The sequence below is a fragment of the Chelonia mydas genome, chromosome 1 (genome assembly GCF_015237465.2).
Source record: "Chelonia mydas isolate rCheMyd1 chromosome 1, rCheMyd1.pri.v2, whole genome shotgun sequence".
In the NCBI taxonomy this organism is placed as follows: domain Eukaryota; kingdom Metazoa; phylum Chordata; order Testudines; family Cheloniidae; genus Chelonia; species Chelonia mydas.
The window spans coordinates 228,072,861-228,133,400 of record NC_057849.1 but is presented as its reverse complement, the minus strand read 5'-3'; the positions used below and the strand labels follow the sequence as shown (position 1 = coordinate 228,133,400).

At 40.9% G+C, this 60,540-nt stretch overlaps 1 protein-coding gene across 8 annotated transcripts; it reads left to right on the top strand.

Annotated features, from left to right (window-relative positions):
• Nucleotides 1-647: 647 nt before the first annotated feature.
• ARNTL2 (aryl hydrocarbon receptor nuclear translocator like 2) lies at nucleotides 648-60,337 on the top strand. Of its 8 annotated transcripts, none has more exons than XR_006287990.1 (16): nucleotides 648-816; nucleotides 9,952-10,099; nucleotides 15,323-15,361; nucleotides 17,328-17,485; nucleotides 21,176-21,255; nucleotides 22,050-22,142; nucleotides 23,217-23,334; nucleotides 24,125-24,268; nucleotides 26,122-26,362; nucleotides 28,181-28,287; nucleotides 28,855-29,005; nucleotides 38,585-38,643; nucleotides 41,446-41,554; nucleotides 43,245-43,404; nucleotides 52,982-53,069; nucleotides 56,213-56,321. XR_006287990.1 is itself a non-coding variant. In XM_007063029.4 (16 exons), exons 1-16 carry the CDS (start codon nucleotides 759-761, stop codon nucleotides 57,444-57,446), a joined length of 1,839 nt encoding a protein of 612 aa, XP_007063091.3. In that variant the 5' UTR covers nucleotides 649-758; the 3' UTR covers nucleotides 57,447-60,337. The 8 variants fall into 8 exon arrangements, 5 of the variants coding, with proteins under 5 accessions (XP_007063091.3, XP_037771148.1, XP_027681236.2 ...); XR_005227802.2 differs by lacking the exon at nucleotides 43,245-43,404 and adding an exon at nucleotides 52,291-52,427 and having other exon boundaries at nucleotides 56,213-56,266; XM_007063029.4 differs by lacking the exon at nucleotides 43,245-43,404 and adding an exon at nucleotides 57,310-60,337 and having other exon boundaries at nucleotides 649-816.
• The last annotated feature ends 203 nt before the right edge of the window (nucleotides 60,338-60,540 follow it).

Below are 60,540 nucleotides of genomic sequence, written 5' to 3'. Positions count from 1 at the left end.
TTTCTCAATGCTCACGATTTTTATTGCAAGTCTCACAATATTTGGTGTGTGTTAAAGCCCCAGCTCCAGGAGTCATGTGAATACGTGAGAATCTCACCCTTTTCTTTTTGTAAGTAAGTTTCTGGGCCTCATATTTGTGGAGGAAGGCTTGAACATGTGACTGGAGCAAACCACTCATACGCTTAAAAAACCAGAAGGTAAATAAAAAGACCCCCAGGAATTAAAAGGTCATGATTTGACGGGGAGCGTGGGAGGCCTCACTCAAGAGTTTTGTAGGCATGGGGCTGGCAGCACAGGGTAGTCTTGTCATCATGGCCCCAGGTGCAGCGTGGGGCAACCAAGCGCCCTGAGGCCGTGTCTCAGGGTTTGTGGTACTGGACGTTACTTGGCTACACGCGCTGGACCTGGGAGCAACAGGCTGCGACCCCCACCCCGGCCAGCCGCTGGCAGAGGGCGAGGAAGGGGCTGCAGGCACAAGGGGCACGAGGACAACGTGCTGTCTGCAGCCCTGTGGCTGAGCCACGTGCGGCTGCGCTGCGGGCTCCCGCCTGGAACCTCGCGCCCTGCCGCGAGGCCCAGGAGCCGGCACCAGCAACTTCCCCCGCCCGCTCTGACGGAGATCTCGCGAGAGGCGCGCGGCTGAGGGGGCGGTGCTGAGAGCCGGGGCTCAGACGGTTCCACGGCGGGACTTCGGTCAACCGCTTGCCGGGCGGGCTCGCCTCGCCCGCTCCGTGCCGCTGGGGCCGGGGGCGTTCGCCATGGCCGAGGCGGGGGCCGAGGGGGAGGAGCAGCAGCAGCAGAGAGCGGCGCCGGCAGGTCAGGGGCGGGGGCAGGGCCTGACCACAGACAGACAGACCGACCGACCGATGGGGGCTGCCCTGTAGCCAGTGCGGGGCTAGGGAGCTCCTGCCTCGTGCGTTCCCGAGTGTGCATTTTGTATCCCCGGGGTGTGTGTACATCTACATACACCCATTGTGTGTTATCCTGGGTGGTGTGTGTGCACGTACACACATTGTCTGAAGTGAGCTGTAGCTCACGAAGGCTTATGCTCAAATAAATGGGTTAGTCTCCAAGGTTTTTTTTGGCTTGTGAAATTTGCGGTGCTGGAGGGAATGTGTATCCCTGTTTTTGTGTCTTTTTGTAATTTAAGGTTTTGCCTAGAGGGATTCTCTATGTTTTGAATCTGACTGCCTGTGAGATTATCTTCCATTCTAATCTTACAGTGTTTCTTTTATCTTTTTTTGTTCTTCTAATAAAGTTCTGTTTTTTGAGAATCTGACTGGGGTTTTAGTGTCCTAAAAACCCAAGGCTGGTCTGTGCTCATCTTGTTGATTCTCAAGCCTCCCCAGGAAAGGAGGTTAAGGCTTGGGGGGGATATTTTGGGGGAAGACGTCTCCAAGTGGTCTCTCCCCTGATTCTTTTTTAAATCGCTTGGGGGTGGCAGCATACTGAATCCCAGATACAGGGAATTTTGTGTCTTGGGAAAGTTTTAACCTAAGCTGGTAGAAATAAGCTTAGGGGGTCTTTCATGCGGGTCCCCACATCTGTACCCCAGAGTTCAACGTGTCTGGTTTATTTGATAAAATCACTGGGTTTTGACTACTGCTTATTCAAGACAGTGATAGCTCTATGAATTTTTTGTTGAGGAAATATCAAGTACATAAAATTGTCTGTACTAGTAATTATTGATGATTTTGGTTTAACCCGTTAAGTGTTTATCATCTATTTACTGTCATGCTTGTAATGTGTTCAGTACTAAGTCTCGGTTTCTTGCTCCCCATTATGTGTGGTGGGTTTTCTGCTCGTGTGTGAGTTGTAGTACAAAAAGTGAAAAAATTAATTTAGGTCAGTATGCATCTACTACTTTTGCTATTGAATCTCTTTAAAACACTGACAGAACTTTGAAATTTTGTTCTCTGCTGTGATCTGAATGCTAAACATCAGTGTGAATAATCTGAAATCTTTTTATGTTAAATTTTAAAACTCTGAACAAAGGATAGTTAATGTGCGCACGGACACACACCCTTGTTAATGGAACATTGTTGCTGAAATTTTTTGGTGTACACAATTTAGGAGCTTCAAAATGATAGCTGTCATAGCAACTGTAACTTTGCTCCCCGCACAATACTGTGTGTAATGCCTATATATGTTGAACAGATGTAATTTCCTCATTCTTGCATGTATCTCAGCAGTAATGATTCATTACAGTAATTTTAGAAAACTAATCCTTTTATTAAAAAGAAACAAAATTTAAACAACCTATCAAATGGGGCACAATTATTTGAATAATCTAACTTGTGATCCTATATGCATGTGCCTAATGATTTAGATAAACAGAGTTGTCTTAAGTCTTCAGAAGTAACTATTGATTTTGAGTGCTTTAAGTTTTGGGTGGCCTTAAAAGGGCCAATTAGGCACCTTGAATTGAGTCTCAAGTTGGGCACCCATGATTATTTGCTGTTTTCGAAAATTTAAACCAATTGTGATTATTTTCTGTTTGTGGGTGTTTAGCTGAGTTGTTGCTGTGTGACTGCACTCTGTGCATGTTCCAGGCCACAATATGAAAACCCTGAAGTCAATGGAACTTGTAAGGATTTACAAGATTGGGCCATTTCATTGGTAAAGAACTGTCCAGTCTCTTATTACGTTCATTCCTAACTTATTTCTTACTCAGACTTTTTCAAACTTGTCAAAGCTTGTTTTCTTTGCTGAAATCTTGGAATATGCCAGGTCTGAGCTACTAAAATATTCTGGATTAATTTGAGCATAAAAAGTATCTGAATAGTTTTCTTAAAGCATGAAAAAACCACCATTTTTATGCTCTGACAACTCAAACTGCTGATAGAATTTTCTTCAAGCATACCCCAACAAAAATTCACCTCTGGGCTAAGAACAAGCATGAGAGTTCTGAGTAATTTCCCTTCCCACCTCCTACCCCCAAAAAGAGGATTAGCATGAAAATGCATTTTCATTCCTAAATTATAAGAATGAAATGCTGACACAACTTTAATAAAAGCCATAGTTGTGCAAAGGAGGGACTAATTGCTCCAGGGTAAGAGATTTCCAGTGTGTGCCCCTGTCTATAGAATATGAAAAATGCTATTGGCAGAATTTAAATGTACCTACTTTGTTACAGTTATATGAGTCCATTACCTAGGTCAGTGTTCCCAAACTTGGGACGCCGCTTGTTCAAAGGCGGGCCGGGCAGGTTTGTTTACCTGCCGCGTCCGCAGGTTCAGCCGATCGCGGCTCCCACTTGTCCCTCAGTTCCCCGTTTTCTTAATCTTGAGTCAAACCCCGTAGTGACAGGTTAAAACTACAGATTGCCAAAAGAAAGCTCCTTTAGTAATGAAATCTTCACCAGCACCAGCTAGGTAGTGTTTTTATAAGTCCGTCAGAGAAGAAGTGTAACAGCATATCAGTTACAGTGAATCATAAAGAAAGTAAGGTAGATAGAAATGAAAGATGAATGCGAGAGATTAGTAATTTTCTTAGGTTGATTGGAAATATTTAAGCCATAAGGAGTGGAAAGAAAATTCCTTTTAAACAAAGGCTATTTTAGAACATATGCAATTACAGAAGTAAGTCTCTGAAAGGACAAATCGTGGATTTCAGTTTGTTCACCTACCTTCCTTGATTGATCTGCTATCATTGCTAGATGAACCTAGTTCACTGGCCTGCACTGGTACAAATACATAATTCCTACTTCATTCAACGCAATTAATTCAAGTGGTGTTAAATTTAAAAAAAAATCCAGTAGTATTTTATGTTTATAAAAGTAATTTTCGACTTTTAAATTAATGGTGTCTTTTTTTTAAAAAAAAAAACAAGGGGCATTTGAGTATACAAAATTAAAAGCTCCCTTTTCAGGCAGTAGGTACAGAAATTATATGTTTAATTTGTGTATGCGTTTTCTGCAGTTGTGTACGCATCTAATTTGTGCACCTCATGTTCTGAAAATCTGGCTCTACAGTCTTAAAATTAAGCGGTCTATCTTTTAATTGAATAATACAAATCTGAAGATGCCAAAATGTTCCCTTTGTTTAATAATGATTTTTTTATGTCCTAAACTTTCCAAGGCTGCGATATGTAATTTGTTTCAGCCTACAGCAGGTTGTTGTAGTTATAAACTCAAGGAAAAGATACTCTCTTCATAGTCTAAGGCATCATTTGGACAGATCTTTGGCTTAAATAGTATGACTTGGTGTGACTTTGTAAGTGGTTGATGTAATGTAACCTCAAACTTGCACAGACTTAATTACCTACAACTACTTCTGTTTCACGTGTTGCATATATCACTGTGAGTAAATTATGACTTTTAAACTTGAGCTTTGATATCTTTTTATCTTATGCTTGGTAAAGTTTTCAGAAAAAATGTAGGGATAGAGTAAGGTAATGGGCCCATTCTGTGGCAATTTCATTTCTTGTGACATTAACCAAAAGTATTTTGTTTCTAATCCAACTTTATTTATTCTAAGATGCTGCAGTATGTTTTAAATCTATTTGTAATAAAGATCTTCAGTTCTTACTTGCAGTATGCAGCATGTAGAGTAGTTGTTTCTTAAACAAAAATAGGTTCTTCAATATATTACTTTTTACATGTTTTCCATAAAAAAAATTAATCTTGGTTGCTTAACAGAATTTGAATTTTATGGTGGTTTTTTTTTTTTTTCTGGATTTTCGATAGAAGGAGCCACTTTAGTGTGGAAAGTGTTTCTCACAGTATCCCATGTAACTACCCATTACTGAAGTGTTCTCCTTGAGTCGTATTGACTGGACATTGATACAACCTAACAAAATGGGCAGTGCTAAAAATAAATGTTCAGGGACTGATTAAATGCAAATGCACCCAAATATTTTATATTAAGTCATCACATACTAATACTGAAATTTTAATAATTAGGATAAAAGGTAGAAAAAATTCTTATAGCCTTCTCTGCTATAAATGAAAGCAAAAAAAGTCAAGTGAATTTTCCTCTATATCATATACAAATAATACACACAAATGCAAAAAATAACAAAAGCTATGTCAAACATACATTTTTGAGATTGCAAAGTCAAGAACTCAAATGTTAGGAAATGCTAGATTTACAGTTGCCTTTGCAATCTTATTTCTGCCCTCTTGTAATCCATCTTGTGCTTTAAATTAGCAGGGATCCTGTACCAAAATAACATGTTCTCATGTAATTAAGGACTGTATCATAATTAGGGCTGTTTGAAAATGCATATATCACCCTCCAGTAGCTGGTCACATTGTTGTAAAGTGTTTGAAGGGTCTTGCTAAGACGTTTCCACCCATAAGTGTGGGAATCTTAGTGTGAAATCTTAACTTTAGTTCTGTCTGCACCGATGGTCCTGCCTTTCGAACCAATGGCAATGTGCATATCGTTACATCTCTCTCCCTATGAAAATGGCAGTTTTAGTTGCAGTTATCTCTGCAAGAAGGGTGGGGCCCTATAATATACCATGTTCTTTCTGAACAAAGTGTCTGATAGGCGTCAGCCTAATTTCTACCAAAAGTTGTCAGACTTCCATTTGAACCAACAGATTCATCTGCTTATATTTTCCCTAAACCATGTGCTTCTAAGACAGAGGCTAAGCTCCATTTCCTGTCAGATGTGCATTAGCATTTATTCGTAGAGGACAACATGTTTTAGCTTCACATCAAGATTTTGTTTCAATAGCAGAAAAGATGAAGGGGAAACCAACTTATCTAGCGATGATCTTGGATGGAGATCTGTGTGAGATCCTGTTATGAAGTGGCTAAAGTGGGTCCTCCTTCGTCTCTCAGAGCTCATTTTACCTGAAGTTAGGCAGCCTCTGCAGCATCTTTGAAATTGTTTTCCTTTTGTGGACGTGTGCGAAGCAGACAGCTGGGAATCTGTTCACACATTTACAAAGCAATGCACTAGCATTGAAGCTTTCAGACCAGATGCTGTGTTTGGAAAGGCTATGTTACAATCTCTGTTGTCCTAAGAATCTGAATTGCAATCTCTATTACATTGGGAGTCATCTTAACTAGTCAAGTAGCCAAAGAACAAGCATTTGAATAAGAAAGGAAGTTTCTTGCCTTTGCGGTAACTGGAGTTCTTAAAGATGCATTGGCCATATTACATATTCCATGACTCATCCTCTATCCCTTTTAGTCCCATGTCACCTGGATTTTGCTGTGGAGATGAGATGGTGGCATTTCTCCTGTTCTGCCCTTTTATGCCTTCATAATGGGGCACTGAATTCTAGGGCACATTTGTGGGCACAGTGGACACTGCTGGCCAAAAGACTCCAGTCTTGGGCACATGCATACTGTGATGTTGCACTCCATATGATTTTATGAAAATATGCTAAGTGTGAATATAATGTAACTGGAATATACTTCATGTAAAAGGTCTCTTGTAAGGTATTATTACAAAACTTATAATCTATTGAGTGTGTTCATTCTTGTATCTGAAACTAGAAATATGAAATATAACTTTGAGGTCCTATTGTAATTATGCAAACTGTGAGCCATTAATGGTGGTTTGGAATCTTGATGGCTCCCATTAACTAGGACAGTTGACTGTAGATGGCTCTGTTTACTTGCAAGCCTTCCTGTGAATCAGGCCGGGAAGAATGAAGGCTTGGGGCCTCACAGGACATGTGACCATGTCACCTGGTACAGAAATCCATCTTAAACCTGGTGCTTTTCCCTTTAGAAGCGGGGGTGGGGTCCCAGAGAGAGAAAAGATTCCCGCCTTGTGCCAAAGCTATGAAAGAGCAAAGGAGGTTCCAGTCATGAGAAATCCCCTAGTTACCGCTGGAGCTAACAAGAACTGTACCGGGGAAAGGATTGGGCCCAGACTAGGAAGGAGTCTAGTCTGTGAAAGAAGCTTATTGGAACATCTCTGAGAGTGAGATTTTATTTGTAATTGGTTTCTTGGTGTATTGGGCTTAGACTTGCATGTTTTGTTTTATTTTGCTTGGTAACGTACTTTGTTCTGTCTGTTATTACTTGGAACCACTTAAATCCTACTTTTTGTACTTAATAAAATCACTTTTTTTACTTATTAATTAACCCAGAGTATGTATTAATACTGGGGGGTGGGGGGGCAAACAGCTGTGCATATCTCTCTATCTGTGTTACAGCGGGCCAACAATTTATGAGTTTACCCTGTATAAGCTTTATATAGAGTAAAATGGATTTATTTGGGGTTTGGATCCCATTGGGAACTGGGTGCTGGAAACAGGACCACTTCTTAAGCTGTTTTCAATTAAGTCTGCAGCTTTGGGGACGTAGTTCAGACCTGGGTCTGCATTTGCAGCAGGCTAGTGAGTCTGGCTCAACAAAGCAGGGTTCTGAAGTCCCAAGCTGGCAGGGAAAATGGGCTCAGACATAGTCTCAGCACGTCAGGTGACAGTCCCAAGGGGGTCTCTGTGATCCAACCCATCACACATACCTTAAATGGAGTATGTCTGGCCAACACATCTTGAAGAATTCCAGGTACCTACATACACATGTGTAACTTTTCTTGCTTGGTTTGAAAATGGTAGTAAATCACTTACTAACTGATCCCATCAGAAAGGCTGAAGTGTTTAATGCCTATTTTGCTTCAGTCTTCACTAAAAAGGTTAATGGTAACCAGATACTCAACACAGTATTAACAGGGGGAAAGGGACACAGGTCAAAATTAGGAAAGAACAGGTTAAAGAATATTTAGAGAAGTTAGAGGTAGTCAAGTCAGCAGGTTCTGATCAAATTCATCTGGGATACTTAAAGAACTAGCTGAAGCAAGCTTGGAACCATTAGTAATTACCTTCATGAACTCATGGAGGATGGGTGAGGACCCAGAGGATTGCAGAAGAGAAAACATAGTACCTATCTTTAAAAGGGGAACAGAGGACCTGGACAATTATAGACCAGTCAGCCTAACTTCAATACTTGAAAAGAGACTAGAACAAATCATTAAACAATCAATTTGTAAGCATCTAGAGGACGCCTTCTTCTGTAGCATGGGGCACGGGTCACTTGCTGGAGGATTCTCTGCTGCTTGAAGTCTTTAAACCACGATTTGAGGACTTCAATAGCTCAGACATAGGTGAGAGGTTTTTCACAGGAGTGGGTGGGTGAAATTCTGTGGCCTGCGTTGTGCAGGAGGTCGGATTAGATGATCATAATGGTACCTTCTAACCTTAGTATCTATGAATTTGTAAGCATCTAGAGGACAATAAAGTTATAAAGAATAGCCAGCATGGATTTTTCAAACAAAAATCATGCCAAACAAGCCTAATTTCCTTCACTGATGGTGTTACTGGGTTGGTGGATAAGGGGAAACAGTAGACATGATGTATCTTGATTTTTAGTAAGGATTTTGATGCAGTCCCACATACCATTCTCATAAGCAAGCTAGGGAAATGCAGTCTAGATGAAATTACTATAAGGTGGGTGCACAACTGATTGAAAAGCCATGTTCAAAGCATAGATACTAGTGGTTAACTGTTAAACTGGGAGGGCATTTCTAGTAGGGTCACACAAGGGTCCGGTGCTATAATGGAATGGGAAGAATGCTTATAAAATTTGTGGATGACACCAAGTGGAGAAGGGTTGAAAGCACTTTGAAGGACAGGATTAGAATTCAAAATGTCCTTGATAAATTGGAGAATTGGTCTCAAATCAACAAGATGAAATTCAAAAAAGACAAATGCAAAGTACTTTGCTTAGAAAGGAAAAATCAACGCACAACCACAACGTGGGGAATAATTGGATAGCTGGTAATATTGCTGAAAAGGATCTGGGGCGGGAATAGTAGATCACAAATTGAACATGAGTCAACAATGTGATGCAGTTGTGAGAAAGGCTAATAGCATTCTGGAGTGTATTAACAGGAGTGTTGTATGTAAGACATGGGAGGTAATTGTCCTGTACTCATCACTCATGAGTCCCTAGCTGGAGTACTTCGTACAATTCTGGGCACCAGACTCTAGGAAGGATGTGGTTAAATTGGGCAGAGTCCAGAGGAGAGAACAAAAATGATGAAAGATTAGAAAACCTGACATATGAGGAAAGGTTGAAAGAACTGGGCATGTTTAGTCTTGAGAAAAGAAGACTGAGTAAGGACTTGATAAGTCTTCAAGTATGTTAAGGGCTGTTATAAGAGGATTGTGATCAATTGTTTTCCATGTCCGCTGAAGGTAGGACAAGAAGTAATGGGATTATTTTGCAGCAAAGGAGATTTAGATTAGCTGTTAAGAAAAGTGTTCTAGCTATAAGGATAATTAAAAACTAGACTGGGCTTCCAAGGGAGGTTGTGGAATCCCCATCATTGCAGGTTTTTAAAAACAGATTGGACAAACATCTGTCAGGGATGGTCTTGGTTTACTTGGTTGTACCTCAGTGCAGGGAGCTGGACTTCATCACTTCTCAAGATCCCTTCCAGTCATACATTTCTATGATTCCATTTGTACAAAATATTTTTAGCATGCCTAGCTGCTTTTTAAAGTATAGAGCTGTAGAAATTTGTTAGTAATTTAGAGTGTCTTTTATATACGATATGTGTATCCTTGTAAGGTTTTGTTTGTGCTTGGTCCCTGGCTTGAAAAAGCCCCAATATTTTGATCTTCTGCTCACTCTGAAAAGCTCATCTGTATCAGCATGCATTTTTTGGAAGTCTGAGATATTACAGGACGGGATTGTAGCTGGTGGGATCGTGCATATGGGGAATGCATTTTAAGTTTTATTGGTTCTAATGACTGGTGGTTAGTTGAAGTTTTATTATGGTTGGGGGAAAGGGGAAGTGCTGCTTCATTTGACAATTTATATTGTCACACTTCTAGTATTGTGGATTTAAGTGTATGTCGAAGACACCCAGAGCTCTGGATGAGGTACTTTTGGGTGGAGAGTTGTTTTTAAGATCAAAATAAAAATGAACATATAATACTCTTTTTTGCTTTATTGTCATATTTTTTTTTCATTTACAGATAATCTTGTGATGGAAGGGAGCCAATGTGTTGCCTCTGCAGTCTCCACCCTTATGAATCCAATAACCAACCCTGCCACTGCCTGTTCTTTCAACACATTTTCAGTTGAGTTTCCAAAAAAGCGCAAAGGAAGTGATTTTGATAACCAGTAAGTGGTCTGCTTCTACTCTGTCTCTACATCATGATGAGACAATACCAGTTGGAGGCAAGCATCTGTTCTTGCTTGACTTCGTAATATATTTGTGCAGTTTCCCATTACATTTATTTTAAAGGGAAAACAGTATTGCACATCCATTCTTTGGAAATCCTGGGAGATCAAGAACTGTAGACAGACAGAGTCCTGACTCCCTCAAGCTGATTTTAGGTGGATTTCTATAATGGCATTTTCTGGTCCAAGACCTTTGGTTATATACCTCTGGTGCTAGAATTTCAAACCGTAACTTTTTTCTATCCTCCTTTTTTCAGTAAAGGCATGCTAACTTGTAGTATAGGGGTATTACAAATACAAACAAGAATATCACTTAGTGTCTGGTTGATTGGCTAATTAGCTCTTAAACCTAGAACTGCAAAATATGGTGTTGGTGTAATGATGAAGTGGGTAGGCAGTCACATAAGCATCTAGACAGAAGTGCAACCTAGAAAGATTTGATGCTGGAGTTCTCAAACTCTTTCATAGTGTGGAGCATGGTCTAATACTGAGATTATCTTGTGGACTGCTCCTCTCCCATCCACGAGCACGTAACATCCCTGGGGCAGCTACAGCAATTGCGTACATGGAAAAACACTGTTAGGAAAGTATTGTACCTTAAGGTGTATTTTGAATGTTATTTAGCAGCTGGAAGAAAGGAAGAGAGCCAGCACATTGGACCAGCAAGCTCTCTAGACTTCTTTTGGTCCACAGACTACAGCTTGAGAATCATCATGTTAATAAATGAAAATAAAATCGCCATGCTGCATTTGTACCAGTGAAAGCACTTTCTTTTCCTGAACCTCAACAAACTACAATATGTGTCCAGAATGTAAACGTTTGACTTCCACTGTCACATGATATGTTCAGTTGTTCCCTGCACCTCTTAAGATTTTTAAATAAGTAGTCCAAACAAATCCATTTCTGAAAAATTAACAGCTTTTGCTCCTGCAGAACTTATGGCATAGGATCCCAATGTTCTATGGGAAATTTCAGACTCAACGAAAAGTAGATTTTTCAAGCCCTGTACAGATAATGACTGTGTACTAATTTGAACCAGGAATCTAAAGTTTCTGAAGTGCTCTGAATCTAGTCATTGACAATTCCCTGAGCCAACCAGACCTCATTGACTAAAATTTGTTTTAGACAGCTTGTATAGCCAAATTTCTGGTACAGTGTACTATAATTCAAATGTATCATGCCTTAGAAATTAAACGTCAGTTATGTACAAAAATATATTAAATATTTATTTAAGTTGGCAAATCAAGTGTTCAAAAGTCAGGAAATTCCAGATTGGATTGCCCAGGCAACCTTAATTCTCCCCCCTCATTTATTGGACGACTGCACTTAATGAGGCAGGTTCTTATTAAAAAAAATAGTTTTTAATAACATGATCATATACTATCCTGAACACATTGATGCAGAATTAAGGTTGCATGTGAACAATAAGTCTGACGTTTCAAGTGATTTATTTATGTAGAAAGTTCACTTACTTTTATTGTATGTAATTTTGAAGATGTCTTTTAAAAAAAGAAAAAGGTATACCAGAGAACTTGGTTTTAAAACTGCTCTCATCTTTCTACCCTCTCCTGCCTGCCCAAATCATGCATCGTCAGCAGGGTTTGAACCCTAAAGTTTCAGCACTGCAAGACATCTTGAGCTACAGCAATGGACGATATTAGTTAGCAATAGAAGGCTGTTATCCCAGGGAGGTGGGCCATGGTACCATTTGCTGTATCCCAGGGATGGTTGGAGAGAGCCCGCTTGGCTTTCCTGAGAGTTGGGGAAGTTCCTGCCCCATGCATTGCCCTGGGGAGAAGAGTGGGCGAAAAAGGGTTGCTGGGGGCATCCTGAATTGGCCTGAATCAACCATACAAAATTCAGTAAAGACAAGTGCAAAGTAATACACTTGAATAAAAATCAAATGAAGAACCATAAAATGGGAACTGGCTGGGCATTCGTACTACGGAAAAGTACCTGGGGGGATTATAGTAGATCAAAATGGAATATGAGCCAACGATGTGATGCAGTTGCGAAAAAGGCTAATATTCTGGGGTGTATTAACAGGAGTGTTGTATGTAAGACACGGGAGGTTGTCCCACACTACACAAGGCCTCAGCTGGAATACTGTGTCCAGTACTTTAAGATAGAGGTGGACAAATCGGAGAGATTCGAGAGGAGAGCAACGTAAATGATAAAAGGTTTAGAAAATCTGAACTATGATGAAAGGTTAAAAAAAACTGGGCAGGTGTAGTCGTGAGACGAGGAGACCGTGTTGAGGACCTGATAATCGTCTTCAAATATCTTAAGTGCTGTTATGAAGAGGCCAGTCATTGATTGTTCTTTATGTCTACTGAATGTAAGACAAGAACTAATTGATTTGATCTGCTGCAAAGGAGATTTAGGCTAGGGTGACATTCCCCAGGGTACAAATCTGGCCACTTGAACAGCTGTGTCCTCTCAACCCTACAACCGGGCGTGCATTTCACACTGCTTTGCTGTAAGAACAACCACTCCTGGCCTGTTCACCCACAGCTTCTAGCATGCAAAATCACTCCAAGCTGAATGATATGAGCATTTCTAGCCATCCATTCTTGAACTATATTGCAGAGTGACACCAGCAAATTCCCAGTCCCAGACTTGTTTCCAGAAGTGTGCGTCTTTGTACTGACAAGTTCTTTCCTTCTGTCCAGTACAAGCTCACAAAAAGCCCATCATTTCATTAATAGGAAATAATATGCTGTCGCGTGGTGGTCACCCGCTCTGGGCCTGAAAGAGTTGCAGCCAGCCCTGGGAGAGGGCTGTGGCAGTGAGCCAAAGGCTAGGCTGATGGGGAAGGCAGCCTCAGCTGGAGCCACGCCCCAATCAGGCCACAACTGGCCCTATAAAAGGCTATGGGCCAGGAGCTCAGGCAGTCTCTCTCTAGCTGTGGAGAGAGATGGGCCTGGCTGCTTGGGAGCTGAGTAAGGTACCTAGAGTGGAGCAGGATTGGGGGAAGGCTGGAGGAGCTGGGGAGCTCCAGCCTGGAAACCCCCCAGGCTGCAGGCCTTGTTAAAGGCCTGGAAGGGTACTGGGGTTGCAGAGGTGCAGCCCAGAGTAGGCAAAGGCAGCAGGTCCAAACCCCACTTTGCCAGTGATGAATGGCTTGTACACTAAAGTCCGCCCCAGTGAGCGGGGGCTAGATGGTGGTGACTGGCAGTAGCCATAGACTGAGGCAAGGTGGGGATAGAGGGTTGGGGGTTCCCATGGGTGGGGAGACCTAGAGAGTGGGTGTACTGCCAGGGGGCAGCACCCAAGATAAAGAGGAACCGGATCCAAACACATTCTGGTTTAGATAAAACAACAAGTTTATTCATTACGGAAAGATTTTAAGTGATTACAAATAATGAGGCATAAAAGTCAGGATCGGATACAAAGAAATAAAAGGTAAAATGCAAATTAATACCTAACTTAACAAGCTAAATGAATTCAAAGTAAAGGTTTTTCTCACCTCATGCTTTTACTGGCTGAATTCCTTCAGTAAGGACCAGTCCCGCAGTTCACTGATGCTTCCTCTGTCTTTCCAATGTTGATGATGCAAGAGTAAAGATGAGGTGATATGTGTCCTCTGTTCCCCCTTCTTAAAGCGTTTATCTTCTTTGAGAGAATCCTCTCCAGCTGGGGTTCAGGCAACAGCAAATCTGTTTTGGACAGAAACCGCCTCCTGTTCCATTGCCAAAATGTAAATTTCTAGCTCATACTCTTTTTCCTCCCAAAGAATGGATGCTCCACTGCGTAATAGTCCACTTGATTATGTTGACACCTGGCTGAGGTGTTGTCTAAACTTTTTTTCCTGAGGAACTGGTTTGGATTGTTTTTCTAAACTCTGAGCATCTCTCAACAATGCCATACAGTAAAATCTTATAACTTTACATACAATGTTGCTACACACATTTTTATCAGGACAATAATGTTCAGTAGATTATGAATTTTCAAATGATACCTCACAAGGCATACTTTGTACAAAATGCATCATAGTTTTGTAAAAGTGGTGAACATAAGGGTATGGTCTGTCACAGTTAGATAACAGGAAAAAAACTATCAAAGGATAGTTAAGTACTGGAATAGGCTTCCATGAGAGGTTGTGGAATCCCCTCTGAGAGGCTTCTAAGAACAGGTTAGACAAACATCTGTCAGGAACGGCTTAGGTATATGTAGTCCTGCCACAGCACCGTAGGATGGACATCATGATCTCTTGAGGTGCCCTTCAGCTCTACTGACTATGAGTATGTGCTCAGAAACGGAGCTGAATTTCCGTGAAGATTTCATTTGCATTGATCATGCTCCAGCTCATGACTGAGCAGGACTTTCTCTGCAATTGCTGCTCTGGGTTGCTGCAGTCTGTGCTGAGTCTGTGCACGAGACAGGGAGCCTGTCCTCCTGTGCTCTCACTGACCTCCTTTTGGGACCAGGCAGTGTGGAAGAGGGGTAAGAGTCAGACCTGCAAGGAGTAAGGAATGGGTTTGGACAAGATTTCCTGGTCGATGGGGAAGATGAGGCTGGGGGTGGGAGGGGACTGGGAGTTAGGGGCAGGTTATTCAGATCAGTGACAGTGTACCAGCTACAGTATATTCTTACACTTGTAAATACTTTTTTTCAGAATTGTTTGTGTGCTGACCACCTTCATTCAATTAGCAAATGTTTACCATTTTCCCCTCGCTTCTCACGACAGAAGACAATATAGCTTTGTTTCATTTATATTTTTATAGACTGGTATCACTAATGTTACTGCTATGTTTAGAAAAATGTGCTGACTGAACAAAGTACAAAATATTGTATGTCTATCCTAAACTGTGGTTGGTTTGTTTTTCTTGGCAATAGTATTAGTGTTAAAAATCTGTGGAACATTTCTCACCAAATTACAGGTTTTATGGTAGACCAAATGTGGGGCCTAAACCAATCGTGTGTTCCATTATTTTTAGACTATAATATTTAAACTGTGTGAACATTCAAAGTTAAATTCAGTGCAGTTTATTATGTTTTGGTCTTGCGTTGTGGAACAGTTCCTAAAGAATTGAGACTTACAGAACTTTGTGCACTAATAAGCAATATTTCATGTATCTTTTTGAATTAATGTACTGGTTTTTATAAAAATTTAATATATAAATTTATGTAAATATGTAAAACTGTATTCTGTTTTTCTAGGAGTGAAGATGGAGAACATGTAAAAATTAAATATTTCAGGTATAGTAATTTGGAAAAGTACATTTTTCTACCAAAATCTAAAGTCATAATTCATAGTTTTGTTCAAAGTTTTCAAATACATTAAACTTTTTTCTAAACTCATGTTGAAATTTCAAAGTTGATTGGGGGTTTAATTTTCCATTTACGGCAGTGTAAGTTGTATAGCTAAATCCCATCATTGGCTTTGAAAATGTCTACTTCGTGGTTTTACTAGGTATATATTAGTTAATGTAATATATTCATGGCGTGTGTAAACTAGGGGACAGCTGGTGTAAATTGGAGAATCTTCCTCTGTGACTTGAAGAACTTTGTAATGTAACAGTCAAATGTTTCTAATCCACAATCCACTAATCAGCAAACTGTGGCATTGACAAACAAAAAATGCTGGTCATTCCTTTCTTCTCAGCAAAGGTTTAATAGCAGAGTCCTGTAATGTGATCTCATATTACCAAAATCTTTATTATTATACAATAATTAGTAAACATTCTTTTATATTTACTCAAAACTATTATCTGATAATTTAAATCTAAACAGTAATTGTCAAACTAAATCAACAAGTCTCTAGTGATGTACTATCCTTGCTGTTTGGTTTACGTGGTAAACACAAAATTCAGTTCTCAGTAGGTGTCCCAGTGATTATATATATATAAAATCCTGTATATAAAATCTTGTCCTTTGTTAATTTTCACCTTTTGTTCTTAATTTTGTTTTGAATTACTTTGTTCACGAATCAAAAAAAGTAAAGTTATGCATTCAGTTCACAAGAGGAATATTTTAGGGCTTGGTTCAACATTATATTCCCCCACTGTTGTTTTCCAGAAGCTTCCTTGGGCAGCGTGTTTGTGACCTCAGTCTCCTTTCCTGACTGCAAATCATAAAACTTTTGTTCATCACCAGCTGTGAAATGCATTCTGCACGATACAGTTCCCCTGAATCCATCTATCCCAGTTGCAATAAACTACCTGTTCATTGGGTTCTCCAGGTGTTGTACAACTAAGCTGGGAACTTCCCCCAACTGTTTGTCTGTTAGGCTACGTGCACACTACAGTTTACGACAGTATAGGTTATGTCACTCAGGGATGTGAATAAGCCACTCCCCTGAGCAATGTAAGTTACACCGACCAAAAGGGCTGGTGTGGACAGTGCTACGTTGGCAGGAGAGCTTCTCCCCCTGACATAGCTAGTGAGGCTTTCGGGGGTTGGAGTAATTCAGTTGACAGGAGAGCTCTCTCCCATCGGCTTAGAGCACCTGCGCTAGCAGCGCTTCAGCAGTGCAGCTGTGCCACTGTAAAGTTATGGCTACAGAGCTAAGTCTCTGTCTTCCGTTGTATAGACACAGAGGAAAAGGCAAACAGAGTATATGACTACCTGGTGTCAGAAAAAAAGTTTTAGTCTGGGGATGGATGGGATGGAAGCAAATGCAAAGATTTGAGAGGAAAATAGGAAAAACAACGCTATTGTGGGATAACTAATCCAGATATTTTTTTAAAAATTGGTTGCTTTGGAAGAAAAGTCAAAGTTAACTTTTCTGTAAAACCAGAGATTTTCTTTAAAATTGGTCCTTAAAAGTAATGTGCAGCCACAGGTGTATGCATAGAGGGGAATGTTTTCTGTAAAATCAAATTCAGCATTATGGGAAAGAACAGAGACAAAACACTATATAAAGTCTCCACTTCTCTTTTGTTCCAACCACTTTTCAGCAAGTTCATGCTACTTTGGTTTTTTTTGTTTTATTTTCACAATTTCACATCACATCATTTTCCATAAGCAGCTGCTGCATATTTCAGGCGAATCAGGTGACAGATTAGCTGTCAAATATGTGCATTGTACATAAGTTCTTCCGGGATGATGGTGTTTCTCACAATACAATTTGTCCCCCTGATAAAGTTGATGTATATAGCACAGGGGAAAATCTAGTGAAAAATGTATGTCTTTTGAACTTTGCTTAAAATACTTTTCTTCTTAGGGAGGCTCATAGTCAAACAGAAAAACGAAGAAGAGATAAAATGAATAACTTGATAGAAGAATTATCTGCTATGATACCTCAGTGCAATCCTATGGCACGTAAATTAGACAAACTTACAGTATTGCGAATGGCTGTGCAGCATTTCAAGTCATTAAAAGGTAATTTAAAAACTGATCTTATAATTCCTTGTTTTAATGGGAATTACACAACAGAATTTCTTTACAATTATATAACTGTTAGCTATTCTGTATCTATACTTAGAGAATTCAACTCTCAGGTTCACTAAATATATTTACCAAAAGATTGAATTTTGAAGATATTGCACTTTATTTTAGAGGTTGTTCTTACGTTTAGTTATTTAGGACGAAATGTAGATGTTTATGTGATAGCAAAGACTAGAGTGAAATGCTGTGGCAAAGAAGCAGTTACATTTGAAACATAAGTTTAGGAACAAAAAGTCAGCTGAGTCAACATGTCTGCTCTTTAGATTTACTTACTCTCATGTCCCTTGTTGTTGGTAATTTGTATTACCATGTATCTAAGTCTTCTTCCCCAGACATAGTTTTACGTGTATCTTGAACTCTTGCATGCACTTTGTTTGTTGTCAGTGATACATTAGTTATATCTATAAGGTACAACATTGTGTACACACACACACAGTAGTTCTGTTTAAATTCTCTTAGCTGCTCCTAGTTTTATTTTTACCTTGTCTTCTAGATTTTGAAGCTCTTATTAGCGTAAAAAAAAAAAAACTTAAGCTTCTCAGTTACATCAGAATTTCCTCCTTTTGCAATAAAAATCTTATAACTTTTGGTTCTCATGACTTTATTCAAGAGAATCAGTTTTTTGTTGTCCTATGATGCATCCTCTCCAAAGCAACAGTATTCTTCCTCTAGACAATGGGGATCAAGCAAGTGCCTTCTTTCTAATTTGAATTTTTCTGGCTTTAATTTCCAGCCATTGGTTCTTGTTATACCTTTTTCTGCTAGATTAAAGGGCCCTTTAGTACCTGGCATTTTCTACAGTCCGGTCACCTCTTGGTCTTCATTTTGGTAAACTAAACAGATTGAGCTCTTTAAAATTACTCACTATACGGCATTTTTTCCAGTCCTCAGATCATTATTGTGGCATTTTTCTTTACTCTCTCCAATTTTTCCATATATCTTTTTAAAGCAGGGATACCAGAAGTACAGTGTTCCAGTATCATTCTCACTCGTGCCGTGTATTGAGATAAACTCACTTCCCTGGTCCTACTCGCTAATCTCGTGTAACAGGTGCATGCTGTCCCTGCACATCCACTTGTGGCCAAGTGCAGTGTTACAGGTGTGCCTGCCTTAATTTCCCAATTGGGTCATCAGTAAATTGGTAAACTAATCTAAACTCCACTCCCCAAATGTCAAGGGGGTAAACTCTGTTTACCTCCATTTACCCTCAACTGACTACAGCATTTGGCTATATTGAAACACGTTTTGGTTGAATGGGCCCAGATCACCAAGTGATCCAGATCAGTCTGTATGATTACTCTGTCCTCCTCATTATTTGGTACTCCAGTGGTCTATGTCAAGTAAGTTTTATTAGTAGTGGTTTTATATTTACTTCTAGATCATTGATGAAAATACTGAATAGCATCAGATCTAGAACTGGTCCCTGCAGACCACCACTAGAAACATTCCCATTTGACACTGAGTCCCCATTGATGACTACTAATTTGAGATCTGTCAGTTAGCAAGTTCTTCCATTTAACATGATGTATTGATATTGTATAGTGCTAGTTTCTTAATTAGAATGTTGTGAGGTCAGATGCCTTGCAAAAGTCTAAATACATCTACATCAACCAAGTTTGTGTCATCAAACAATGAAATCAGGTTTGTTTGACAAGACTTATTTTCTGTACAGCTGCATTGACTGGTGTTAATTATATTCACATCCTTTAATCCTGTATCAGCTTTTCCATTATTTTGCCTGGGATTGATGTCCAGCTAGTTATCCAAGACATCCTGCTTGCCCTTTTTGAACACAGGTACAGTGTTAGCACTCCTCTAGTCGTCATGATTTGTTAAAAATTAATAATGATTTAGAGATCTTCTCAACCAACTCTTCTAGGATTCTTGGATGCAAGTTATGTAGGCCTGCTGTTTTCAAAATGTTTATCCCAAGGAATATTTAGAAGGAAATAATGTCATGAATTAGCAAAGTGGCAGCTGCATTCAACAGCTGAAAAAAGATTTGGTCATTAAAAAGCTACTAGTTAAAGACCAGACTGCTAATCTTCAACTCAAATGTTATTTCCACCTAACGTGTGGATGTGAAAGCTGGATATCCACCAAAGGTTTAGACATGTCTAAATGCCTTCAAAAGCAAATGCCTCAGGAGAAAATACTAGGTGTTAAATGGAAAGAGTTTATAACACATGCCAAGATTCATCAGAGAGTTTAACAACCCCTTGTCTCTAAAGTTATCCAGAAAAGATGGAAATCTAATCTGAATGAATGAAACCAGAGTGTATGCCATGGCAGGCATGCCATTGGGCAGCTGGAGGAACATGGAAAAAGGGGCTGACTGAAGGAATTGCTCCATCGAACAGTACTTAAAGAGGGGAAAGCTTACGGATTTTAACACACACAGCTCCATGCAGAGAGCTTAGTATATACAAGGATGGTGGAGCCTTTTTTGTATGTTAATCAATGTTTGATGGTGCGGGCAGGATTCAGATCAAGTTAGACATCTATCAAACCTAGGACTATAAAAATGTTTAATCTCTCATTTGCTTGTAGGTAGAAGTGTCTTTAGTTCTCCTAAATACCACTTCCCTTATTACTTAAGTGATATTCTTAATGATATGTAGCTAATGATCGATTCTAAAATGAAAAACACAGCGGTTCTACACAGAAGCAATGCAAAATCAAATCGGTGATGTTACTGACAGTTATTTTGGCTGTTCTTGGTTTGTTTACTTAATATTATCCAGTTTGGGGAAGGGAAGATACAGTGGGGTTTGGAGTAGAGTCATGGTAGAATAGAGACCTTCTAGGGGAAGGCTCTGTTAGAGGTACTATCTCTGAGGAGACATAAAACAAGTGGTGCTGAACACTTGCTGGTATAAGGGCACTTTTTTCAGGAGTAAGCCTGTCGTGGCTGATGTTGTTTGACAGTTCCATGTGATCTGGCTTAAATCTATTCTACAATTTTGCCCTGGTTAACTGAATTGCTGCTGCTGAGTACCAACTCCTTTTTGCACTTACATTGCCTGTCACATCTCAAGGTTATTTCTGCATAAGGGGTAGTGTAGAAAAATCTCAAAGATGAAGGCAGAATATTTTAATCTTCTATAAATTAATATCCTAGTAATATACTTCAATACAAACTTCTTTTTTGAGAGAGAGAGAGAGAGAAGTCACACCACATTGGTAACATGCATGAGTTCTTGCATAACATACAAAGCTCCTCTTTCATTTTGAACTGAAGTCATAACCTTGAGTCTGGTTAAGATCTAATTAAAATAGTCCCCACCTAAAATTGTTTCCTTTTTACTTGTTTTTTCCTCAGGGTTCTTCATTTTTTGCAAACATCTGGTCTTGTGTTCTGGGTGTTATCCCAACACATTTGCTTTAGCATAGGTCTAGAATTCCTGAGATGAGGTTATGACTGTTTAATGACCTATTTATTAAAAGAAAAGTGAATTTGTACATTCCAGTATGGAAAGCAGAAAACTATTTTTTATGGTTAGAAAGCACTGTGTGCGTGTTCTACATGTGAATTTGATGAAAATGCAGCTTTGTTTATAAAGGAAACAAATGATTAAATTTTGTTTCTTTTATAACATTTATAAATAACTTGCTGTTTTGCAGGTTCTACCAGTTCTTTTGCAGAAGTCCAATATAAGCCTTCATTTTTACAGGATGGTGAGCTGAGACAGTTAATCCTTAGGGTAAGTAAAAAGAAACCATGTATCAAGTGATGTCCTCTTTAAAGCTTGGTTTAACTTCAGTTGACTGCAAAGGGCTTTTCCTTACATTTCTTCCTTCAAGTCAGTGCTTTGATATCTTTGCTAAGACTCAGTTTATAAACTCTAACAATAGAATTATATGCACAGGATTTTTCTATAAGAGACATGGAAACTATATGTGTTAATAGGGCATTTATGCAAACTGTACCCATGAGTATCGTAAATCTGTATAAAAACTGCATAATGAATGTGTTAGGTGGATATGTTCATTTTATTTATGTAAATATCTAAGTGTGTGCACTTATACAAAAAAAAATCTTTCATTTCCATTTAATATGCCTGCAAATTTTCTACACTTCATTTGGTTTTCAAAGTATACACTTAAGTTACTGAAAGATGTGGAAATTAACCTATGAAAGTAGCTGTTTTTACTTACAATATTTTCTTATCACACTTTCATTTGCCAAAGTTTGCCTAGTCTATTGCATGTAATAATATCCTTTAGCAAGAATCTGTAAAATAACTCCAAGTTAAACTGTACTACAGCTAAGCTGCTTTTTCCCAAAATCATTTTTGTTTTTTAGCTCTGTGTCATGGTCTAATTGGATACTTGCCGTCATTTTAATTGGTCTCTCTTATTTAATAAACTGTAATTCACCTAAAATATTGAGGTGTACAATTATAATCTCCAGCATCAGTTAATATACTCATTCTATATAGCTGTTTTTCATTAGTGTTTGTATGATTTTATAAAAGACTAATTTTTATATTTATAGACTGCAGATGGGTTCCTGTTTGTCGTTGGATGTGATAGAGGAAAAATTCTTTTTGTCTCTGAATCAGTCTGCAAGATACTTAATTATGATCAGGTAGTTATAATCAAGTCATTTTTTATTAAAATGAAATTTGTTTCTAGATAATGTGTTTGGTTTTGTTATAAATACCGTTCCTCGTGCATGATTTCTTTAAATCTTTTGGCTTTAGCTTCCTCTTCAACACAATTACTCCAAAGGTTCGTTACTTTGAAATTAGAAGCATTCTGCAACTACAATGAACATTGTGACCCAATTACTGGCATCTAATTTCAAACTATGATCTTCAGGAAATGATTTACATACCAACCCAAGAGAAAAATATATTTTGAAGATGTCCTTGCTTCCACCTTTTATTGACAGGGATTTGGGCTTTTGGATGGTGAATGATTCTCTGAACTTTAGAAAACCAGTATTTCAACCGTGCAAGTAAATTGAAACTCAACTTGGTAATTGCTTAGTTTCAAAGATTTTAAGATTGAATAGTCCTACACTGACATCTGTGTTGCTGTAGTGTGGAAACCAGCCAATCTAGACTCATTTTAGTTCAGGGAAGGGAGAAAGAATGAAGACCAGTGTAGTGCTATCCCCTTTACCAAGATGCAGGTTATAATCTCTGGCCTGAACTGCCTTGCCCGGTGGCTGATGAGAAGCTTTTTGAGCCCTTTGTGCCACCCACATCTACTTTTAAACCCCTTCACTTTTCATTTTTCCTCAGAGCATTTTTAGAGTTTAAACTAGGCTGTCTGCCCCCTTACCCTTCTCTAGCCAGCAGTAAGAGAGACCATCACCCCTTAAAAACTGAAAGGTAGGAAAACAACATGAATGAATATTTTCCGATTTCACCATGTAACTTAATTGGTAAAATATAATTGCATTTCTGCCACCATGTTTTTTACTAATTTCTGTAGTGTTCATATGCTTTTAATTAAATATTGAAACAAAAATAAGAATTCAGCAAAGCTGTTGTTTGAAAAATTCAATGGATAAATGTTAGTTTAGACAGAATAATTCAGATATCTGGAAATTCTGATCTTTTCTAAAACAGCCTTGAACATTAAGCTCCTCGGTGAGGAGATGCGGAATAGAGTGTATAATGCACAGCTTTTAAATTAACATTTTTTTCACTAGGCCAGCTTGATTGGACAAAGTTTATTTGACTACTTGCATCCAAAAGATGTTGCCAAAGTGAAGGAGCAACTATCCTCTTCAGACGCTTCACCAAGAGAAAAGCTTATAGATGCCAAAAGTAAGTGTCTATTTAAATATACTCAGATTTTTAATGTAATGCCTTCATTTGTTTTTAAGTTCGGTTATTATGTAGGGCATATTCAGGCATTCAAGCATATATGTGCAAACACGTTCATATGATTTGCACAAACAAATCATGTTTGAATGCATAACTGCTGCTTAGAATACACAAACAAGTTGAAAGCTACATCAGAAAGGAGCTCATTTTAGGTAATAAGAATGACTGAAGTTTACATTGTTAGACATTTACCAAGAGTTGGTATGAATTTTTTTTAACCAGGCATACTACTTTTTTTCTTGTATTTGATAGGTCTTGTCAATACAAAAGACCTGATGTAGTCGAGCATGGGATAAAATGCTTCAATACCAAGAATCACTGTCTTCTCTGAAAATGCTAAGTGTCAATCCTAATTTAACCAAGTCTTATTTTGCTAGTATGGAGAACATTATGTACTGTGCAGCTGATCACTATTTTATAGTGTTTTTTATAAGCAGCTTTGCAGCTTCCCCCCTACCAAATAGAAATTGAAAGTTTTTAAAATCTTAATTTACTAAATAAGACTGCATAGCATTGAATAGTATATTAAAATATTTTGTTAGCTTCCACTTTTCACAATCATGTTTTGTTCATCTTATTTAATTCATTTAAGTTTTTTCAATAGTTAATTGTACGTGCAAAAATTTAAGAGGCAGTAAGGCAATTGGGAGAATATATTAATGATTTAAATACAAATAATTCTGTGTAGTCCAAAGACCTTTTTCTGACTGTCTTATTAAACTTTTACAAGCTGGCTTGCAAGTACGTATGGATTTTCAAGCTGGATCAGCTCGATTGCATTCTGGTGCTCGGCGTTCCTTCTTCTGTCGGATGAAGTGTAGTAGGATCACAGTCAAGGAAGAAAAGAAATGCTTGCCCAACTCAAAGAAGAAAGGTATCTCAGTGTGGCTGAGTTGGAGGATTTCTGTTTTTAAATATGGTATATTTAAATTCTGAGTCAGTTACAGGGCCTAAATAGGTAGCAGTGACTTCACAAAATAATTGTAGGGAATAAGATATACATGATAAGACCTTGATTTTATGATCTCGGAAAAGCCTGTCTTAGTTATCCCCCTAGGGGGGAAAAAAAAGAATCAGTCACTGCTTGTGAGCGTACGTGAGATTCTGGTGGGATCTTGAAGCCTGACGAAAATTACTGAATGGAACTGGAGCAGTTCAAAGCACAGGAGCAAGAAGAAATATCTGTCATGGAGATAACTATTAATAGGGTTGCAAAATCTGCTGTTTTTGGACAGGATAACTTAAGTGGTGGTGGGGGGGAAAATCCTCTCCCCCCTCCCAAAAATACATTATTGTATTTATATGTCAGGTATGATTTTTCCTTTTATTATAAAAACTACTAAAGTTAATTCTTTAATATGCAGTGTCGTTGTAGCCATGTTGGCCCCCGGAAATTAGAGAGACAAGGTGGATGAAGTAATATCTTCTATTGGACTAGTTTCTGTTGATGAGAGAGACAAGCTTTTGAGCCACACAGACCTCTTCTTCAGGTCATGGTTTGAAAGTTTGGGTCTCACCAAAAGAAGTTGGTCCAATAAAATATATTCTCTTATCCACCTTGTCTCTTTAATTCTTTAGTGCAACTTTTGGCTGATTTACATCCCATCTTTTTATAGCTTTTTTTGGTTTCCATGAGCGATAGTAAACACTTGTCATATTTTCAGTGTACTTGAACGCTTTATTTAAACAAAGCTTTTGTTTTAGACTCTATATTTAAAATAGTTTTCCAAGGCTTACTAAAATTGTCAGACATTCCAAAAATTGTCATTTTTATTTTAAATGTAAAGCTGGCTTTGTTGATATTAACCATGGAATAATTTTAATTTACTCTGACTCTTTCATAACATTTAGTGTAAAATCCTGGCCATATTGAAGTCAGTGGCAAAACTCCTATTGTCTGTAAAGGGGCCAGCATTTCGTTCTTAAACTGCATATATCAGTACCTAAGAAAACAATGACTTAATGAACTAAACATCTAGACATGCCCCAGAACCCGTGTTGAAATACCAATGGAAATGACTCAATCTTTCATTTTCCCAAGGTAGATAAATTGAATTCCATGCAGTTTACTTTGGGGCAAACCATCTTCGTATAGGACTCTAAAAACAAGAGTTCCTGTCTGCAGTGCATGGACACTAACAATCCCATGCAACTTTCTGGAATGATAAAGGTTTGCCCCAATGTCGCTGGGCAAAATATCCCCATCTGCTCTCTTGTGTAGTATGATAGTAAACTTCTTACTGTGGGACAGATGCAGGACTGGAGCTGATTGTAGTGATTCCTGAATGTTACATAATTAAATGGTGAGAGATCCACTAGAATGAATTGCAGTATATACTATAAATTCAAGAAACAGAAATTAAGCTTTTACATTTTGCTGAAAATGTCTTAGTCTTAGCAATTACACTTCGATAACCATATCTGTCTCCTTGCTTAAGATTATGATATTCAAGTTACAGAATGTCTCTTCAGCTTAATGTAATTCACAGTACAAAAAAACCTGCATAAAATATTTGCAGTAAATGAAAGCAATACGTATTACTAAACTGTTGGTTTAATTTTCTTCTTTTGTGTGAGAACATTTAAGATGCTATTCAATGACTTTATTTACAGCTCTGTAGGGCTCAGACCTGTATGTAGGCACAAAACATAACAGCTGGAAGAGAAATTTAAAATTTAATTTTCATTTGGGAATTTAACTCCTCTTTTTTTTACTTTTTTAATTAGAGCACAAAAAGTACCGTACAATCCATTGTACTGGCTATCTGAAGAGCTGGCCTCCTACCAAGGTGGGAGTGGAAGAGGAGAAAAATGCAGAAAAAGACAGCAGTGACTTTAACTGTCTTGTTGCAGTTGGGAGATTGCATCCTTATATTGTTCCACAAAAGAGTGGTGAGATAAAGGTGAAACCAACAGAATTTGTGACACGCTTTGCCATGGATGGAAAATTTGTTTATGTAGACCTACGGTAAGCATTTTGTTCTTTATTATAGAAAGAGCCAATAGTGATTCCTTATATAGGTTGCCTAGTGCATTCTGTTACATAGAACAAAACTTGTTGAGCAGGACTCACATATGTAAGACATCATATAAAAAAAAGTATTGTATTACCTTACACTAAATAATTTACTGATCAGATTAAAGAGCACATCATAATATTGTTAAATTATGCATGTCAAGGGATGCATCACTCACTGCTGGTCTGGTGCCTCCTTATGATCACTCTGGGGATTAGCTCGCGAGGCTGATGCCCCTTCCCATGGTTGCATGCCATCACACTGTCTGTCTCTCTTTCTCTCACTCTGGTCTGCAGCTCCTCTCTGGTCCCAGGAACCTCAGCATCATCTTTGTGACTCAGCTAGGTTACTCTGGCTAGGTTACTCAGCTTTCCCCTCTTCTAAGCTACAGTCCTTCAAATCTCTGCCATTCCCACAGTGACCCAGGCAGACTTCCAGTTGACTGCTCCGCATCTGATTTATGCCACGGCGTCAGTGGCTGATAAGAAAACCCAGGCCCGCCTAACTACTTCAGGTTCCAGTCCAGGGACCTTCAACCCAAGAGTTCTGGGCTTTCTTCTCCCAGCCCTCACTCCTCCTTCCCTGGACTACTTCTACAACTGCTGGCTTCTCTCCTTGCTCTGGGTGTACCATCTGCAAACCCTCCTCCCTCTTCCCAGGGAGGGACTGCTGCCTGCCTTCCTGCAACCTTTCCCAGCAGCCCCCAATTTCCTAGCAGCCCCTGTCTGTTGCCAGCTTCCTGGCTTTATAGACCCTGTCTGTTCCTGCACAGGTGAGCCACTGCCTCCAGCCTCTAAAGTGCCCCTGATTGCAGGCTAATTAGCTAATTGGACCCACCTGGCCCAATTCAGCTCTTGCAGGGCCAGTATGGGGAGCACACCCCATCACAATGCTTTTAAACTAATTAATCAAAAGCCTCAAATTAGAATTTGAGAAAACTAAGCATAATTGTCAGCAGTTAGCATTTAACCAGAAAATCATTAATCTTGTTTCTTAAAATTCATGCAACACATTTAAATTATTCCAACAAATTATTTAATAAGCATGGGAGTTTGTCCATGTGTTACTGGTTTATTTAAAAAACTTTATGGTATAGACTCAGTTGTCAGTTTTTCTTATTTTGTAGCTCAGTACTTTAAGTAGAAATACTATTAGGTTGGTTTACTGTACTTTATCTAGACAATTCTGCCTTTCATCTGTGAGGACGAAGCCTGTTAATATAGAATGAAAGTAACTGTTTAAACACCATTATTTAAAGTAATATCGACTTGTAACACTTTGAAGCACTAAGTGCTTCATTCTCACTAGAAGAATTCAAAGCAATAATTTTAAAATATATCCAGTTTTCTTAGATTAATTGAACAGTGGGATTTCTAAATAATTTAAATCAGCCTCTTCTCTATATAGTGAGCTAGTTTGTAGAACTAACAGTGCAGTACGTCCTAATTGTTTAAATGTGTACATAATACAAATGTTCTCTGCGAAATATGGGTTTGAACTATTTTGTGTCTGATGGTACTGGCTAACATAAAAATGTTAATATCTTGTTTCTGTTGCTAATGGATTCAAGGTAATCTATTGCTTAACCATCATTTATTTCTTATGCTTGTTTAGATCTGTACCTGTTGTAGTAGAATTTTGTTTTCAAACCCAAATAAACACGTGTTTCCCCTTTAAATATGCTTTTTCTCTTTTGTATGATATTGGCATAAGATGCTGAATAAAGTGTTTTAATTATGTGTGAATCCTGTCTTCTTATTGCCTAACAGTGCAACAGCAATTTTAGGGTATCTGCCACAAGAGCTTCTAGGAACTTCTTGTTACGAGTACTTCCATCAAGATGATCACAATCATCTAGCTGATAAACACAAAGCAGGTATGAAATGCTTGGTCCTCCTAATATAAATGACATACAAACACTATGTGAAAAGAAAATCAAGTGCTCACGAGTTAGGAAAAGTTAGAAATAAGGTCCTCATTAAGTATTGCCTTGTGTCACATATAACATCTGTAGTATTGCCAGTGCTTTAAACACAAGAGAATATTCTTTCTCTTCCCTTAACCCTCTGCCTCAATCTCTGTCCACCCTGTGCACTGAATGAAGCAGGGGTCCTATATAGCAAATAGTATGTAGTCATGTAATTAAATATTGAATTTAAAGGACCACCAAGCCTCAGATCTTCCCACTGTTGACTTGCAAGAGCTGAGGTGATGGGCTCTGCTTCATGTCTGATCAGATGGCTGAGTTTGAAATTTGATTGGAATTCAGTCTTTGTGCTTATCTGGAAAGTACCAAACACATTGTTGACACTATATTAAATTGAAATTGTTTTATTGGTTGTGTGCTACCAAAACTGAGTTGTCAAAACAGATTTTTAAAGTCAGTTGTGTCCTCCTGTGTGTACAAATCCGGATGAGCTTAATATGTTTTTTTCCTATTTAGTGTTGCAGAGTAAAGAAAAAATATTTACAAATTCCTACAAATTCAGAGCAAAAGATGGAACTTTCATTACATTGAAGAGTCAGTGGTTTAGTTTCATCAATCCATGGACCAAAGAACTGGAGTACATTGTATCAACCAACACTGTAGTGTTGTAAGTAACTGGTTGTAAGAATCTGCATCTTACTTTTTGTCTTAATTAGGAATATCATTAATATAAAGCTATTCATTAAAAAAAATATTAATGAGGAAAACAGGGCTAGAAAGTACAAACTCTGCAATTGTTTGAATCCTAGATATAAGGCCAGAAAAGACCATCGTGATCATCTAGTTTTTTGACCTCCTGCACATCACAGGCCACAGAACCTCCGCCACCTACTGCTGTAATACACCCATAACCTCTGACTGAAATACTGAAGTCCTCAAATCATGATTTAAAGACTTCAAGTTACAGGGATTCCACCCTTTACTCTAGTTTAAATCTGCAAGTGACCCTGCCCCATGCTGCAGAGGAAGATGAAAAATCCCCAGGGTCTCTGCCACTCTGATCTTGAGGAAAATTCCTTCCCAACCCCAAATACGGTGATCAGTTAGCCCTGAGCATGTCCGCAAGACCCACCAGCCAGACACCTGGGAAAAAATTCTCTGTAGTAACTTGGAACCCTTCCCATTTAGTGTCCTATCTCCAGCTGCTGGTGATGTTTGGTGCTAGCAGTCACAAACGGGTCATTGTAGGTAATCTCATCATACCATCCCCTCCATGAATTTAGCAAGCTCAGCCTTCAAAGCAGTTAGATTTTTTTTGTCCCCACTGCTCACCTTGGAAAGTTGGTCCAGAACTTCACTCCTCAGACGAAAAGAACAGGAGTACTTGTGGCACCTTACAAGTACTCCTGTTCTTTTTGCGGATAAAGACTAACACAGCTGCTACTCTGAAACTCCTCAGATGGTTAGAAACCTTTGTCTAACTTCAACCCTAAACATGTTGATGGCCAATTTATATCCATTTATTCTTGTCTCAGCACTGGTGCTTAACTTAAATAATTAGTCTCCTTGCCTGGTATTTATCCCTCTAATGTATTTATAGAGAGCAAACATATCTCCCCTCAGACTTCTTTTGGTTAGCCAAGCCAAGCTCTTTGAGTCTCCTCTCATAAGGTACGTTTCCCATTTCTCTGATCATGCTAGTAGCTCTTCTCTGCATCTGTTCCAGTTTGAATTCATCTTTCTTAAACATGGGAGACCAGAATTGCTCACAGTATTCCCAATGAGGTCTCACCAGTGCCTTGTATAGTGGTAATAACGCTTCTCAATCATTACTGGAAATACCTTGTCTGATGCTAATATGATCCGAGGATTACTTTTTCACAGCCCCATCACATTGGCAGCTCATTGTCATCCTGTGATCAGCCAGTTCACCCAGGACTTTCTCCTCCTCTGTCGCTTCCAACTAATAAGTCCCCAGCTGATAGCAAAAAATCTTGTCAGTCCCTAAGTGCATGACCTTGCACTTTGCGCTATTAAATATCATCCCATTTCTATTACTCCGGCTTTCAAGAAAGGCTAGAGACTTGCAACTCAAACTCCTTCTCATGGAGAAGTCTCTCAGACCTGCTTCTGAGCCTGAAGCCTGGAAAAAGCCTCGCCAATCATGGCTTCTGACAAGGGTCCCTCCTCCATTCAGACTTCTGATGAACCCACTAAAAAAGTGTCTAAAAAGTGGGTAACTATATCCCCAATGCAGGAATCAGCCAAGAAGTGCCATTCTGTGATCAGGCAAACTGCATCAGCACTCACCATACCTTTAGTGCCCAGAGCCAAGATAGCGGGACCATCCAGCACCGCCAGTACTGCGAGAGCTAAGGACTCTAAAAGAGCCAGCTCGGACAGAGGTGCTAAGGAGAAATCAGAACCCCATGCCTTGGCACTGACTCAGTCAAAGCCACAATCAACACACAGCTGTGCAGCACCAGTGCAGACCATGGCTCAGTCCTTGAACCCCAAATCACGCTCTGTGTACGCACTGGCACAGCCTATGGTGCCAACATATGCACTGCAGCTCCCAGCACCGCTGCAAGCACAGCCCCCGGTGCAGATCATGCAGACTCCACAGCAGCTCATATGGCACAAAAATCTCTTAATCAGATCTACGCCTGACTCTCCCATCCTCAGCACCGACACGATCCTGGCACATTCGGCACCGAGTCTCATTGCCACTCCACTATGCTCTGCTCCACCTTTTTTAAGCGAGGAGGGACAAATAGATTCTCCCCCACAATCTCCTGCCCACCGTGAGCCACCCAAATCAGGATCCTTTCAGGGGGCATACTACGCTGATCCCAAACATCTACAGTGGTATGGCCAACCCTGGGGTCCACCTATGCCTCTCCCACCCCAATGGGCATACTGGAACCTGTGGGCAACTTACCCCACACAATAGGGACTGCCCACCACTTCTAGACTGAGCACGTAGCAATTGTCTGCACCTTTGGTACCTGGACCTTCGGAACTGGCTGGGGAAGGGGAGGAAGAGGAGGACCATACCAGGAAGGGGCACCACCTACCCACCTGTCGTCATCCTCCCCAGACGACACAGTCATGCTTCCTCCCCCTAATATAGGGGATGATTTCAAACAATTTGAAGACCTATTTAAAAGAGTGACTAGCTTTCTGGACATCTCTCTGGAAGAGGTCCAGGTGACACATTCCGAACTGGTGGACATCTTGAACACCACCCCCTCCAAAATCGCTTTGCCTGTGAACAACATGATAATGGAACCTGTCAGGACCATTTGGAAGATCCCTGCAACAGCTCCTCCAACCTGCAAGAGGTCTGACAAAAAATATTAGGTGCCAGCGAAGGGCACAGAGCTCCTTTTCTTCCATCCGACACTGGTGGTCGATGCAGTCCATGAATGTGGCAGACAACAGCTCAAGACAACACATCGTGATAAGGACTGAAAAAGCCTTGACCATTTTGGCCGCAAGGCTTACTCTTCAGCTACACTACACCTACGCATAGCCAATTACAAGACCTTGCTGGCAAAATATTACAATAACTAGATGAATTTTTCTGAATGTATTGATTTTATTCCTGAAGGCAGAACAATTCACAGTCTTGTATCCGAGGGACAACTCATCTCCAGAAAAGCCCTCCAAGCTGCACTGGACTCTGCAGACACAGCTGCAAGATCAGTGGCGACTGCAGAGGTGATGCAAAGGGCCTAATGGCTCCATCTCTCCAGCTTTTCTAGGAAAGTATAATCAATGGTTGAAGACTTACCATTCAAAGGGCCCAAACTTTTTGCCAAAAAGACTGATGACTGTCTTCACACCCTCAAAGATTCACGAGCGACACTGTGATCTCTGGGGATCTATATGCCTAGACCCAAGAAAAGACAGAGGAGTTGTTATGCTCCTCAGTATTACCGCCATACTCCGTATTCACAACATCGGCGGTATGAGTCACAGGGCCGCAAACCGAGGTCATCAAGGACAGCCTACTCCTCCTGTAGCTGCATTGTAGCCATCAACATCCAGGCAACAAATTTGAAGCCTTGGCCGAGGGCCCGAGAACCCCATGTCTGTCTGTTCTGGAGACTTCTACTCTCTCCTGACCATTCGGAGACCGCCTACGTCCGTTTTATCCAATCTGGGAAACCATCACATCCGACTAATGGGTGCATGAAATCGTATGAACTGGTTACTCCATCCCCTTTCTTTTCAAACCCCCTACCCACCCTCCCTCTCCGTCCCTCTTCAGGGACCCATCTCATGAGCCTCTACTGTGTCAGGAGGTAATCCACCTCATACATCTAGGAGCAGTAGAACCGGTTCCAAAAAAACAGAGAGGAAGGGGCTTTTATTCCCACTATTTTCTCACGAAGAAGTAGTTGTAGGTTGAGTAGTGGTCTCCATCCGCCCACCAACTCAACAAATTCGTCAAGACACAACGATTCAAGATGGTCACACTAGGCACTGTAATCCCAGCACTAGAAAGAGGGGATTGGTTCTTGGCCCTGGACCTCCAGGATGCGTATTTTCATATAACAATCCATCCTTCCCATTGGAGGTTTCTCCGATTTACTGTTGGTCAGGAACATTTCCAATACAAGGTTCTTCCTTTCGGTCTATACACTGTCCGTCGGGTTTTTTTGAAAGTACTAGCAGTGGTTGTAGCCTAGCTCCACAGAAACGGAATCACGATATTCCCATACTTGGACAACTGCCTGCTGAAAGCACCAACACGGCAAGTGACGTTAGAAGCCACCAAACAGACGGAGACCCTTTTCATGAGATTAGGCCACCAAATAAATGCACAAAGTCCACTCTGACGCCAGTGCAAGAGTTTGAGTTCATTGGGGCCCATCTCAATTCTCCCAAGGCCATAGCCTCCCTACCTCAATAACATTTCCTTGCTCTAACCAATCTCATAGCCACGACACGAAGCAGTCCCCAGGTATCTGTCAGGACATCCCTACAACTTCTCGGTCACATGGCTGCCACGACTTTTGTCATCAGTCATGTGAGATTACACGTGCATTGCCTCCAAGGATGGCGCCGTATATATTATGTCCCACACAAACACAGCTTAAACAAATGCCTCATGATGCCTGACAAAATAAGACTCTCTACTCTGGTGGACACACCCAGACAACGTCTGCATGGGGGTGCCCTTCCTTCAGAACATGCCAACATTAATCATCACCACAGATGCTTCGCTCCTCGGATGGGGGACACACCTGCATCCACATTCTGTCCAGTGTCACTGGTCCCCTACAGAATCCCTTCTCCATATAAATTTGTTAAAACTACGAGCCATCCGCAAAGCCTACTCCCACTTCCTACCAATTATCAAAGTCAAGGCCATTCAGATCCTTATGGACAACATAGCTTGTATATGTTACATAAACAGAAAAGGGGGAGCATGATCACACTCCCTATGCATGGAAGCCATGAAACTCTGGCAATGGTGCATCAGGCACAGTATCCGCATCTCTGCCTCATACCTACCTGAATGCCAGAGCACCACAGGAGATATCCTAAGCAGGCACTTTTCTCAGGGCCACAAGTGGGAGCTAGACAACCGCGTACTCCAGTGCATATTTCACAGAGGGGGTTCCCACCGATAGATCTCTTTGCAACTGCACAAAATACCAAATGCCTCCATTTTTGCTCCAGGGCAGGTCTGGGAGCCTTCCCTCCCATCCCCCTCCTGAACCACGTGCTCCACAAGATCAGGCAGGACAAAGTGAAAGTAATTCTAATACCCCTGCATGGTCCTAACAAACCTGGTATCCTTACCTTCTCAGGATGGTGGTGCGTCCACCAATCATGCTCCTGCTTCTGCCTCATCTGCTGTCCCAGAACTCGGGTTTCACCCTGCATTTGGATCCACAAAGACTCCATATCAGAGCGTGGCTCCTCCATGGCTCAAGGGATCTGAGATGATCTGCTCGGAAGATGTACAAAACATATTATTGAATAGTCGCAGAGCAACTACCCACCACACATACATACTCAAGTGGCAGAGATTCGATGCTTGGTGCCAGCAAAAACAGATATCATCCTTTTCAGCCTCCTTACCCTCAATATTAGATTACCTCTTAGAACTTAAAAGGTCCGGTCTCTCCATGAGTTTCAGTACGAGTTTACCTCTCCGCTATTACAGCTTTTCACCACAAGGTGGATCAATTCTGTCTTTGCTCACCCTCTCACCAAACGTTTCCTCAAAGGCCTCACCAACGTCTATCCAGAGCTATGTGATCCTACTACACAATGGGACCTCAACCTAATCCTTTGGGCCCTCGCTGGTTCCCCATTTGTACCCATGGCTACATGCTCACTCCTACACCTTTCCATGAAGATGGGGTTTCTAGTGGCCATTACATCTGCCAGACATGTAGGAGAGTTGAGTGCTCTCATGACAGACCCCCATACACTGTCTCTTTTTAAAGATAAAGTATTCCTGAGACCACACCCCAAGTTTTTATCTAAAATCGTCTGTCTTCCACCTTAATGAGCCCATTTACCTGCCGACATTCTACCCTAAACTTCATGAGGATAGAAAATACACCACACTTCATACTCTTAATGTGTGGCGGGCATTGGCCTTTTAAATAGGCAAAAGAAGACCATTTCATAAATCACCCAGACTATTCATTTCCATTACTGAATGCTCCAAGGGGAGTGGCATATCCAAACAGAGGCTCTCCAAGTGGTTCTCTGATTGTATAAAACTATGCTACCATCAATGTGACCAGCAACCCCCTAAAGGGATTCGCACACATTCCACCAGAGCCCTCTCGACCTCTGTTCCTTTCCTTAACGAAGTGCCCATCATGGACATCTGTAGGGCTACAACCTGGGCGTCAGTCCATGCCTTTACGCAGCATTACGCATTACAACAACAGGCAACATTCAGTGCCTTCTTTGGGCTCAGTGTACTGTCTTTTCTTACTCCTTCAACTCCAAAGCCCCCTCCTTCCTCCGGAGGGCACTGCTCTGAAGTCACCTAAAGTGGAGCACCCACAGGGACAGCACTCGAAGAAGAAGAGAAAGTTACTCACCGTGTGCAGTAACGTAGGTACTTTGAGATGTGTCCCCGAGGGTGCTCCACTACCCGCCCTCCTTCCCTTCCTCCCCTCTACTTTGGACATTAATACTTGATCTCTCCAGTAGAGAAGGAACAGAGGGGCGGTTGGTCGCACAGCACCAGTTAACTGCCTGAGGCGGCGTGAGACAGGGACTGCGCATGTGCGACCCAACCTTAAATCTTTGTTGACTGAGGTATCCTTCATGTGTACCCATATTCTCTCTCAGAATGGAAGGGTAAGAGAATTCAGAAATGGGCTGAATCCTAAGGGTTAGGGAGGCTATAGGGGGCCAAACCTGAAAACTTATTTAGCAGGAGGCACCATGTTGGACCTGCGTAAATGTCTGGTATTAAAGTTAAAACTTTATTAAGTTGCTGCCTCCCACTTTAAAATCCGTCCCTTTGCCTGTTTCATTCTTATGCACTTGATCAGCGCATGCAGATTGGCTTAGGTAAGAGGCACCTGTCAGTAGCTATTACCATACACCTACATTGCTAAGGGCACACTTCTTGGGGGGAAAAAAAATGCAGAGATGAGCAAACACTCTGCCTTAGTTGACACTGTCTACTCTGTGACCTATTTACAATTTTCAGATTGCATTTTCACACTCATAACTGTGTGAGAGAGCCCCTTTTAGAAAGATATGGCAATGTTAAAATTGAAACAAAACATTTTGCAACCGTTACTCTGTTTGCTTCCATGTGGGCGTTTAATAGAAGATCACGGTTATATTTACTTTTTACTTGAGCTGTTCAATCATTTCTCCATTAGTGTAAAATTATGCAGTGCTAAATCCAGCTAGCTGAAACTCTTTTTCCCACCCCAAAGAGTTTGTTCAGTTTCTGTGAATTAGTTTGTATTCTTATCTTAAGGTCTCATGGTACTGTAGGGAATGATACACAGTTGCTCCCTCTGTAACAATTTGGCAAAGTTCAATAGGTAAAAAGATACATAAACGTAGGACCAGTAATTTCACTTCATCTGTTAGTGGTATGGACACCGTAACAGCTTCATGACTACTGGATTCTCCAGCCACAGACACCTACTGAATGTCAAAGGGAACATAGTCCTCCTCCAAGAAAGATGACTGTCCAGCCCACCTGTTGCCAATCCCCAGTGCCTGACAAGCCATATATATCAGGAGAGGTAGTAATTCTCTGATGTCTCAACAGCAGGTTGGGTGAAGTTCCTCCATAGCTATCCGTCTAGCAGAGTGGATATGTGCCCCAAGACACTTTTTTCAGCCAGGAAGTTCAGATGGGGCCTGTTTTGGTGAATTATCCCGACTCCCTTGGTAACTGGGGCTGAGAATGAGAGAGGTACATACACAACCACAAAACACACCCTGGAGAATATAGAGGTAGCTTTTCCATAGAGACACAAGAAAAGAATCTTGGTTCTCTGCCCTTCCTGGCAGAAGTTTGCATGGAATTTACTACTCCTTAAGCTGGGAAGAAGGGAGCACAGATTCATCCTGAGGTGCTTGGAGGCATTTATGTGACTTTCCTCAGACACAAGCCTAAGCAGCTGTTCTTCACCAATCTACAGATCAAACATGGGTCCCCTTGCACATTAGGATTACCCATCCTGGTGAGTCATGTTCCTGGGCAGCTTTTAGACAAAGTGTATTCCTCACTGCCTCATGATAGAGGAGTATGGTCTAATTCTTTGTGTTTTCTGTTGCTCTAGCTTCCTTCACTGGTTGTAAAATATAACCTAAACAAAACTGGCGAATAAGTGGAGCTAAATCTTTCACCTGATGCCACAGAAAGTGGGATTGTCCTGGCACAAAGCAATAACACACAGAGCATTCCTATTTAGCAGTAGGAATTCAGTTTTTCTGGTGAAAAAGGATCAAACATATATAACTTTGTCATGTGCCCAGAATTGTGACATGTTTTACTCGGTTTCATGTACTGCTTTAATTCAAATACCAAGTATACTATGTATTGTGTTTTAAATTTTACTGATTTTTTTTACCAATAAATTAAAAACCAGCAGGATCTTATTAAAGAGGAAAAGGCAAAATACCACATTTATTGTGAATACAGAAAGAATCATAGTAAGCAGTTAGTTATAGTTATAACATTCCATTCAATCTCATATTTATTCACACATTCATTCATACACACACACACACGTTCCACAAGCTTGTTATCATAGTTACCAGCCTTAGAGTTGCTCATGCCAAGCCACTGGCCAGGTGGCCTGGACATGAGGAGGGAGCAGGGCCTTGTCAGATGCTCATCTGATGCTCCTGGAAGTTGGTTTGCAGAATCAGACCCCCAAGTTCTCACTTTCTAGAGTCCATTTTTATAGCAGTTTTTTCCTATGCCAGTCTATGGGAATTGCTTCATCATGCTGTTGCTGAATCAGTCAGCAGATAGCACATTCCTGACGGCTCCGTTCTGCTAGATGTTATCTTGTTCTTTGGTTCTCCCATTCTTGAGGCTGTTGGGTGGATTCCAGTCTGCCCTCCGGGGGTCCTCTGGTTATTTCCACTTGACGCCTTCTTCAGCCGATGGACACTGGATTCTTAGTCTGGCACCTCCCTGATCATTCAGTTATTATCCACACCAAGCATCCATCCACATACATCCTCTGTCTCTATTTTAATCACAATTGTTAATACAACAAAAGGGCGGGGAGTCTCTGGGTGCTGTTTCTGTTGTTACAGAGTATTGCTTTGAGTCTCTCTCTGTGTGAATTGGTTTGAGAACAGACTCTGTCTTAGAATGTACTAACGCAATTAGCAGCTTGCAAGTTTCACACATAGAGGGAGAGAAACAGTACCAAAAACCAAGAGACTTCTTAATTAGTAATACCCTGGAATTTAAACTATGGGGAATCAAACTCATTTGTGATTTTAATACAGAACTTCTTTAATATGATCCAACAATGCCACAGAAAGTGGGATTGTCCTGGCACAAAGCAATAACACACAGAGCATTCCTATTTAGCAGTAGGAATTCAGTTTTTCTGGTGAAAAAGGATCAAACATATATAACTTTGTCATGTGCCCAGAATTGTGACATGTTTTACTCGGTTTCATGTACTGCTTTAATTCAAATACCAAGTATACTATGTATTGTGTTTTAAATTTTACTGATTTTTTTTCTATGCCCTTAAATTCTAAGGGGTCACAATGAGTCGGGAGAAGAAGCATTACTACCCTGTAGTTCCCAGTCCTCAGAAGGCAAGTACAGTTTTGAGGTCACAAAATGTTATCGTCGTAGTGTGTACATTTCTTACAAGATCATTCCATAAGCGATTAGTATATAGTATTGGAAATAATCTGGATCCTGTGACCATCTGATCCAAGTGGGTTGTGTGAGGAAAATAAGCTTTCTCAAAGCCAACTCAAATGAAGCTCTGTACTTAAACATAGCATCTCTAGCTCCTGTAGCTCACTGCATCACCTTGTGATCCAAGGTATCATGATTATTTGCCTGGTCTCCCTTATTCACCTTCTCCTAAACTTGTGTTTTCAGCTAGGCAGAATGATACACTGCTAACACAGAGCCAAGTTCAAAAGAAAAGATGAATGGTTCATTCTGAGTTTAATCATGATAATATTTGTTTAATATTAGTTGGTATTATAATGTTGGGATGTTTACGTGTACCCAATTATGGAATGTAGGATGGTACTGACAGATTTATCTCAGTGTTTATATGCTGTAAATAGAATCAGTTGTCTACCTGCTTCCTTACTTGCTATGTCATCTAGCCACAGACCTTTTCTTTTTCACTCATCCTCTTTTAGCTGGGCTTTGTACGCAGATAATTAAAAAACAAAAATTTTTTAAAGTAAAACGAAAAAAACGATCTTACACTATTGGCACTCTTGATAGGAAACAAAGCACAGACAGTATGAGCATTTATATTTAAATGTTTGTGTTTTTTCAAGAAAAAGGAGGGTTAGGGTTACAGAACCTGCAAGGTTAATAAAAGGTGACTTTAAAAGAAACCACAATTTTTAAACATTCCTTTGCAGTTTGGTAAACTGCAGCACAGTACATGTGTAGAAAAACATGAAATTGATAAGCAGGATGGATAAAAATCAGTGCTTTAAAAATCACATTAAAATCAGTTTTTTATTTAAATGTAGCCTTTTAAAAAAATCTATTTAAAATTAAATTTTAAATTATGACAATTTATGTTTAAGGCCTAAATTTACTATAATTTATGAAGATAATGTAAATTTTAAAAAATTAAGCAGTACATATTTGCTGCCAAAGTTTTAAAAAAAGTAAAACCACTGAACTGGTGGAAGTCACTGGCAATGCACCTGGAACCAGCGTTTGCTGAAGTGCTAAGTCAGCTTTTGACAGAAGTAGGAAACAAAAACAAAAAAGAGCTGCAGAAGTAAAAAGAATTCAGGCAGAAGTCCAGCAGCAGAGTGGGGGGCTATCCTGTTTGTTGTACTGAATGCAGCATGTATGATTACCTGCCTTGTGGGCGGGTGGCATATGTGTGCATTCAGTGCTGGGGGTTGTGGCCCTCAGAGACCAGGTACGGTCACTATATAAATCCATGGTATGCCCACACCTTGAATACTGTGTGCAGTTCTGGTCGCCCCATCTCAAAAAGATGTATTAGAATTGGAAAGGGTATAGAGAAGGACAACAAAAATGATTAAAGGTATGGAACATGTGGAGGTATTAAAAAGACTGGGACTTTTCAGGTTGGAAAAGAGATGAATAAGGGGGGGATATGATAGAGGTCTGTAAAATCATGAGTGGTGTGGAGAAAGTGAATAAGCAAGCGGTATTTACTCCTTCACATAATGCAAGAACCAGGGATCACCCAATTAAATTGTTAGGCAGCAGGTTTAAAACAAACAGAAGTATTTCCTCACCAATGCACAGTCAACCTTTTGGAACTTGTTTCCAAAAGTATAACTGGATTAAAAAAGGAATTAGATAAGTTCATGGAGGATAGGTCCATCGGTCGCTGTTAGCCAAGATGGTAAGGGATGCAACCCCATGTTCTGGGTGTCTGTAGCCTCTGACAGCCAGTAGCTGGGACTGGATGACAGGGGATGGATCACTCAATAATTGCCCTGTTCTATTCATTCCCTCTGAAGCATCTGGTATTAGTTGCTGTCAGACAGGATACTAGGCTAGATATACCATTGTACTGACCCAGTATGGCCATTTTTGAGAGTCTTGTGCAAGTGCAAAGAGAATATTTTCATTTCAGTTTATTTAACCAGTTCAGTTAAATGGCAGTCTTGAAGGACATGGTGACCAGAAACAATGTGTTCAATTCACTAACTACAGATACTACTTCCTTTGTTTAATAAATCAGTCAGTTTTAGATGCAAAACACGTTCTGATAAACATTGTAAAACTTTTTTCTTAGGTATCCAGCACATTTAGCTAATAAAAAAAATTAATTTAATTTTAATTTTCATCACACAGAGCTTGACACAAATTACAAGTAAAAAATCAACATGTAATAAGTGCATTGTTCACTATTTTCTAACATAAATAAAAGGTGTAAAAATTAAGACTCTGAATAGATGTAAATTAAACTATAATAGATTAAATAATCTTGTGTAGATACACTGTATCTTCTTGGTTACCAAAAAAAGAAGCACCAAAGTTAGTGTAAATGCTATATTTTATTTCACATCAATGTGTTTTAATGGTTATTAATTAATGAGAATTAACCTTTCTTTAGGAAAATAACTAAAAAATACAAATGCAAAATGATTGCCAATTTAAATCATGATTTAAGTGGTCCACCCTGATTGTAAATGAAATGCTATAGTTTAATTGGTGAAGCTTAGTAAAATGCGAAGATAAGTGAACAATGAAAATCAATTAGATTTATAAAATTCTCTCTAAGTTGTTAGTAACACGAGTAAGGAATCTGTTTTAGGTAAATAAGAGGTTAAAGGTTGAGAAGAGATGGGTTAATTGTTTCCTGCTGTATAGTGAAAATATTTTAACATTTAATGAACTTCAACTTAGTTTTCGTTTTGTAATTGTAGATACTTCAAAGCAGTCTTTTCCCAGTGTACCTGGGATGTCCACTGGAACAATACTTGGTGCTGGAAGCATAGGAACTGAGATTGCAAATGAAGTAATGAACTTAGAAAGGTAATGAAAATTGAAATTGTATTTTAAGCTTTTAAGCAAAGAAGAGTAGAATGTGATGGGAGAAGCATAAGTAATTGGGAATTCACTAGTGTACTGCTTTTATTTTATCATATCATATGAGTAGGTGTTTTTTGGTTCAGCATTGGTACACTGCCTCAGGAGAGACCAGGTATAGCAACCTAACCTGAGATTCCTCATGACAGTGCAGAGCACTGACCTGATAACCATCTTAGTAGTATGCTAGTCATTCTTTATTTTAAAAAGTTTGCTTATTCACCCAGATTTCTAAAAATTGTATTATTCTGGATTTGTCACATCTTCACTTTAATTAGATTAGACCAGATACCTGGGGACTAGAAATAATCTTACCTTCAAATGGCCTCTGCCTGCTCATACGTAAGAGATGTGCCATCAGTGCAGCTCTGACGTGGAACCTTCTTGTAGCAGTGCCTGTTGGAAAGCCCTTAGAGCCCATCCCTCTACTCACTCTTCCCGAATATTGTGAGGGTGAGGTTCTAAAAGGTGGTCTGGCATTCCAGCGTCCTCAGTTCCTTTCAAGCACAGTTGCAGCCAGACCATGAACCTCACCAAGTCATTCCGACTGAGAATCATCGACTCAAAACTCAGTTCCTTGGCTAGCTCTGTTAATGTAGAATTAACTATTTAAATAAAAGTTCTTCTAAATAGAGTTTTTAAATTCATTTTAGTCTATTCCTTTGCCTCAGCATAAATCCACAGATCCAAAAGAGAAAAGACTAAGATTTAAGAGGTGTGCCTCTTCTCCTGCTGTGTTACCAGCTTCAGACACCCATGCAAGGTATTTGACTTAGATCGGAGAAGGTATTCTCCATCTTGCTGTGCCATATGGCACACCTTCACACTTATAACTCATAAGGTATGTGAAAACCAGCTCCAAATATTCTGGAATTACTTCTCCAGGAAGCCTTAATGGCTAAGTCTTCTGGTTTCAGGTTTTTAGAATCCATGAATACAGATAGGCCTGCTTCAGCCCCAGCTCCTTCAAGGATTCAAAAGAGTATACAATCCTGTCCCAATTACCGACCCCCATTACTGGGGTAAAATCTAGCATCACCGTACCAAAGGATCTGCAGCCATCAGATCTAACCGTTCAGCAAGATGGGTTCCTGCAAGTGTTGACCTTTGATGGGAGAACCAAGCCTCAGGAATGCAATCGCTGGGATCCAGCACCTTCTGTTCTGAGCAAAAGAAATGGTGCACCTGTTGGCTTCTGTTAGCAGACCAGTCTGTACACCAGGACCCCCTCAGATCCCGTGGCCTCAATTCCAAGACCTTCGGAGCCCAAACCAAAAATAAAGGATCCCAGTGACAATAAATCTGGAAAGAAAGGTCAGACCCCAATGTAACAAGCATATCTGTTTCTCCTCTCCTCCCCCCACCCCCACTTCCCCCAAAATAATGGCCAAAAAGGCTCCAGACACAACTTCAGACTCCTCAATGTTGGGCCACCACTGCAGTAATGGAAGCAGATAAGTTCATAAATCAGTTCCAGAACCATACTCTGCAGTGAGAACCATACTTTGAGCCAAAGGCCGCCCCGGTTCAGGGATCCTCTGGGCAGAAAGGCAAGGGAATCTAAAATATATATATGTTGGATATCCTTCCTGCATCTTCCCCACTGGGGAAAAAAAGTAAAAATCCCTCCTCCAAGTTACAGGTTTCCCCTGAAGTGTTGCTACATTCCTCAGGACATCTACAGGGTCCCTAGGGAAGCTTGCCTCGCCATTTTCTGTACTATACTTACCAAGACTAATACTCTCAAGTTTGAATTCTCTCTCTTCTGCATTGGGATCCACAATCTGAAGACTCAGGCCAGTACAGACCTGTTAACTTGCCACCTTTTTTTCTCCTGTGGAGTGGCTCAGATACACTAGAAGACATTAAACTGACACAACATACAGATAATTTAGACAAACAGAATATCCTTATCCAACAGGGATATTAGGATTACTCATGAGGGCATTTTGTGCCAAAAAATTAAAAATTCTACGCTCAATATTTTAAAACCTTGCAAAATTGTGCAGAATTTTAATTTGTCAATAAATAAATGCAGAGGGTCCAGCATGGCGGTGGGGAGCACAGGCCACTGGTTGTACAAAGGTGGGAGATCACCCTGCAGCCTCCCCACCCCCAGGACACAGACTCAGTGGTGAGGTTGCACCCAACCATGACATAGCACAAGGCCTGGGCCTACCCCAGAAACACCCTGGGGCCTTGCCCCTCTGCACTTGGTGCACCATGTGTGGGGCAGGCAAGCTCAACCAGGGAGGATCTAAGTGTGGAGGGGCTCAGTGTGGGGGGGGATCCAGGTGTGGGTGAGAGGATTCTATATGGGACAATCTGGGGGCAGGAAGCTCAGTGGGGGGTCTAGGTGTGGGGGGATCTGGATGCACAGAGGCTTATGGGGGGGGTTCCAGGTGCAGCGGCAATGGGACTCTGCAGGGGCTTCCAGGTGAAAGCAGTTGGGGCTCAGTGGAGGGGTCTGGGTGCTGGGGCAGTGGGAGTCTGGGTGCAGCTAGTTGGGGGTCAGTGGCATGGGGGTCTGGATGTGGGGGCTAATGGGGGTGGGGCTCATCAGGGTGGGGGTTTGAGTGCAGGGAGCTCAGTGTGGGGTGGTCTGGAGGCAGGAGGTCTGGGGGCAGGGGGCTCCAGATGCATGGGTTGAGGTTCAATGGGGTGGGGGTCAGGTATGGAGGGCTAGGGAGGTTCTGGATGTACAGGGTGAGGATTGGCAGAGGTGTCTGGGTATGGTAGGTCCAGATGCACAGGGACTGGGCGGATGGGAGAGCAACTCCCTATTCTGTGACCCCTGCCCCCCCCCCCCCCTTCAGCTGAGGAGCGATGGGGGCAGGAAGCAAGGAAGGATGCTGAGCTTCCTGCAGCTGGGGAAGGTCTCTGAGGGTGGGTCTGACACAGCCTCAGCCACTCTGTGCAGAGGAAGAGGAAATCCATCCTCCCCTGCCTCCAGCCCAGCCAGAACTAGCAGCTGATTCCGGCTCAGGGTAGGAGCCACTGGCTGGGGTGTCCACAGCCCTGTGGTGATTTACTGCTCCGCCGGCTGCTCTGGGTGCCTAAAATGATGTACCAGCGCAGCTAGGGAGCGTTGCGTAACTTCTCTTGCAGCTTCCCTTTGCTTTCCTGTCAAGCCATTTTTCTGCAGGGAAGCAAAGAAATCTGTGGTGGACATGAATTCTGCACACGCATAGTGGTGTATAATTCCCCTAGGAGTATAGGATGGAGAATCTGACGCTGAATACTGGCAAGAATGGAATATACCACCTTGGGTTAGATGACCTTATGATGTTGCACTCCACATGCTTTATGCAAGTATGCTTGGAATGTGAATATAATGTAACTGGAATATGCTTTATGCAAAAGGTCTCTTGTAAGGTATCATTACAGAACTTACAATCTACTGAGTGTGTTCATCCTATTTGTATGTATGTATCATTCTTGTATCTAATCCTAGAAATATGAAGTTAACTTTGAGGTCCTACTGTAATTATGCAAAGTGTGGGCCATTAATGATGGTTTAGAATCTTGATGGCTCCCATTGACTAGGACAATTGGCTGTAGATGATTTATTTACCTGCAAGCCTTCTTGTGGATGTGGGGGCCAGCCTGTGGGTAATGAAGAATGAGGTCTTGGTGACATGTGACCATGTCACCTGATACTGGAATCCATCTTAAACCTGGTGCTTTTCCATTTAGAAGGAGGGGTGGGAACCCAGAGAGACGAAGGATTCCCACCTTGGGCCAAAGCTATAGAGGGGGTGGAACAGAACAAAGGGGCATCAATCATGAGAAATCCCCTAGTTACCACCTAAGCTGGAACTAACAAAAACTGTACCGGGGTAAGGATTGGGCCCAGACTAAGAAGGAGTCTAGTCTGTGAAAGAAGCTTATTGGAACGTCTCTGAGGGTGATTTACACCTGTATTCAGTTTCTTAAATGTATTAGGCTTAGACTTGTGTGTGTTGTTTTATTTTGCTTGGTAACTTACTTTGTTCTGTCTGTCGTTACTTGAAACCACTTAAATCCTACTTTTTATACTTAATAAAATCACTTCTGTTTATTAATTAACCCAGAGTTAGTAATTGCTCCCCCAGGTAGTAAACAGCTGTGCATATCTCTCTATCAGTGTTCGAGAGGGTGGACAATTTGAGTTTACCCTGTATAAGCTTTATACAGAGCAAAACAGATTCAGTTGGGGTTTAGTCTACCAGAAAGACTGAATACTGGGTGTTGGGAAAGTCCCTGTTAACTGAGAAGCCCCTGGGCTAAGTGAATCTTAGTTTCTGTGAACTGCAGGGGGGCATGACCCAACCTCTTGGTCTGTGCTGTAGCTGACTGGTGTGTCTAGATCCACAAGATGGGAGTGGAGGGAAGACTTCTCTGGCAGGGGGGCTTTGTTCGCAGTGGTATCCCAGCACATCTAGTGACAGTCTTGAGGGAGTTTCTGTGACCAAACTCGTCACAGACCTTACTGGACTTTGCCTAGCTATTAAAAGGATGCTGACCAGTCACATCTTTACAAAGATCCCCTCTCCTCAGAGGGAACAGGGTAAACTTTGCGCATTGGATCGAACTCATCTGGATCAGTCTGCACGTCCGCTTCAGAGGGACCCTTGTCCAATGTTAGTCCCTGATATCTTTTCAGAAGATGAACCAGAAGGTCTCACCAAATTCCAGAACACTGGCATGGAACCAGTCAACCAGTATCTCCTGATATATAAAAGTATAACTGAGTTCAAAAAAGAATGAGATAAGTTCATGGAGGATAGGTCCATCAGTGGCTATTAGCCAAGATAGTCAGGGATAAACCACATGGTCTGGGTGTCCCTAAATCTCTGAATGCCAGAAGCTGTGACTGAATGACAGTGGATGGATCACTCTATAATAAATTGTCCTGTTCTGTTCATTCCCTCTGAAGCATCTGGTACCATTCACTGTGGGAAGACGATCCTGGGCTAGATAGACCATTGATCTGACCCAGCGTGGCCATTCTTATGTGGGGTCTCCTCAGCTTCTTCTCCGTCAGATGATGATGCTTAGTTACATTAACTAGTAGAAAGAATGGCTACAATGTAGAAAATATTCACAGTGGAAGAGACTTCTCATCCTGTGTTTGTTATTTTGGAATCTCCTTCCAGCGGTAAAATCACACTCCTCATTTTGGAACCATTATTGCAGCTAGCCAAGCTTATATGGTCAAATCCTGCAACTGGTCAAGTAATGTCTTGATAAACTTTTCTACTTACTATATGTACTATATGAAATATATGGACTTTTCCCACAAACATCCAGCTCCCAGTTCACTGGTAGTTGCTGCCGTTTCCTAAAGAACGAAAGGACAAGCATATTTCACCCCATCCAGCCAAAAAAGAAAAAAGCTCGATGCCCTCAGCAGAAAAAAGTCTTCTCTTCAGGGTCCATGGATGTTGGGGTTTCTAATCATCAAGTTGTGATGTCCAGCTACCAGTAGTATCTGTGGGAGAAGAAGGCTATTTTTGCCACATCTCTTCCTGAAGACTAGTAAAAGCTGGTGGAAGTCCTGAGCCATATTTGACCCCTGAGACACAGCAGCCAGGGCAGTGGTGTCAGCTGTCACATTAAAGCAGCATTCATGGCTGAGATCATCTGGCCTTCACCAGAAATATAAGAACACATATGGAAGACCTTTCCTTTTAAGGAGATGGTCTGTTTGGTACAAGATCAGATGCAGTCTTAGAAAAATCTGAATGACACTAGATCTACAGCTAGATCTCTTGAGATCTACTAACCATTGTTGGGGGCTTATTCCTTCACCCACTTACTTCCCTGGTCCTTCTCGCATGAACAGAGAGCAACAATACCCGAAGTCCAGAGGCGCAAACAATTCGATGTTTATTGGGGTGAACTTCCAGCAAGCATGATTCCAGTTTCCTTCCTTAGTGTCCCCCTTCCCAGCTCTGACACCACGGAGCCTTACCCGTGTCCCTGTTCCCATTCCCTCCCTTAGCAAAACATGATTCCAATTCCCCACCCCCTATTCCATTCCCATTCCCTCCCTTAGCAAAACATGATTCCAATTCCCCACCCCCATTCCCTGTTCCCTTCCTCCACCCACACCCACCACTTCCTGATTGACTGCAGACTATATAGTAAAACTTGAGTTCTGCTTAGCTGTACCTTATCCAATCATTTTACTGAAATTTAACTAACCAATCCTAAAATACTGTAACATGATTATTTAACCAATTATATCCCACCACCTTAATTAGTTTACACCCAGCAAAATTAATTATACAGCAGACAGGAACAATCACAGAACCAGACAGAGATTATGCAGACAAACAATAGAGAAATGGGGACTACGGTGATAGAACAACACAGAAATGAGGATTTCACATCCCAGCTATTGATAAGTGAGTTCTTGCCAGACAGGATGCTATCAAACTAAGTTTCCTTTTACATCTTCTAGGCACTTCCCTTTCTCTGGAGGCGAGAGGCATTATCAGGACAGGATTGTATTCCTAACAGCCCAATAGCACTTTATTTCAATGTGACTAGTTTGGAATGTGAAGATGTGACCATTCGCTTCCCAGCTTATTGCTGCCTCTGTTGCTTAGCCAAAGGCCTTAGCCTAAGAACAGGGCCTCAGACTGTCACAGTCAGAGAAGGCCCTTACGCCGGCAGACAGTGATTTTGATTCTTTCTTTTATACCTCTATAACTGGCTAAGTGATAAGAATACACCTAAATTCTTAGAGTATAGGCCTTTACAAACAGGCCTGAATATCTATATCCTAACAACCATCAAGAAGAAGAATTGGTATTCCAGCCTTTAAATAACAATACCCTTCCTCCTCATTCTATTACATGCGTAGGACGCGTGTTGTCGCCAGAAGAGGCGGACCACTGTGGAACTAGAGTGATCATTGGCAGGGGAAGTTAAAAAAGAAAGAGCTGCTGCACCATGCCCAGCTATGAGGGGATGCTCCAGTTGTAAGTTTGCTCTTCTACATAGGTGAAGAATGCAGACAGAACAGTCACCCCTCAAATAAGGAGAAAGTGAGAAGGGTCACTGGTGCAGAGGAAAAGGGAAAGAAAAAAAGAGGGAGGAGTTAGTATATACTGAGGCCTTCTTGAATGGGTTACTCTCCCACTGTGGAGCATGGAGGGACATTATGTGGTTGCCAGATTTCATGGGTTTGTTTCAGGAAAAGACTAAGCACCCAAAGCAGACTCAGGCACTGTTGTAGTTCCTGGAGAACCAACAGTGGCAGTGGGAGGTGCAGTTTGGATCTACAGAGTGACTGTCCTTATTGGAGAAGGAGCAACAAACCTCCTGGAGAGCTTGAGAAAGGAAGCACTCAGTTGCCACAGGCATAGGGTAAAGAAAAATTATTTGGGAGCCAGGAGTGCCGAGGACCAGCCAGGGTCGTGTGCTCTGCTGGTGGGCAGGAAAGGCCTTCCTCTATGTGCATCATGACACACAGGCTTGCTCTGGGGGGAAAAGCATGGGAATAACTGAAAAGGCTTGGCCAAATCATGGGCAAGGAGATTTTTGGCATGGTAGTGGGGCATTTAAACAGGCACTGCCCTCAAGGGAAAGTGAGCTGCAGCTAGAGAGAGAATGGGGCCTGAGCAATGGGGAAGAGAAGGAGTGGCTGTCCTGCAGTGCCAGTATAATGGTTGCAGGTAAAACAGGTGTGGCTGTGGCCCTGACAGCTAACTAAGCCCTATTAGTAGGAGGCTCGAGGGAACACAGAGGTGTACTACCCCTGCAACAAATTGGGTGGAAGTTGGGGTAAATACAGAGTCTGAACAATATGTTTGTGCATGTCAGGGTTCCCTCTCCACTCTGAACTCTGGGGTGCAGATGTGGAGTCCCACATGAAAGACCCCCTCAGCTTGTTTCTACCAGTTTAGATTAAAAACTTCCCCAAGGCACAAATTCTTCCTTGTCCCTGGACGGTATTGCTGCCACCACCAAGTGAGTTAGACAAAGATTCAGGAAAAGGACAACTTGGAGTTCCTGTTTCCCCAAAATATCCCCCTAAGCCCCTTCACCCCCTTTCCTGGGGAGGCTTGAGAAAAATATACCAACCAAATAGGTAAACAAGGTGAGCACAGACCAGACCCTTGGGTTTTTATGACACTAAAAACAAATCAGGTTCTTAAAAGCAGAACTTTATTATAAAGAAAAAAGTAAAAGAAGCACCTCTGTAAAATCAGGATGGAAAGTAATTTTACAGGGTAATAAGATTTAAAACACCCTCTAGGCAAACTTTTAAGGTCGCAAGAAAACAGGAATAAACCTCCCTCTTAGCATAGGGAAAATTCACAAGCTAAAAAAAAAGATAATCTAACGCATTTCCTTGCTTTACTTATAATTTTTGTAATCTTAGATGCTTATTTCAGGTAGGGTTTTAGGAGAGGTTTTTTTCCTGCCTGGTCCCTCTCTCTGTCCCGAGAGAGCACACACAGAGAGCACAAACAAAACCTCCCCCCACAGATTTGAAAGGATCTTCCTCCCTTATTGGTCCTTTTGGTCAGGTGCCAACCAGGTTATTTCACCTTCTTAACCCCTTACAGGTAAAGGAGGGATTTTATGCTACCCTTAGCTGTAGATTTATGAGAGTGCAGATACAGATCACTGCCCCTAATAAAACATATGGTTGACACCACCACCACCCTTGCGCTCCGCATCAGCGACTTGAGGGCTGGGTGAAAAAGCCAGAGGTCTTGGTGGTGGAAGCACCTAAGGGGGTTGGGACTGAGGATGTGGTGTTGAAGGCAGCAAATCTAAGAGGAAAACTAGGAACAGTAGAGAAGTCCTTGTGGGAGCCCTGAAGAGAGAGAGGTGGGAGCTGAAGAGAAGTTTAGGTTGGAGTTTCAGATAGTGCTCCTGGAAGATGAGAAGGGGGGATGCACAGATGGATAATAGGCACAATTAAAGAAGGCTCCTCCCCAAGGCAAAAAGACCTTGTACTAGGCAGGGTACACTCTTGAGGGGTAGTGTGATGAATACCCCATCCTGAGTTTGAAAGGATTAATGTGGGCTTGAGAGGCCAATTAACTCACCTGCTTGTACCTGGGTGGTGAGCGAAGCCTAATTCAAGATGAAGCCCCGCTGGGAAAGAGCTGGGTGGGGCTATAAAAGTAGGAGGTCCCCAGCAGAAGGGGCCTGCAGGGAGAAAGGGAAAGGAACCCTTTAGTCCCTCTCTTGGTAGTAAAGAACTGAAGAGCAGGAGTTGGCGCAGAGAAAGTTGTGGTGGAACTGACTAGACCTGGGATGTCCCGTTAGGTAGAAGGCTCATGCAGGGCCCTGAGGTAAAGGGGAAGATCTGGCCGAACCAGGGAGAGGCCGAACCCAAGAGCAGGAGGGTAATCCTGGAGGATTTGGGCAGAGGTAGAACTCCTAGATGGAAGGACCTTGGGAGTGGAATACTGCATGGAGCCTGTTTGCAGGAGCCCTGACATGAGAGTTGTGGTGGATCTGCAACACTGCCAAGGGCAGGAACCAAACACTCAGGGAGAAGCCCTGGGAGGCATTGCTCATTACAAGAGCCCAGAAAGGGGCTTGGAAAAAAGGCTATGGGTAGGAAGAAGTCCACAGAGGCAGCAGAAAAGGTCTGACTGAGCAGACCTCAGCTGCTGATTACAGGGTCCTTGGATTGGAACCCAGTGTAGTAGGAGGGCCTGGATTCCCTGAACAGTCACTTGGGAAGGTGACGTGAGGCCCCTAAGAAGGGATTAAAGACAACTGAAAGCCCTGAGTGCAGGAATGTAGCAATGGTGGGATCCAGAGTTGAGGTTCAAAGACCAGATGTAATGATTGGGACTATTTGTTGGACTTTTTGTGAGTCTGAAGTGGGTAAAAATAAAACATGATCTGCTTGGAGGGCTGAGTTTCAAGAAGATGATGACTGCTGCGGGACCAAAGCAATCATCAGCAGGGGGCATTAGAGAAGAAAAAGCTCCCCCCAGCACCAGCTGTGAGCAGGTGCTCCAACAATGAGTCCATTCTTCTACACACCTCCATCAGTCCATCCAGACATTGATCTGGTAAAACTGCATACTTTGGCTGCCAAGAGGGCAATAGCCTTCTACTTAAATGGTTCTCAGGAATTTAGAAAGTCAACAAAGCTTTAATTTCATATGGGGGTAGTGAAAATAAAGAACAGCCAAGTACATCTCAGCATTTATGTAAGTGGGTTAGTTTTGTATAGAGGAAAGCTACAAGCAGATGTTTCTCTCCCATTGTAGTTTAGATAACACTCCAAAGGGCAAAGGTGGCTTTCATGGCATGCCTCAGGCATATCCCAGTTTTTAGAAGTAAGCAGAACTGCAACCTGAAGCTCTATTCATACTTTCACAAAGCGCTACTCCCTAGATCTAGCGTCCTGGTTGATGCTCAGTTTGGTAAGGCAGTACTACAATGATAATTCAGTTAGGACTCAGCACCTCACCCTCTAGAGACTAGTACTGCTTGTGAAACTATTCTATGAAAAATGTACAGAGACCACTCAAAGAAATGAAGGTTACTCCTCTATAACTGGTCCTCATCTAAATGGACTCTTCACATTCACACTCCCTACCCACCTTCCCCTTTTCCTCAGAGTCCTAATTGCAGCTTTGAACCTGGGGAGGCTGTGGTAAGAACTGAGGCAGCTGGAGCTCCATGGCCCCCCTTTTTCGCCTCTCGCGCAGAATGTTCAGGAACAGTGAGGGGAGGCGCAGGAGAAGGCATGAGAGTGCTCCAATGGCACTGCTACAAAGTTGTTCTACCATCAGTGCTGCATCTCCAAGGCTCTCGTGAGTGTATGTGCAGAGTCCATCTCAAAGAGGTAACTTTCGTTTTCCCGCCAGAATTTAAGGAAAGGATAGAACTTCATGAAATAACACTAGAAGTAAAAACAAATATCAAGAGGACGTGTGGAGAGTCCATCCTTTTTTTTTTTTTTTTTCTTTTCTTTTTCTTCCCACTTTGTTATATACCAAAATTTCTGAACAGCTGTATTCTGATATTTGGAAGCTATGTGCTCCAGAGCGAGTAGTTTTGTACTGAAGTGTTCATGACAGTTTTTCCTGAAGTCTGTTAATTTTGATAATTGAGAAAAAGCAAAAATGGGTTCTACTAATTATCCTGTGTCGTGATGATCCACTGGTTCTCTTTCTTTACCAAAATTTGGAGCAGGAAGTGTGTGAGCTATGTGACCGAATTTAAGCTTCGCTTTTGACAAAGCAGTGTTGTCTGAAGTCTCAAAGCTTATCACCTGTGGTTTTTTGGTGGGTACTGCTATGCTCTGACTAAATAAGTTTCTCATTTTAAAATGGAAGGGATTGAAGTTCATACTCAACAGTGAATGTATTGTACAACATGCATATGTATATTTTTTAGGTTACACTGTTCTCCATCTATTGGTGAGTTAAGTCCATCTGACCTTATGAGGAAATCTTCTCCAACTTTAACTCCAAAATGCAGCAATGTAAGTATATCATTAACACCAAGAACTTTCAATGAAAGGTCACTATCCAATAATTCAAAGCCTACATTTGATCTACCTTAAAACTGATTTTTGTGTGTGAATTAGTGCCAGTGCAAGGTGTCTGACAATCCTGGGTATTGAAGTCTTCTGTTCACAGAAGAGGTACGATACAGGCAGCAAGAGTACAAACTTCTCTTCACTACACCACCAGTGAACCTCAGTTCAAGCCTTGAGTAACCATCCCTCAGGGCTGGGAAGACTGTTAAGGTCTTGGGGGATCTTTGCTGAGGCTACAAAAAAATGCTAGATGTGGGGAGGGTGTTTTTTGTGATGTGGACTTTTCTAAACTTGGAAATTATTTGAAACCACCACCCAGGAGCCATCAGATAGTTAAAAAATATTCACCAAGACTGAATTCAATTCAGCGATATGAAGATAAATGTCTGGTTCCTATGACCATTCCTATATACCTTTCACCCCGTTCTACTGTGAAACAATTGTAATCCATTGAGGTGTATCCTCTGAATTTTAAATCTTTTTATAAAAGAGGTGGAGAAGCAGCGTATTCTATGGGTATGTCCACACTACCCGCCGGATCGGCGGGCAGCAATCGATCCAGCGGGGGTCGATTTATCGCATCTAGACGCGATAAATCGACCCCCGAGCACTCTCCCGTCGACTCCTGTACTCCAGCGCCACGAGAGGCGCAGGCGGAGTCGACGGGGGAGCGGCAGCAGTGGACTCACCGCGGTGAAGACACCACGGTAAGTCGATCTAAGTACGTCAACTTCAGCTACGGTATTCACGTAGCTGAAGTTGCGTAACTTAGATCGATTTCTCCCCCCCGCCTCCACCCCAGTGTAGACCAGGGCTATGAGACTCTACCCTTCTATCTAACCCAAGAGTGATGTTGACTGATGTCACAGCATGGGGGTGGGTATGCATAAAGAATCTTTTTGCAAGATTGTACAATATTGCCCTTACTGTTATCAATGTACACCATACTCCCAATCCCTTATTTCTTTCCCTCCAACAACCTTGTTGTGAATCCAGTCACTGTCTTTCCACTTAAACGTACCTTATGTACTCAGTCATAAGCCAGATAGTTTATAAGCTGACTCCCGACACCCCCACCCCCCCCCCCAAGATGGATACGTAAAAATGGCTAAGTTTTATGACCCATTCATAAGCCAACCCTATAATTCAGGGGTCAGCAAACTTTGGCTCCTGGCCCATCAGGATAAGCCGCTGGTGGGCCAAGATGGTTTGTTTCCTCGAGCATCTGCAGGCACGCAGGTAAACCTAAGTAAACAAAATGTCCCGGGACAGCAACTGGTGGAAAAATGTTTTGCAGGGGAGAAGCTGGGGGTCAGGGGAGTAACCCCTGTGACCACTCCCTACATGACCCCTCCCCGTGTAACCCCTTTCTGTCCCACCCCTAGCCCGGGACCCCCCCTACACTCTCCCCATCCCATCCCTTCCCACCTTAGCAGCGGCTGGTCAGGGGAGACTGTCTGGCCCGGCTGGAGCTGTTCCAGCAGGTCAGGTGGCGCGGTCGCAGCCTGCCAGCCCCTGAGCTGCAGCTGCTTCAGAGGCTGGCGGGAGAGCAGCGTGGCCAGAAGCGGAGAGACTCTGGCCCCGCCTCTTCCCTTCTGGCTGTGCTGCCTCTTCTTGCCCCCTCTGTTGGGGAGGGTGGCTGTGTCCCACCTCTCCCCTCTCTATATCCGTTCATAAGCCGACCCCCTTCTCTGATGCTTCCCTTTTTTACTAAAAAAAATTTGGCTTATGAACGAGTATATACGGTAGCTTTTCTTCTCTGATTCTGAGTTTCTTTCAACAGCATTGTGCTACACTGATTGATTTTTTTTCCCTCCTTTCTCCCTCTTTAATATCTGATGTCCATTCCACCCATGGATTACTGTAGGTCTGTCCTTCTCAGAACTGATTGGCTCATAGATATTGAACTACCCTCTAATTAGTTTCAGAGTAGCAGCCGTGTTAGTCTGTATTCGCAAGAAGAAAAAGAGTACTTGTGGCACCTTAGAGACTAACACATTTATTTGAGCATAAGCTTTCGTGAGCTACAGCTCTCTTCATCGGATGCATTCAGTGGAGAGAAAAAAAAAATGAATGCATCCGATGAAGAGAGCTGTAGCTCACGAAAGCTTATGCTCAAATAAATTTGTTAGTCTCTAAAGCTTTCGTGAGCTACAGCTCACTTCATCAGATGCATTCATTTTTTTTTCTCTCTACTGGATGCATCCGATGAAGTGAGCTGTAGCTCAAATAAATTCGTTAGTCTCTAAGGTGCCACAAGTCCTCCTTTTCTTTTTCCTCTGATTAGTGCAGCCTACGGTCATAGAACCACTCTCCAGCACTTCAGCTATATATTGTGTTGATTTAAAGGTTCTCTTTGAATGTGTCCCTTAGTGTTGTTCCTGGTTACTTCAGTGAAGTCTTGTTGTTTTCCCTTCTACTACTGTAATGTGTGCCATAGAATCCAAGATAACAGAGGGCTCAGAGAGGTACTCGGTTTAAATTACAGATATGAATGGTGCTTGGACTAGGGATGAAGACAAACTTATTTTACTGGAACTCTTTTCATTTTTCTATGTGGGAAACTGCTTCCACAGCTACAGTGGCAGAGCTATCACTGCCTCTTGCCCCTAGGGACGGTCCCCTATAGGAAAAGTGGTTTACTGCCAAACCACCGTGGTAGATCTTGCACTGTTATCTTGGAGGTGAAAAGACGTCAGTTTCCACTGCTGTCAACCTGGCACTCCTAGACTCCTTGTAAGCACTTTAAACCCATTTAAAACCATTTTAAATCTTAGAATGCTGAACACAAGATTTAAAATATAACAGAAATACCAGCTTTTTTTAAAACAAATTTTCACAGTCCAAATAATTTAGTTTACGTATGGAAACTAAAATGTGGTGGGTCTTTTTTAAAGCTAGAATGTATTTTTCATGAAAATATGTTTTTATTGTTACAGTAAACTTGTAGAGATTATGGCACGTGAAGTGGAAAAATGGAAGCCTTGATAGTTTTTTAGACTTAGAGAGAAATTCATTAATTTGTGTGGTGGTTTTAATCAATTTATAACCTAACTTTATTATTTTCATTTTTTGTGTGCTTTCAGGTGCCAAATAAAGAGTCGATTCAGTTATGTCCTTCAGAAATGGAGGGCTTGGAGACCTTGGGGCAAAATCAGGACACTGTTTCATTCCCAAGCAATGAACCTCTTCTCAGTAAGAGCTCTTTTACTACAATTCATGACTTATTCTTTAAAGAAAACTCTGTTAATGGTTGCAGCTTTATCACAAGGTAGTATAGTAGGTGTGTGCAAAAATGCTGCCAATTTTGAGAGATTATCATGGTTCCTATTGTAATTATATCCCATGATAGCAGTGAGAGCCTGAGTAGAAGTTTACTGTCTGTTCTCTTGCTCTCCACGACTCGCAAATAGACTGCTTCACAGTTCTTCCTTCCAAAAATAGGAGCTGTGCAGGATTAAGTGAACTGAATATAATCTGCCATGATGTACAGACCCTCCATGTAAAAAGTATGAATGCTTGTGTATGTAGAGCTAAGTGAAACATTAACGTTTTGCAATACAGGTTGAAATTTTGAAGTTGTTTCCATTTCATATGGTCTGAGACTGACCCGTTTTTCTTTTATATTGAAATCTTGTTTTCTATCAAAAACTGAGATTTTGGTAAATACAAAATTCTGGAATGTTTTAAAATAAAAATGTGGAAAACATTGTGAAAAATGAAAACAATGTCTTTTGAAATTTTGATTATTTAAAATAAGGCCATTTTTTTAAACCAAGAAGAAAAAAATTGATCAGCTCTTCTTTTGTGTGCTGTGACAGGTGAGCTTCCCCCATAAGTGTCATGAACTGGAATAAAATTTTCTGCTTAAGTGGTGTGGCGTGAAGTTTGCCAGTTAACTAGCATGAACTGAAATTTGTCATTTTATTAGCATGAAGTTTAAGGTGTGCCTCTGGAGTGGCATAATTTTAGTCCCAGAATCAAGTTACCTATTTTTTTGACTAAGTGTCTCTCCTGAATCCAAACCTTGCTTCAATTTACCAATCTTTGAACACATGTAAGAATGTAAAGTGCCCTTTGTCTTCAAGGACAGCTGCTGTTTTAAAAGTAAGTTTGTTTGGAAAGTGACCTTGTTCTGTAAGTTTTTGTGCTGCATAAATAGTGTTCTTTACTTATTTCCTAGGTGACAGTTGCCAGTTGGATTTTGATGCAGTGTGTGAAAATGATGACACTGCCATGGCTTCACTCATGAATTACTTGGAAGCTGAAGGAGGCCTCGGGGATCCAACAGAACTCAGTGATATACAATGGGCTTCCTAGTGGTTCTTTTTTATACAAATGAGAAGAATGTAAAATTCTGTAATGCACAACAACCACACATCCTCAAGTACTGTATTGGTAATTTGTAAGGCTTTTTTTTTTAATTCATATTTACTATCTGTATATTTGCTAAGACTTTTATGCTTTGTTCACAAAGAAATGGCTTGTTCTGCACATATGGAAAAAATGTGATATTTTTTCATGACCAACAACCTCAAAATATTTTTGCTCCATATCTAACTAGAGTGCTTACAAGTCGTGGTTATATTTTTGCTAAAAAGCTTTAACCCAAAGATACCGTACAATGTATAGGAATAACTGTGTTAATCTGAATGTTTTAATACTTTTTAAAGAAAGCTTTTATTTGTAATTTTCTTCTACGAATTGGGTGGAAAAGTGTATTATTTGTCCATGTCACTTCTGTAGGACTTTCTCTACTTGCGCAGTTTGAGATATGTTTGTTTTTGTACCTCTATGCTTTCTTTGAAAATATGGTTTCCACACTGCAAAACTGTAAGATAAAGTACTATAGTACAAAAGGGGACACTACATTTTAAAATTCTTTGCCCTTTCTAAAAGTATTGTGTGCAATTTTTGTAGTCAAGTAAAAACAAAAGAAAAAAGAATAGTCTTTGAGAGTTCTGGACAAACAATGTTAAACATTGTCCCACAGCACAAATGTGACAGGTGCAGAAGGCGAGAAACAAAATAGTTTAATACAAAGTATTATTTAAATATATTAGTAGAGGACAGAACACACAACCAAAGTAGTAATATTGTAACTGTAATAAAGCAATTTGGTCACTATAGTTCGGGGGATATTATTGCCTTGGAAATATGTTATAGAACAGTGGATGTCAACCTCTTTTCATTTGCAGTTCCCTAAAAAAATTTGAATGAAGGGATGGATGGATCCCTTTCGAAATCTTAGGCATAGTCTATGGACCTCCAGGGGTCCACGGACCATAAGTTGAAACCACTGTTATAGAGCATAGCTATTTAAAGAGAGCAGATATAAAATTAGTTAATATAATCTTACATCTGGAGAAAAGTGAGAATTGAGGAGCTGGAGATTTTAAAAAGTAATAAAGTGGGATTGAGACTAGTCAGAAGTGGTAAAGTATGTTTGACCTTAATGGCCTTTTCCTGCTTAATGTCTTATGTAAATACAGTTTTGCAAGCTTTGCTCACCAATATTAGGTGTCTAAGGTTGAGGGCTTAAACACTGAGGCATCCAAAATCACTAGCCACTTTTGAAAGAATCCTGGCCTTTATCTCTATCTATTAATTGAGACTGTTGAAACTACATTTGAGTTATGTAACTACACAAAATAGTGGGAGAAACGTACGTGTGTGTGTGTGTATTGGCAATAGGTGGTTCGCAAGTGGCAATATGGGGAATATTAAGTTTTGTGAAAAGGGCACTGAATTGATTTCTCCAAAATACAAGTACTATAAAAGGTATTATATAAAAGAGTATTCTATTACTTAATACTAGCTGCAAATACTTTTTTTGTGCTACTACAATCCTTTAATATATAATTGATCTATTTCGCATTCTTATTTCTAATATTATAATCTTCTTGCAAAACATGTGATCCAGTTATGACAGATCACCCTTGAGTGCAGCACCCTTAATATGTTGTATTAAAACAATATGGTGTTAGTATCCAGGTACGGATGTCTTACCTCATACATTGTATGTGCAGATAAATGAGTGAGTCAGTCAAAGGATTATGCCATATATGCTTCCCCCTCCCCCCCAAATTCGTGAAATGAAAGAAAAGCATTGAAAATGTTTGAGCTGTGTAGACCTTTCATTTTAGAATATTTTTTACAATTTGAAAACAGAGGTTCACTTTGTAAGCAGTATGTCTTCTAAATGTAAAATTATTAATATTTTAACGGAAGAGATTACAGATGATGTAGACATATGCCTAACATTAAAGGTGATGGTTGACACTCGGCAGACTTCCGATGCATCTAGATAAGAGTGTAAAATGGTGTATAGAAAATTTCCTAGGATATTTCAAGAAAAAGAAGTACTAAGTAATTACCCTAAATAGCCACTAGATGTCAAACTTCCTCTGTTTGACAATAATTTGACTCTGAAAGGTGGGATACTATAATCTTCTTCTGTGATGCATTAACTCCTATACTTAACTGGGACAGCTGTATACCTTATAGACATTAGAGAAAATTACTGAGATGTCTGAAATGTATATATTTCCAACCTTGGGGACAATAATATCTGATATAATTTTACTGCTAGAGCTGAATTTGGCCCTTGGTATGGAGCAACACAGAAAATCAGGACTCTTTCTCAGAATGGTGATCAGATTCTATTTTTATAACTGTTTCTAAAAGATGGATTCTAATTATTACTTTAACTGTAGGGAAAGCTATGAAACACAATGGCTGCTTTCCTTATTCTGCATTTACTAATTGAACGTTTAAAGTAAAAATAAATTCTAATTAAAACAAGTTCTATAGGTAACCCAGAGAAATAAACAGTTTAAAACCAGATTGTTCAAAGAAGAGTCCAGATGCTCCCATGCAAGAATGGAGTATTGATTCTTATAAGAGATGATATTACCATGCATAATCAAACCACTGTTTTGGGATTCCTCCCAGATTACTCCTGGAAAACCTTTTTTACCTTAGAGGCAAACCTATTGTAGAACTAGTTTTGTTCCTCTAGTTTGCTGAGCCCTTTGTAATCAGCAACCTGTACAGTATGTGTGTCTGTTAGCTGCTTTATTGAACCCTTTCTGTTTGCAAAACCATATGTCAAACCTGCTGATTTCACACTATTCTACATTGTACAATGTCTTTTGTAAATATTTATGATGATGAACGGAGAGGGGAAATTAAAATTTATTTTATACAAATTTGAGGTAATTATGTGTGTTTGTTTAAAGCCTGGTGTTTTTATTGTGGGTGTGGTAGCAGTATAATAGTTAAGATTGTGCCAGGATTTCTATTTTAACAGGGGTGAAAAGGGGGTCTCTAAAAGTCTGTGTTTGGAGTCTGAAGATCAATTTAATGAGCTGCTTGAACAGTCCGTGGCAGTGTTTGGTGAGGGAAAAATGTT

Coding starts and splice junctions, on each gene's coding strand:
- ARNTL2 (XM_007063029.4), top strand. CDS start 759: ATGGCCGAGGCGGGGGCCGAGGGGGAGGAGCAGCAGCAGCAGAGAGCG. Junction 26,363..28,180: donor TTTGTTTATGTAGACCTACG/GTAAGCATTTTG, acceptor ATTGCCTAACAG/TGCAACAGCAATTTTAGGGT. Junction 28,288..28,854: donor AGCTGATAAACACAAAGCAG/GTATGAAATGCT, acceptor TTTCCTATTTAG/TGTTGCAGAGTAAAGAAAAA.